Genomic DNA, 72089 nt, shown 5'->3' with positions numbered 1-72089 from the left:
ATTTGTTTAAGTTACCTTTGACGATAATAACCTACATAGTGTTTGCCACTGATTTTGTATTGTTGGTTGGTTATGTATGCATGCATATATTTTTTATATCTCTCCCCTAGAATATAAGTAAGTTCCTTTTGAGCAGACCTTGCCTGTCTTATACCAGCCATAGCATTGTGGTACACAAACAGGCAAGGTGCCTGCTGATTTGGGGCAATACATGAGACAATACTATTATTTTACATATAGATTATTGTATAGAACTTTTCTGGTTGCCTAGAATTGGTAACTATATCTCAAACTTGAGGCCAAAGGGAAATCAAGTTCCAAATGAATGAGGGCAGACACTGCTTTGAGGACTTTGAAAACCTCAACCATCATATCAGTTCTTCCCAATCTTCATGCATTTATATAAAACTTGCATAAATCGAAGACAGGAGGAGAGGAGTATGACCATAGTCAGAAGTTATTCACTTAGGAGGAATACTGTGGCTTTTTCTTTCTCTCTTCAATGGATGTTCCCTCCAGGCAAATGAGGGGATTCCCAAGGGATTAGAGACAAGGGATGCTTTCAATAAGGGGAGATTAGTATCCCTTTTAGGATATGCTATACATTATTACAATGGAATATTACAGTGACTGATATGACCCTTGCCTGTCTAAGCAGAGTACCCTTAAGACTTTGCATATGTCGGGGTGCCTGGGTGGCTCAGTGGGTTAAAGCCTCTGCCTTCAGCTCAGGTCATGATGCCAGGGTCCTGGGATCGAGCCCTGCATGGGGCTCTCTGCTCAGCAGGGAGCCTGCTTCCTCCTCTCTCCCTCTACCTGCCCCTCTGCCTTCTTGTAATCTCTGTCTGTCAAATAAATAAATAAATAAATCTTAAAAAAAAAAAAGACTTTGCATATGTCTATGACAGAAACATCAGTTGGTTTCTTACAACACAGGAGGTATTCATGGCAACCAGAGTTATTCAAGAATAGAGAGAAGCAACCCTTGATAAGAGATACTTACACTATAATATCTCTCCCTGCACCCCACCATTATAGGAGAGGAAGGGAATTAGGGGAAGGGAAGTGTCCAAGGAACAAACCACCCTTCTCTTCACCCACAAGTCCCTCATACATAAGCCTGCTTAGGGAGAGACTGAGAAGAAGTGAGCATCAGACTTGGATAAGATAACTGGGCATTTTAATTCATGAGAGGGCCAGAAAGCTCAGAGGTCTGTCAGAGATGTTATTAAGGGATAGATTTACCAGAGCTTGAGAAAAAAGATTGTAGGTGAAACATACCATGGTTGCATCCCATCAACTTCAATCTGGTCAATAAAACAGTCATAAATTTCCACTGACAGACCACAAAGTGTATACTCTATCTAGAGATAATCAAGGACTGAACACAGAATCCTTCTCATTCACATTTGCCATTGAGCGGTAACTCAGAGCCAGAATAGTTCCATTTTCTAGATGTAGACTGGCTGGTGAATTTGGTGAAAGGCTCTCAGTAGTTTGCATTTGCTTTCCTCAGTTCCATTTTTATGCCCCTTTAAAGTCTGTAGGACAACTCCCCATCAACCTGTGCTTTATTTTTATTAATCTATAAAATATTATTTATTTCAGAGTTACAGGTCTGTGAATCATCAGTCTTACACAATTCACAGCATTTGCCATAGCACATACCCTCCCCAATGTCCATAACCCAGCCATCCTGTCCCTCCCCTTCCACCCCCAGCAGAGCTCAGTTTGTTTCCTGAGATTAAGAGTCTCTTATGGTTATCTCCCTCTCCAGTCCCATCTTGTTTCATTTTTCTCTCCCTTCCCCTATGAACCCCCACCATGTCTCTCAAATTCCTCATATCAGAGAGATCATCTGATAATTGTCTTTCTCTGATTGACTTATTTTGCTCAGCATAATACCCTCTAGTTCCATCCACATCATTACAAATGGCAAGATTTCATTTCTTTTGATGGTTGCATCGTATACCACCATATATATATATATCAATCACATCTTCTTTATCCATCCATCTGTTGATGGACATCTAGGTTCTTTCCATAGTTTGGCTATTGTGGACATTGTTGCTATAAACATGCGGGTGCACGTGCCCCTTCGGATCACTGCATTTGTATCTTAAGGGTAAATACCCAATAGCGCGATGGCTGGGTCAGAGGGTGGCTCTATTTTCAACTTTTTGAGGAACCTCCATGCTGTTTTCCAGAGTGGCTGCACCAGCTTGCATTCCCACCAACAGCATAAGAGGGTTTCCCCTTTCTCCGCAGCCTCGCCAACACCTGTCGTTTCCTGACTGGTTAAGTTTAGCCGTTCTGACTGGCGTGAAGTGGTATCTCCCTGTGGTTTTGATTTACATTTCCCTGGTGCCGAGTGGTCCAACCTGTGCTTTAGACCAGGAACCACTTCTCACTTCGAACACCTGGGACAGTACCTGGCCGAACTGAGGAGGACCTCAGTAACTGTCTATTGAGTTAATCGAGAAGTGAATTTAGAGATTCGGTTTATCGTTATAGCTAGACCAGGTGAGTTTTAGCTGAAAAATCAAATCAACTAACTCAGGGTGGGAAAATAAGGGCTCAGATTTCAATGATGCTATTTGCTAGTTGTATGCATTTTGTCAAGTCTCACATCATTTTTGCTTTGGTCTTCTCACCCATAAAACAGCAACAACACTATCTGTGTCACAGGTTGTTGTATGGATCAAATAAGGTAGCACCTGTGAATGCATTGAGTACAGGACAGTTCTCCTGAAATGCACTTTTGAAGCTGCGGACTCAAGCACAATTTTCCTGGACTCTACCCTCCACGACTGTTTGACAGACGTCCCCTCCTCCCTCTCCCTTCCTCCTCCTCCATGTCCTCCTAGATTAGAAATGCAGACTGAATTCACCCTCTCAGACACATAAGAGACACATGTGAGTAGGCCGAAAGACCTTTAAGAAAAGACCAATATTTGCATATCTATTATAACTACTCACTGTTCGACTTGTTTCATTACAGTTTCTATTTGGATAATATGTAAGGTCAATACTGTCAGTGTTCTGGAAAATTCATTTTTTATTAAAACAAAATGCACTGTATTTATAGAGATAACACCTTAAATGCTGTAGGGGAAAGTGCACCAATTACACTCGTTCCCTTGATGGGGCAAGTTTATGTGCTCCATGTATATCATACATCATAAGGAGAGGAACCTTCGCCTGTGTTGATGTCCCTCAAGCGTTATTCTTTGGCTGAACTTGAATAGGTCTGATGCCTTGACCATCCTTTCTTACACACCTGGAAGCCCTGAGATAACCATAGTGAGAAAAGAAAAAAAAAAAAGAATGAGGAAAGCTTTCTTTTCTGCACCCCTACGTTAGTTTGTCCCCACTGCATTCTGGTCAGTCTCCTCGTGAGCCTCTTGCTTGTCTCTCCCATTAGACCGAATGCTGGATAAAAGGTACAATGTTGGCACAGACTAGAGGTTCAACAAATATTTACTTAATGAATGAAAATGAATGCCTGACACATACCAAGAGCTTGCTTATGCAGTTGAACTCTCTAAAAAGGACATGAAATGGCACAGTGAAGGAAAAATACAGAAAGACTTCAAGCCAGGAGATCTTGAATTCAGATCCTGTTTTTTTTTTTTAATCACTTATCAGATGATGTGGCAATTTATTTAGCAAAATAACATTCAATTTCCTTTTTATTAAATGAGGGAAATACTTGAGGTGATGATCCTTTTACGGTTCCTGGCACATAGTAGATAAAAGGCATTGCAAATCCAATTCCCTTCACTTCTTTCTTTCAACTAACAAGGAAGTACAATTGTTGGCATTTTTTTTTTTTTTTTTTACTGGCCATTCTATTCTGCCTTCTTAACAAATATAACTAAAATATGGGAAATCTTTTCATGTATGTGTTTTATGGTATTTCCTACAAAGGTTTTACCTTCTGTTTTTCTTTTTGTCCCCTTCTACTAATTTCAAACTCAATGAACAATTGGCTGGCCTTGTTATTTAGACATAGCGAAGTCTGAGGATCCTAGTCTGTGAAGGCATTAATGTCAAGGTAGTAGTGGAGTCTGTGAAGGCATAAATGTCAAGGTAGTAGTGGAGATCTCTAGTTTATTTTACTATATTGGATGTTTACCTGTTTCAAGGTTTCACATGCTAATTCACATGTCAAATCTACGTGTGGTTGGCTGGAATGAAATCAACTCAAAATTGCAACTGCATTTATCTCCTGGTGATCAGAAACTCAATAGGTGTTTTATTGTATTTGAATACTTAAAACAATGGGAATTTATTTGTCCCTTAAATATATATTTCAAAACATGGAATTTGTGAAATGGACATGATTAAAGAAAGAAGCCTTTGGAAAAAGATGGGGGTTTTCTAGCACAAGTCCAGCTCTGCAGCATTGTGTAACTCCAGGCAGTGGTGCTTATGCAGACTACAATGTGAATGGCGCCTTCTGAAATTGTGCAAAGTGTTGGGCTTGGCTAGGCTCGTTTTTTCCTGCTAGTCACCTGTTACTCTGCTGGTATGAAGAAGAAGAGGAAAGTATGGAGAATTAGAATTGGCATCTAGTCCTTGTTGCCCTTGATCAAACCCTTAAACTCTCAAGTCTAAGTTCATTCATCCCTGAGAGGTAGTTCCTTTCTCTACAAGTGTTAGAAACATACCTGAGGTCTGTTTAATTTAATCAGAGTCCAAGCACATCAACTAATGACTGATTTTATTTATTCCTTGGCTTTTTTCAATCTTCCATAAACATTTCTTGTTATTGCTAATAGGAAGGTTGGGTTACAGACTTAATTTCAAATACAGCACCTTGAAGAAGACATTAGCATCTGTACTCGAATTGCCATTTCCATCCATTGTGGTCACAGCACAGATGAATTTAGAGGAGACAGTGGAGGTTTCTGGGCAGAAGAAAAGTGAGAGTTTCTAGAAAGGACATCAGTGTGTATCGACAGGAGGCTGTGCCTCCCATGTGCTGTTACAATAACTCTGGGAGTCAGTCCAGACAGAAATGTCTAGGAAAAGTGGGTGCCCCTTTGGGATGACTGTTGGGAACTGGAGCTTGGAGGAAAAGCAGCTGTTGCTGGAGACTGCCCGAAGTGAAGGACTGAGATGAGAAATGCTCTGACTTCTCTTTTCCTTCCTCCCTCTCATCTCCCTCCGTTGTCTCCAGTTGGCTAGACCTTGCCTTCTGGCACGGACGCCTTAGATATGCAGTTAGCAGGGGTTAGCCTCCCCGGATCTGTGAGCAAACAGGAGTTAAATAATTTCCTGCATGTAAAGCACCTGGCATTGTGCATTTAGTATGGTTCTCCTCCCCGTATGTGATGCCATTACTGTGCTCTAGGAACCTGATTAAACCTCAGAGGGTTGTCCTTACCAGCTGACTCAGAAGTTTTTTGGTCTGGGTATGGTAACTTCCAACCCCCTACCAACGTCACGGTGACTGGGGCTGGCTTCATATGTGCACTCCTCTCGTAGCAATGATGATTGTCATCGTTATCAGCTCCTATGCTTTAAAAAGTGCCTTTCTATCACATATATAATTTTCAAAACAACCCAGCGAATCGTTTGATGAAATAGACAGTGAAATTGAGGCACAGAGAAGTTAGGCAAGTTGCCCAGAGTTGAACAGTTAATAGGTGACACACTCAAGTGGGAATTGCAATCTGACTCCAAAGTTGGTCCTTTTCACTGGAAGATTGTTGTCTGTTCTAACAGTTTGCTCACTGAATTCTTGTAATATAAGTTTTCACATGATATTTCATCTCTTCCTTCCAACTGGCAGTCCTATTATTTTGAGGTTAAGTGACTGCCAATTGTAATGCAACTCATCAGGAAGAGATTCTAGGAAGGGAATGATGCTTTTTTTGTAAACCAGTGAGCTTCCATTTGTTTCAGTTAATCAAGCTAGTGATCATGTGCCTGGAAATGATACCATGGTTGCTTGTGTGTGCTTGATGATTATGATGAATCATTGTATTTCAGAGGGCTTTTTGGAGCCACAAATTTCTGAAGAAGGTTATTTGTTCAGAGAAGTTCATTTTCACCTATTTCCTGTTATGTAAGATGCTATTTGCCAACAACAACAACAACAACAACAAAAGGACTCCAATGCTTTAAAACAAAAGAAAGTTGAGTCTACTGATGAATGACTTTCAAAGTCCTTCTTTCAGCTCTGATTCTACAACACCATGAATTAGCAAACACCAGTACACACTGTTGTTGGAACTACAATATGGGAGCCCTTTGCAGAGGGCAGAATCGTCTAATGAAAGCTTAATAAACAGCCATTGCAAGTTCAGTGGGTGATGGCACAGGAGCCTTCATTTCAGCTTCTAGCCAGGAAAATTTTGATCAGGCTGCAGGCCGTCTGCCCATTCATCTGCAGCAGGAAATGGATTTAGTGTCTGTATGGGCTGGACTCCCATATTTATCTTCCAGTTAGGCCTAATCAAAATGTTTTCCATTTCACCTGGTAAGTGCAAAGGGCTCAGAGGAGGGTCTGAGTGATGGTGGAGGGTCCCATTGCTTTCTCATCACTGGAGTGCAGTTGTTAAAAGTCCCATTTCTCCTCTGTGTCTCACTGGGAGCCAAGACAGGCAATCTCTCCTGTCCCCACCCCTGTCAGCTCCCTAGAAGCTGCTCTTGGTAGCAGCAAAAATCTATGGAATTGACCTGGTAGGAGGAGGGGGGAAGGGCAGATTGTGACCCCAAGGAAAGCTGAGGTCAGAGGTGAAGCTCAGAACTGATAGATGAAATGAACCTCTGAGCAGGAGCCTCCTTGGATAATGAGGGGCTGCAACCTCCTGGGATGGGGAAAGGACAGCGAGGGGAAGCCAGAGATACTCTAAAGCATGGGGAGAGCTTGGGAGGAGGATTGGAGTATCTCTTGTCCCTTGGGTGAAGAGGAGGTGGGGGAAGGGGCAGCCGATTAGAATGAAAATGTGACAGTCATGCAAAGCCTCCAGTTGGATTTATGCATCCTTTGCCAGGATGCCGGGAGGAGGGTGCTTGACAGCCCCCATTAGAGGAGGAGAAATGGAGGAAATTAAGCATTGTTCTGTTAGGGGAGCCCCTGAGACTAGGGGATAGAGGAGCCCCTGCTGAATTCATTACTGAGGGAGAACTGTTTTCATGAGAAAAACAAATAATGCAGAAATTCCCCCACTTTGTTGCAGCAAATTTTGACTTGGACTGCACTGAGCTGAAATATCCCTATGTGCCTCTCAGTATCCAAAAGCAGACGTAATTCTTTTCCCATGCAGGATATTATAGGTGGCATGGGGGTGCTGGGAAAAACAGGAGCTTGCAATTGAGTTTGGTTGAGCTGGGAAATGGGTTGTTTCGAGTAGTAGTGAAATAAAACAAGATAGGGTAGGCTATGTGGTCCTTGTTTCAGGGTGACCAAGAGCCATGAATGTCTTTTGAGCAGGGGGATGACAAGATCAGGCTTTTGAGGATGTTTCTGACAGACCAGTGGAAGTTGGGCTGAAGGGGCTCAAGGGAGCTTATTTTTCCCTGTCTGCTTCATTGATGAGCAAACGCAACTTTTGAATGTCAGACAGGGAGGCTGTGCGAAGCCACTCATGGTATTGAGAGACCTCGCTCAACTGGGGAAGGATGGTGAGAGCATAGGAGAGAATTATAATATTTTGAGTATTTATTAAGAGCCTACCTTGTGCTCAGCACTATATGTATATCACCTAATTGGACTTGCAACCATCCTGTAAGATAGGCATTAATATTCCGAGTTAGAGATGAGAAAGCAGGCTGACTGGTGTTAACTAACCTCTCAACACCACTTTAACCAACACAGTTTCATCTGCCAAGAGAATAACACATCTTTCTTTTGAGTCCACTCACCTCAGCCTGCCATTATTTTTCCTTTCTAGACATGGGGTTTCATATCCAGATTATCCAGGTTATATCCAGATTATGATATTTAGACCATTTAGTCCCACTTCCATATTTCATAGAAAAGAAGACTGAGGCAGGGAGTAGAGGCAGAGAAAACTCAGGTCTGTGTTCTCTTTTCGGCCAAATGGCTCCTTATTTGCAGTTGTCGATACAAGCCCTCCTCTCATCTGAAGTTCACACCACACTCCCCACAGATGGGAGATTGACTTATAGCAGTTACGTTTCTGGGACAGTTGGAAATTAAGTCAAGAATTGTCAAGAATCCCATTGCATTTCCCCCTCTTCCCACTGAAATACAAATATCACCTCTCATCCCTCTTATCTCTGATTCATAATGATTTTCCTACATCTTTATCACAAGAGGAACTTTCTTTAATTCACCTACTATGTGCTCAGAGCTCCGTTCTATGATATCAATTAGTTTAATCCTCACAATAGTCTTATGAACCGAGCAACACCATTTTGACAGCGGAGCATACTGGGGCTCACAGAGGTTAAATTACTTGCCTAAGGTCGCACCACAAGGAAGCAGCACAGGAGGATTCAAACTCAGGCTGGTCTCACTCCAAAGCCTTCTTCATGAAAAAGGGCCCTCCTCCTGTTTTGATGCCATTTTATTATTAAGCAAACATCCTTTGAGTGCCCCTTCTGTCAAGTGCAGTGATCAACACTGGAGACTTGTAACAAAGATGAGAGATTACTCCTGAAACCCTAAAAGGAAGGGCAAAGGTTAAACAGCGATGTTTCTATTCTTCTGTCCTTAATAATGGACAGAGTGCTTCTGTCTCCAGCACTTGACAGTTCACAAAGTGTCTTCTATTCATTATTTTAGTATATCCACACAATAACCCTAGGAAGCACGTAATTTCTGTCCCTCTCCCCTCATACAGAAAACAATATGGGCAATAGAGTAAAGAGGCTCATAGAGGTTGGGTGGAGTGTGTAAGGTCACACAGCTGGAAGGGCAGTCTGACTTCTTGTCCATCTCTCTTCATGCAGCACAACATGGATTCTTTCTCTCCTTTCTTCTCCCGAGTTTTTCTCAGCAAACCCTGGCTCTTCCTTTTATCTCTGGTGAAACTTTCTCTACAGTCTTCCTTGTAGCTATAAACGAACATCTTATTCTTCATGACTCAAAATCAGTATGTCTGTACTCACACTCTTCAGACCTGTGATTCCTATGTGTCCCATTTTTCTCCTTCAGGTTTTGTGTGACTTGAGTGATCCCTCAAAACCATTCTGCTTCATTTCCAGGTGTAAGTCTAAGGGGCTAGAGCAAGTACTATAATGCATAAAGTTCTCCCTCATTCTTTTATTTACCCATCTCTCTCCCCATCCATTCATGTTCTCAACTTCCATCCATCCATCCTTTGATACATACATACATACATCCCCTATTTATTATATGTATGTGCATTTATCCATCTACCCTCCTCCTTCCATTTCATCTTTCCTTCCTTCCTTCCTTCTAACTCTCTATATGCACTTACTCAACAAATATATAGAAACATGTATACCGAGCATTTACTATGTCTTGGGTACTATTCTAATTACTGGAAACAGAACAGATATCAAGACATGTAAGTTTTCTGTTCTTACAAATATTATGCTCGGGCAGACAGAATATAAGCAAAAAAATAAATAAGAATTTCAGGGAGTGGCGATTGTAATGAAGAAAATAAAATAGTGAGGTAGAGAGTGACTGTAGGATGATGCTTTAGTTTGGGTGCTCAAGGAGAACTTTTGGGCTAAGGGGCATTTGAACTACAACCTTCTCTTTCAAGATCTGGGGGAATGATCTTCTAGGTAGAGGGACTAGGCAGTTTTCCGCCCACTCACACAGTGAACTCACCCATTTAAGATCCACTTGGCTCTTTCAATATTCTTAACACAGGAAAACATGCAAGTATTCTTGCTTACCCAATCTCATTTTATAGAGAAATTGACGAAAAGACCAGGGTGTTCAGGGGCCTTTCTCATGATTACCAGGGATGGTGGTAGCAGAGATAACATGGTGTTTTAAGGGAGTGAACCCTACAAGAGGAATCAGGAAGCCTGGTTTCTAAGTTTAGCTCTACACTAACCTGAGGAAACATGCATAACTCATTTTTCCAGTGCAACTCTTGGTATTCTCTCTCTCCCTCTCTCTGTTTCCATCTCTCTCTTACACATAAATCGGTAGTCATAAATTTTTACAGTAACATAGGAGCTAATGTGAAAAATAAAGAAAACAATAATGCTAACATTTACTGAATAGTTATATTATGCCAGGAGTTATTCTAAGTGCTTTAAATACAACAGCTTTAATTCTCCCAACAACCCTATGAGGTAAGTATTATTATTATTACCTAAATATTAAGAAGGCAGGGGACTCAAAGTACAGGGTTGTTCAGTAACTTGCCTCAGTCCCACAGACAGTAAGTGGTGAAACTGAATTCAGACCTAGATCATCTGATTTGAGCATTCTGGCTCTTAAGCCTTATGTAATAACTCTTCTCTTAAAGGGTACCAGAACAGGTGACCTAGTTGAAGTTGAAGTCAGGAGCCTTGACTCTACACCCTCCATCTCATCTTCTCTTCTCTTCAGTGTACTTGTTCTAAGGAAGTGCTCACTTGCTTATCTGCATCGTCCCTTATCTGTGAGCTCTTAGAAGATACAGAATATTTTTCCCTTCTTCTGCTTAATGCCTGACTCCGTGTTACCAGTATCTGGATAGATAATCAATGATCAATAAATGTTTATGGGAACCAGCTAAAACATATTGGTGCATAAATACATAAATGTCTTTCCCCTTTTAATTTTTGAAACACTAAAAACATAAATGCAAAATGGAACTGCCTAAACCAAATCTTTAAGCATGAAAAAATCTATTTTTTGTTGTGTAAAAATTTCAAAAATTTTTATCAAAACAAAATAAAAGCAAAGAAAAACTTAAAGAGTTCTAGGAACATTTGGACAGGAGTGTCCAGTATCTCAGTGGTAGAGTAAACTCTGTCAGCGGATGCTAGATGATTCAGCACGATGGACAACCACCTGGGATTTCAGTTCCGCCAGAGCTGCCCCCCCCCCAAAAAAACCAACAACAACAAAAAAGCAGGATTCAGGGCTGGGACGTGCGAAGCAAATGGGAGACTACTGATGGACAAATCTAGAGAAGTATGCAAGGGCCAAGTCATGAACGGCAAAATGGGAATTTTGGACATAAGCCTCTAAGTCAAGGAGGCATGTATAGGCTTTATGCAAGGAATGACAAAACCAGATTTTAATCTTAGAAAGAACGCTGTGGGTGTAGTGTGGAGACCATATTCGAACAGCCAATATTAGAATACAAGAGATCATTAAAAAGGAGTTGCAACAGTTTGAGCAAAAATTTATGAGGGTATATATGGTGGGGAATGAGAGAAAGGGGGAAATTTGGAAGAGAATAAGGAGATGGAATCAGTGGGTTAATGGAAGGAGACTGAGTGAGGTCTAGGATGCCTCCAGGATATTTTTTGGGGCTCTGAGCTTTGTAATAAAGTATACAGGAGAAATAATAAAATTGAGAGCTAAAAATTGTTGAAGTCAGCTTTGATATATTGACTTCGAAATGTTAGTGTGACATTCATGTGAAAATGTCCAGTGAGCAGTTAAATATTTGGGTTTGGAGTTCAGAAGAGAGGATGATGTGAACATCGAATGAATGTCTCTTATGTTCTTTTATTATGTTAATCTGGCTCAGACCCTAGTTATTGATTCATCCATAGTCTCATTAAGATGTTGTTGACCACTGGAGCCCATAGGCATTGCCTAATAATGGCAAATCCATGCAGCCTGAGGTCACAAATCCAAGCCAACCTGTTCACTGAGACACTTTTAAATCTTTTAGGCCCTTCCAAAATCAGCCATCTCCACAGTTTCTCAGATTCCGGCTGAGTTATGTCTCTCCTGTTTATAGATAGATATCTCTTTAATTTTCTTGGCCTTATTTTGGCTAGAAGCTCAGGTGTTGCTGTCCTCAAGTAGTTCCTATATGCAGACATTCCAAAGAGATGCAACTCACATCTCTGACCATCCCAGAATCTCTCTGGCCATCCCAAAATAAAACATTCAGAGAATCTCAGAACTAGGAAGTGCTCTTGCAAATCAAATACAGCCTTTCCATTTTATGAATGGAAAGTGTAAGGCCAAAGCAGAGAAAATGACTTATTGAGGTTCCCTTCGCTCAATAAAATGTTTATTCTTTGAGTGCTTACCATGTGCCAAATACTATCCTAGATGCTGGAAATAGAATGATGAAGCTGAAAGACATAGACTCTGTCTGAGTGAGTTTATAGTCTGCAAGGAGGGAACTAGACACCAAAACCAGACCATTATCATACAGCCTAGAGGAAGTGTTAATGAAGTTAAAATTAGGTATCCCCCGCAATAAAACAAAACAAAATAAAAACATAAGAAGCAAACAAAACCAAACAAACTAACCAAAAAACTCTCTTGGTGGTGAGTAGCAGTGTGTAGCAGAGCAAGGATCCTGATATCAAGTTTGTCAAACCCTAATTCTAAGTCTTTTCCAACATATCATGTTGCTTCCTTTATTAGTAGGTAATAGAATTTTCTCAAATCATGGTTGAGGATTAGTTAAGGGCATGGGTTGGTCAGACTCCCTGTATTCAAATCTGAACTCCTCACTTACTTCCTCTGTGAATTTGGATAAGTTACCGAACCCGTCTGAGCTTTAGGTTCCACTGATCTGTAAAATACAGACAACTCCTACTTCATAGGGAATACTGTATTAAATAAAAGGGTAACAATTTTTATGTTTTAGATGAATCTCAAGGTTCTTTTTAGTTAAAAAAAATAGTCTTTAATTACTTCCTGCTAAAAGAGGCTATAGATAAGAGTAGAACATAAGGCTGGGAATTAAGATTACTAGTTTAAGTCCAAGGTTTGCTCCTAAGTAGCTGTCAGTTTGGGACAGTCATGTGACTTTTTTGGGGTATAGTTTTCCCATCCTCCAGTTATTTTTCAGGCTATGTAATCTCTAAGGTGTCTTCTTTTTAACTGAGAGACTACTGAAGGAAATGGGCCTTATTTTTAATTATGAGGAGAAACTCATAAAAATTAAGCTTAACTCTGTCACATGATATACTTTCCTCCTTTCCCTTAACTCTTAATTTCTATGCTTCAAGTTACCACACATTGTTTTTTATCCAATAAGTAACACTTACGTGGGTAATGCTCTGACATTAGCTGGGTCTGCATGAGACCCAGAACATCTGGACAGAAATTGAGAAGATACTGGTAGTCACCCAGCTGTTTTTATCAGTGCAACCCTCAAATGTACAACCTTTTAGATCCGCAATCTGGAACAAGATGGAAATTTCAACAAACATCTGTCGAGATTCATTCTTTTCCAGGACCCACTGTATGTTCAATTTTTTCTACCGGTGGAAGACAACTCTGAAAACTAGGTATTACATTTCACAGATGGAAACTAAACTTTGAAACAAAGCGACTTGATTGAGGCCACATTAATAAGAAAGAGCAGATAGGGATTCCAGGTCAACTTCTAATGTTAAATCTTAGTCCATTCTTGCCCTAGAATTTTATGTCTGTGTTTCCATCTGGAGTAGTCACAGGCACAGCATACCACCACTTGTCATGCAGTTTTGTGACTTGGGGATTTGAGAAGTCTCACACTCCCTTCCATTTAGGTTCTTGTATCTTTTCTAAATGATGATTAAGAGGCACAGCTCCACCTTAACCCAGCTGCTGTCCCGAATGAGGCTTGGGCTCTGAAATTGTGTTGTTGTTCTAATGACCTCACCATATGCATCCTTTCACAGGGGGTGGAATCAGGGAGAGGAGGAGCCAAAGGAGGCAGATTCCAATAGAGCAGAAAACCAGATACTCCTAAGCTTAAGGTTTTTTGGTTCAAGAGACCTGGCTCATTAGGGTGACATATCTTCCCCTCCTTACCCTCACTCCTGCCCTTCTTTATTGTCCTAGAAAAGTGAGGGTTGGATGTATGTCTCTAGCACCTGATAAAGAACAATAGGAAGACTTTTGGGTGGTGGGTGGAAATGACTGAAGCAGAGGGCAGGAACCTCTTTCTGTTAAGATTCTCTGGCAAATATATAAAAGAAACACCTTTTAGAAAAGCACCCAGAATGATTTGGTCAGAGATATCTTCCTTTTACTGATCAGTTCTCTCCTTATTTTTATAGTGTTTACTACAGAATTAATAAAAATCAATGTTAGTTTATTTTATGGAGCAGAAATATCCTTGAAAAAATTAGTTGAAATTAGAATTTCTTTTTTTTCTTTTTTTGTAAACATATGGTGTATTATTTGTTTCAAGGGTATAGGTCCGTGAATTATCAGTCTTACACAATTCACAGCACTCACCGTAGCACATACTCTCCCCAGTGTCTCTAAAAGCAAATCCTAATCTTTCTTCTTAACTCAAATTGTCAAACTGGAGAAGTATTCAGTGGAAAGAAATATTGGCTTAGAATATAAAATAATCATACTTCAGATTGCAGAATGTCTTACAAAATCCTGTATTTAAATTTTTAAATATTAATTTTATATGGAATATTATAGCATTACAAAATCATCAGTGAAAAAACAACTAAAACATTTCTGTTTGGAAAATTATCTGAAGTCTTACAGAACAGGATCATGCTAAGGATAACACTGCTGTTTTAGTTTGATGGATAACATTAACTGAGGTGGGAATAAAAGCAAAATTAAGCTGGCTCAGGTTGGGGAAAAAAATCACATGTTGCCCTATACAAGTAGATAGACATTTTACAAGGCTTAGTAAAAATGTCAGATTCTCTTTCTCCCGGGCCTTTGAATATTTTTTTCTTTTGTCTGGCGAATTTCTCTGTGTCTCAGAATTCTCTGGACTTCCCCATGCCCCTTACCCTACTGTATCTTTCCACATCATTTATCACCATCCAAAATAATACTTTTATTATATTTCTGTTTGCCTCTCCAGTGCCTGCCCCCTCAGCCACATGTAAGCTCCTGAGGACAGGGATTTTGCCTGTTGTCATCAGAGCTATATCCACAGCACCTAGAACAAGGACTGTTGTGTGGAGAAGCCGTGATAAATACTTGTGGAAGAGACTGAAGTCCCATGATGTAGGGCATCTCTTCCCTGCAACTTATCCTAAATAAGTTTCATCTTATACTTCTAGCATCATACCCCTTTTCATACCATACATTAAAAAAATGTGAAATTAATGTAATATAAAATTGATCATTTTAAACTGTCCAGTTCAGTGGTACATTCACAATGGTAGCACATTTAGCACATTCACACAGTGGTGCAACCACCACCTCCATCTACTTCCAAAACATGTTCGTTTAACCCAAAAGAAATTCTATAGCCTTTAAGCAATCTGAGGTGCCTGGGTGGTTCAGTGGGGTAAGCCTCCGCCTTCAGCTCACATCATGATTTCAGGGTCCTGGGATTGAGCCCTGCATTGGGTTCTCTGTCCGATGGGGAGCCTGATTCCCACACAACCCCCCACCCCCCCACCTGCCTCTCTGCCTTCTAGTGATCTCTGTCAAATAAATAAATAAATAAATAAAATCCTATTTAAAAAAAAAAAAAAAAGCAATCAGTCTCTGTGCTCCTTTAACCCTAAAACCTGGAAACCACTGATCTGCTTTCTGTGCTTCTAGACTTACCTACTCTGGGTATTTCAGATAAATGGAATGGTGCCATAGGTGACATTGTGTGCCTGGGTTCTTTCAGTGAGCATGTTTTCTTCAAGGTTCATCTGTGGTCTAGCACGCATCAGATCTTCATTCCTTTTTAAGGCTGAGTAATGTTCTGTTGTATGTATAGACCACATTTTGTTTGCCCACTTACCTGTCAACGAACATATGGGTTGTTCCACCTTTTGGCTGTTGCGAATAGCCCTATGCAAGTATTGGTTCCCATCAAATTTTGATGGCTTAATTTCCAGTCTGTCTCCCCTACAAAATCATGAGCTCTATGGTGGCAGAGACTGAGTCCATTTTGTTCACAAATATATTCCTAGACCAAGCCATAGTCCTGAAAATACTTGTTCAATAAATGATAAAATACAAAATTTCTTAGTTTCCTGAATTTTTAATTAAAAGCAGATGACTGAAATTTCTTAAAATCTTTTAAACTTTTTATTTCTTATTTATTTTTAAAGATTTTATTTTATTTTTATTTGACAGGGAGACAGCAAGAGAGGGAGCACAAGCAGGGGAGTGGAAGAGAGAGAAGCAGACTTCCAGCTGAGCGGGGAGCCCTGGGATCATGACCTGAGCCGAAGGCAGACACTTAACAGGAATAACACAGCCTGTAAAAATTCAGTAATGCTACAAATATAAAAACAACTGTGTCTTAACTCCACATCAAGATTAGCTGTGGGAGAGAGGAGAGAGAGGAGGGCAGATGAGGGGACTGTAGAACTTCAGCAGGGTCTAGAAGAGGAGGCAGCTGAGACAGGCAGAAAAGCATGGGGAAAGGTGGGGTGCAGAGAGGGCTAAGGCAGGGGAAGAAGGGGGAGGGGGCACTCAGAGATGAAACTGGAACAGTTCCAGGGTTGCTATCTGTGTCTCAAGCTGTTGAGAAAAGTCCTCTCTGCCCCCAGGAAATAGCTTTTTGTCTTTCATTTTCAAACATCAAAGTTTATTTCTGAAATGAAGGTTTGCTTTTGTGTGGAATTCTGATGGTGTTCCCCAGATGTTCAAGAGTGACTTTGGCTTTTTAGAAATCAACTTTTGAAATGGAGAGTTGTCTTCAAATTTTACTCATTTTTTTTTAAATTATGGTAACACATAAAAAATTATCCTCTTAATTTTTAAGTGTACATTACAGTATTGTTAGCTTTATGTACATGTTAAATGACAAGTCTCTGGAACTTTCTCATCTTGCATGACTGAACCTATAATCACTGAACTTGTCAGTGTCTGTCGAACACCTATTATGTGCCTGCAATGAAGGGAAGCTGTTGTCTCTGTGGGTAAGCTTTCTCTTTGCCCACTTATATCTGGCGATTCTGTGTCCATTTACGTATACACTAAAAATAATTACTTATATATCTTTATAATGCTTTGCAATGTGAGGTACTTTTCTTGAATTTCCTTGTAGATACCTTACACCTTATTAAGTACTTCCTATTTATCCCATTATTTGATCATCTCCCAAACTGGGATTATTTTCATTTTACAAGTGAGGATGCTAAGGTCAAGAGAAGATAAGTAGTTTTTTCAAGGTCACAGAGCCAGCAAGTGACAGAACTAAGATTTGAAATTGGTTTTTAAAGGCAAGTTCTTTCCCACTGCATCATGCTGCAGTGTTTCGTTCCAAATAACATTAAAGAGTGCTTTAACACTTCTTCTTGGGTTGCTGGGAAAAGAGAAAAATACCTATAAAAAAACTTCATTATTCTTGTCCAAAACATAAAATACACTTCATTATTCTGGTTCAAGATATCTTAAAGAAATTCACCATGTAAGTCGGTATAAGTTGCTTGTTTTTCTCTGAACAGCTGCTCTAATCCAAAATATTTTTCTTATTTAGTTTTTATTTATTGTTCTGAGCATTATTGATTTGCAAATTTTAGCCCTTGCATTCTGTTAGAGCCAAATTTGGGCTTGAATCCTGGATTTGCTACTAAATTAGTTTTATGGCCTTGGAGAAGTCATTTAATCTCTCTAAGTCTTAATGTCCCCCATCTATAAAATGGTGATTTAATAGTATCTGCTTCCCACTGTTGTAATGAGGAGTACATGAGATAATGCATCAAAATTGCTTAGCATATTTCCCTGGCCCGTAGGAAACACTTAACAAATACAAAATGTTATTGTTAATTATCCTAAATATAAAAAATTAATATTTTATCCAATTGAAATCATTTTTGGACTGAATTCTTGCATCTAGAAAGTATAGAAAGAGCCCAAAATTTGAAGTCAGGTAGAATTAAGTGCCAGTCCTCTTTCAACATCCTAGCAATGTGGATTTGGTTTCCTCACTCCCAAATACGAATAGTAATACCAATCTCACCGGATCCTTGTGAGGATGTTTATAAAGATCCTGAGACATAATAAGTGTTCAATAAATAGAAGCTACTGTTATTATTATAAATAATATCACTACAGAAAAAAAAAAACTTCCCACTCTCACAAATTGGGAGATCAAGGTACTCAGGGAGGGTGCCCAAGGTGAATGCCACTTGGGCATAGAATTCTTTCTTTTGGGATCAGAACTCAGAGAACCTTCAAACACGAGACCAGAACATGGTAGCAATGCTTAACAATGTGCATCTTAGAACCTAGACTCCAAAATGCTAAGGTCGTTTGTATGTCGTGGATGTTTGTGTCTGCATCTTATTCTTTCCCTTTTCCAAGGTTTTTACAACCAATGTTACAGTCATTTATTGAGGACCCGCTATATTCCAGGTACTGTGCTAGTCACTATGGGAAATACAGAGACAAATGGACAGAGCCTTAGATCTCTTTTCTATCATTCTGGGGAGGAGGAGTTATTCAATTCCATGACTTTAAATATATCTGTATGCTGGTGACTACTAATTTATTTCTTCAGTTCCACCCTTTCCTCTGACCTTCAGACTCATCTTCATTTTCCTCTTTTCCACACTCACTTAGGTCTGAGGCATCGCAAAGGTAGAGTGGTTAAAACAGAATGGTTGACCTTTTCTCTTCCCACCCTCCATAATCTGGCCTTCCCTCCACTATATCGCATTTCAGTAAATGGTACCATCATTCATACAATTACTTAGGCTGAAATTGGCCTTCTTCTTTCTTTCACATCCTATATTCAACACTTAAACAAATATCATTAGCTTGACCATCAAAATACAATCCCAATCCAACTTCCCACTGACCCCCTTCACTACAGGCCTCGCCCCAAACACCGATCTTTTGCTTGGTCAATTGCACTACGTTCCTAAGCAAGGCCCCACTTGCACCCTTGCCTCCAGGCCAATGCCAACAGCCACATACATCCTACACAGCACGACCCCAGGGCCACAATTCACAGAGACTTCAATGAGAGCACACCACTTGAGTTGGGCAGCACAATGACCCTACTCGCCTTCTTCCAGTCTACTTTCTATGGAGCAGGATTTTCTAAATTAAGTCAAAGCCTGTTGGTGCTCTGCTAACTCCCTTTGTAATCATGTAAAATCTGAAGTTCTTTAAGATGCCCCAGAATGTGGCTCTAGACCACCCCACCTTCACTTAATTAAGTGAAAGGCAAAGAGACTCATGTGGCTAGAGGACAGCAAGAGTGCTCTCTTGCTGTCCTCTAGCCACATGAGTCTCTTTGCCTTTCTCTGGCCATTGAAGGTACATTTCTCTCGGCCTTTGACCTCATGGGTCTCTCTACCTAGGATGCTCTTGCCTGAGGTATTTGTGTGGCATGTACCCTCATTTTAATCAAGGCTTTGCTCAAATTTTTCATTTCAAAGAGGACTTTCCTGATCATCCTATGACTTAATTTGATATTATCTTACCTACCCTGTTTTATTTTTCTTTATAGCCCTTGTTCTTACCTTATATATTTACTTATTATTTTGGTTGTTCTATGTCTCTCCCATGAGGGTTTACTCTTTATAAGGGTAGGGATTTTTTTTTTTTAACACCGTAGTCCCAGAAGGGCTACTGCATAATTAGTTTTCAATAAATATTTAGAACTGAATGGATAGAACATGAAATGTATTCATTGGTTCACATATTCCGTCCTTCCTTCTCTTCTGTCATTGAGCAATCTTTTAAGAATAAACTATATTGTGCTAGCATCCCATATATATTAGTTCTTTTTATCCTCACAATGATGAGATCTTCATTTTTTATACATTAATAGAGTTTTGCAGAGAGGAAGAGTCTGTGCCACATTAGGTGTCAGTCTGGTACACTTCATCGCCCATGAGATTTTCACTCGTGTAAATTATCACCTACCTATCCCAAGCTTGCTGGTAGTTATACAGAGCAGTTAATAAAATTTTTTTAAAAAGTGGGAAATGATTCAATTATGACACTATGTAGTTTTCTTGGGAAGTATATTAGTCAGGTTTTGCTGTAATAATAAACAATCCCAGTATCTCAGAAGCTCATAAAAACAAATATTTGTTTTTTTATCCATGTTTCATGGGGGCTATGGGTCAGATGAGCTCAACTCCACTTATATGTTTTCTTATCCTGCAACCCGAACCAAAGTTCATTATCTGGAAACTTCTGTTTTTGTGGTGGAGATGGGAGTGAAAGGGACCAAGCCAAATTGTGTAAAGCTCCTGATTGGATATCACAGGTGTCACATATTCCCGATACACCATTGGTCCAAGTATGCCACGTGGCCAAGCTCAAAGTCCATGAGGCACGGATGCATATTTCTCCCCCAGTTTCTGTAGGCACATCACATGGCAATAAGTGGGAATATATAATCCTATTACAGAGAAGCAAAGAAGTGTTCAGAAAAACAATCCCTCATGTATCACAGATAGAGAAGATATTTTTAAAAAATGGCCCACTGGTAAAAATAACAAAAGCTCCCTCTAGATATCCTTGCAGAGGAGGTGCCACCATGGTTTGGGGTATGTCTTCAGATTGGTAAATTTGGATTGACAATATTATTATTTCCACCAGCAATGAATGACTTCAGGAAGCCTTCACACATGTTTTCTTTTATGCATTCACTCAGCAAAGACTTTGAGGTCTTACTCTGTGGTAGACACTGGGGAAACTGAATGAATTTCACAAAAGATTATGGTGAAAACCAGCTGTTAAATTATTTGTTTACAATTGGGGCTTTGCAATTTTTAGCAGCCAAAACTTTGGTACACTCTCCAGAAAATCTTTTTCTCTTGAATCCTGGGAAGTCAAATTAGCCTTGGCAAGCAAAGTATTAGAATAAAGGAATTAAATTGTCATCTCAGAGTTTTCACTGAGGCATTGACACACAGTCTTGAAGATGCCCTGGCATATTCATATTCTTTCTCATCTTTTCTCCTAGACTTTGTTTATAACTCTTCAGTTAACATCCTTTATCAAGGCTTTAGTGGACAACTATAATTTTATTTATTTAGCAATATCCCTCTCACTTTTCCAGGAATAGACCATGAGGCACGGATGCATATTTCTCCCCCAGTTTCTGTAGGAAACTTTTTTTTCCCTTCTGAGACCTGTTTTTCCCCTTTCCCCTATTATTAGGGCGTCTGTGAAAACCATCGGCTCCCTATGCAGCTCTTCCTCTGACCACCTCTTATTGGTTCATTGGTAGTCATCTGGCCTAAGCTTGGCCAGTAGGAGCTCTTACTTTATGTTTTTAGAATTGGGAAGAGGAGAATGCATTCCCCTCTCCACTGGGTAGGGGTGGAGGGGAGAAGTGGGTGATATGAGACTAAGAAAGTCTAGGCCTTCACATTTCCTCTCTTGTGAAGGAAGATAGCCTAAAAGGGAAGAGGAGGCAAACACACTGAAAGAGTTAGAGGAAAGGCACTGCACATGGCATTCTGGGTAGTATTTAAGTCCCACGTTCAATTGTTCTTGATGTCCGGCCATATTTCTGTTCTGTACATTTGATTATCCATCCCTTTCTTGAATCATGTGAATAATTCATCCCCCCCTCCTTCTTTGTTGGGAAATGATAATTTAAGTTGTATTTCTGCTTCCTGCAAACAGGTCATTCTTTAGAGTATAATGGCATTTTAAAAACTGTCTTTGGAGAAAAGAGGACTGAAGGGGAACATAAATATTTCAGGGATGGACTGGGGAAGGGAGTGCTGACCGAGCAGCCAGAGAAAAACAAGGAGGAAGTGGGGTCATAGATGATTTAGAGAGAAGAGTTCTGAGAGAGAAGGCATAGTCTACAATAGTAAAACACACTTCTGAGAAAATTGGCAAGATGGGGACGAAGAAATATTGGATTTAGCCACAAGGAGGTCACTGATGACCTCTGTATAAAGATATACAGAGGAATGGTGGGTGCTGAAGTTAGCCAACATGGATTAGAGTGAATGGGAGCCAAAGACTGTGAGTATAAACAACATTAGGAGACCTGACAGTCAAGATATGGGAAGAAACAATGCCAGCATCAGTATAGGGCACTCTTCTGAGGAAGGGCTTTTACTTTTTTCTCTCTCTCTAAATATGAAGACAAACAATCAATAAACATTTACTGAGCACATATTATATTTCTGATACTGTGTTATGTGTTGAATAAAAATATAAATAAAACAGAGGCAAGATGAAACAAATTATGGTACATCCATAAAATGGAAAAGTAGCAGCCCTAAAAATGATGTTGTAAAAAGACTATTTAAATAATAAAATCTGTTGGAATATTAAGTTAAAAAAATCAGGTTAAAAACCCAGCTTGTACATATAGTCCAATCTTTTAATGTATACATCAAGATAGATACCTATGCATAGGAAAAATGTTGGAAAAAACACAGAAAAATGTAAATAGTGGTGTCGAGATTTATAACTTTCATTTTATTCTTTAGCCTATCTACATTTTCTAAATTTTCCACATTAAACTGATACTACTTGTAAGAAAAATAGACAAAGATAATGAATATGTAAAAATAGATGTCCTGTGGATGCTGAAGCTGGTCACCAGTAATAGGAGAACCAATAGACTAACCAACCAAATGAGCCCAATGCTACCTGTGAAATCTGAAGACAAGGGCTTATGTGAATGCAGAGGAATTATTTCTGCCTATAGCAGCGAGGGAGACCTCTCAGAAGAAGTGAATCAGTTAGGACAAGAAACATGAGCAAGAATTGGTCTCGCTTAATTCCTTAAGAAATGAAAAATAGAGCTTCCCTATGGCCCTGCAATTGCACTACTGGGTATTTACCCCAAAGATACAGATGTAGTGAAAAGAAGGGCCATCTGTACCCCAATGTTCATAGCAGCAATGACCAAGGTCACCAGACTGTGGTAAGAACCAAGATGCCCTTCAATGGACGAATGGATAAGGAAGATGTGGTCCATATACACTATGGAGAATTATGCCTCCATCAGAAAGGATGAATACCCAACTTTTGTATCAACATGGACAGGACTGGAAGAGATTATGCTGAGTGAAATAAGTCAAGCAGAGAGAGTCAATTATCATATGGTTTCACTTATTTGCGGAACATAACAAATAACATGGAGGACATGGGGAGATGGAGAGGAGAAGGGAGTTGGGGGAAATTGGAGGGGGAGATGAACCATGAGAGACTGTGGACTCTGAAAAACAATCTGAGGGTTTTGGAGGGATGAGGGGTTGGAGGTTGGGTGAGCCTGGTGGTGGGTATTATGGAGGGCATGTATTGCATGGAACACTGGGTGTGGTACATAACCAATGAATTCTGGTACACTGAAAAGAAATCTAAAAAATTAAAAAATTCAAAAAAAATTAAAAGAAACAATTGGTCTCACTTAGAGGAAGGCAAAGAAATGAGCATAAACTAAAAGGGAAGTCCATGAAATGCTCAAGGAATTTTGAGCACTCTGGGGGCAGAAGGGCAGGAGCAGAGGGAGGGTGGCTGCCAGGGCAAAAGGCCTCTAATGTCCATTAAAGATGAGGACATTATTACGTAGTGAGTCAGTAGAGAAAAAACATGCAGTTGAGCAGGTGTGTAGATGAGAACCATTGCCCAGATGCAGATGGAGAGGATACACTGGAAGGTGACGAGGTCAGCAAGGAGGCTATACGTTCAGGTTTGAAAGAGTGAGGACCGCACTAGGGTAATGGCAGTAGGGCTGGAGAAGCAGGGCTGTGTGTGAGAGTTACTTGTGAAGGGAAATTGATAGGGTTTAGTAACAGCACCAATAGCTGTTTCAGGGTGGGTTCTCTGGAAGCAGACCTTTGACATGGATTTTCAGGAGCAAGATTGTGTTAGGGACCCACACATGAATGGAAGGGACCAGAGACAGGGCTGGCTGGAGGGAGAAGTCTGACTACAGTGCAGACAAATCTTTGGCCATGATGGTGAACACTCAGGAGCCAGTATTGCCCATCAGAGGTGTATTAGGAGGGGCCCAAATGGCCAAGACTTTGTACCCCCACCTCATTCAGTCAGGGGTTTTGCAGCCCCGGGAAGGGTGTGAGCTTAGGGGAGGTGGTGGCCCTTTGCAGGCAGACTCCAAAGGAGCTGGAGCCCAAGAAGCAAGGCTCTCCTTGAAGGGGCGTCTGAGTGGCACATCTCTGTGTCTATGAGAGCTAACAGCTGTGCTCATTTCAGCTTCACCCCACTCTATAAAAAGGTCACTGCTGTCATCGCCATTTTGTAAATGGGGGAAGATGCAGAAAGAAGTCAAGAAAATTGCCCCAGATTATTCAGCTAGTACGTGATAGAGTTAGGTTAAAACCTCTAGAATTTGGCTTCAGGGCCCATGTCCTTAACCACTGGCCCACACTACATGTCACTGAATGTGGGTGGGATGGGGGGTGGGGGAGCAAGAAAATGTGACTATGATCAGCATCCTGATTGGGCTCTCCTAATAGTTCTTTCTTTTCTTTTTTTTTTTCCTTCCTGACCATTCTTCTGTAACATTACAGACTGATGACTGTGATGTTGTCTACCTTCTAATTTTCCCTCTGCCCTCCCTCCCTATCTCTTCCCTTCTTCCCTCCCTCCCTCTCTTTTTTTTTCTCATATGCTATTATTATCATAGGAAGGGAAGTAAAATTCAATAAAGTATACATGGATTTATTAAACAAAGTTCAGCATGGGGATTAATAAAATAAATACAGACTTAAGTGAAATTGTGCCCTAAGCACTTGTTTTTAAAGCCATGTTTCAAAAAGATTATCCACAGGAGTTATGAATAATTTTTATCAAATGACAAGAATAGACACTAGTTAGCAATGGCAAATTTTTGTGTTCGTAGGTTGTCACTTATTACTTTGATGTCAAGATTGTTGTTTCCCTTGCTTTAAAGTGATCTGATCACTTTAAAACATGGTTCACATGGGGAAAATTTTAAAGCACACAAACATAATGTGATATTTTCTAAAACAAAAACTTTGAGTGATTTTTATAAAATTCTTATTTAATGAGGAGCTGGCAGAGTGTCTGGGTTGGGGAAATAGTGCTGAGGGATTGGAAGTGACCTGTGGGAATGTGTGGACCCAAGAGATAAATAGTGATGAAAGGAGAAGGGACAAAACTATCCTTGATCAGAGGACCTTCCCTTTCCCTCACTTATTTGCTCTGTGTTGGGTGAAGTCTCCTCATGTTTCTGACCCTCGGTTTCCACACCTGAAAATGCCCATGTGGTGGGTTGTTGTCAGAATTAAAGGAGATGATGCCTAGGAGAGCCCGACTCCTCGTAGGTACTAAGAGGCATCACTGAATGTGAATCTGAAACACATTTCCTTCATCTTCAGGCACATAGGATTTGAAACACTTCCTCTCTTCCTCTCTTCCTTTTCCTTCTCTGGTCCTCCTGCAAGGTGGGGATTTCTGCATTCAGGGGCTCCCGGGAGCTCTGGGCTTTGAGCATAGGCCTAGAGGATAATTCCTCCCTTGCACTCAATCAACCTGGCATTCATCTGCAGCCGGGGAGAGCAGCCAGTCTGATTTCTTGACATAAACACACTGAATAAGCAAGACAGGCCCCACTGAGTTATTTAAAACCCTGATCTGAGAGAGAGCATCTTGAATCTGAAGTTCTTTCCTAAATATAAATGGCAAAGCTTATTCAACATCAAATCAAATCAATGATAATTTGAGGACTAATTAGCATTTGGGGCTTTTTTCGGCAGTGCGGTGATGTGGTGTATAATGCTATGTGATTGGGGAGAAGCACGTAATTATGAAGCTGAATACATTGTCTCCTGGCGACTGAGGAAGGAGCAGATTCCCTAGCTAAAAGAGGCCTGCCACGGGCCAGAGGGAGGGGTGGAGTAGGGGCGTGGCAGAGTCCTTACCTGAAACCTGCCGCCAATGGGGGTGGGGGGGTGTGTGTCTCCAAGGACAGGATATGAGCCTTCTTTTTGGTGGTCCCACCTCTTCCCTGACAGAACATTTTTACTTCCGCTTGGATCAACAAATCTTGATCTCTCACTGTAATTATAAGAGGTAAAAGAAGAAATGAGATTATTTCAGAAAGGAATTAAACAAAGGGGAACTAAAATTTGGTAGTGCTTGCTTGGAGCCTGGTGTCCAAATAACCAGAGGAAGAAATATTCATGGAGTACCTTCTATGTGGTTATTTTTAAACCCATTACATACAGCCAATTTAATCCTTAGAATGGCCCTATGAGGTCAGTATTATATTACTTTCCTTCGTTGTTTCCTTCCTTCATCTCTCTTTCTTTCTCTTTCTCTCTTTCCCTCTTCCCTCTTTTTTTACTTTTCTTTTCCTTCCTTCCTTTCTTTCTCTTCCTTCCTTCCTCCCTTCCTTCCTTCCTTTCTTCCTTTCTCTGTCTCTTTCTTTCTTTCTCTCTTTCTTTCTTCCTTTCTCCCTTCCTTCCTTTCTTTTCCTTCCTTCCTTCCTTCCTTCCTTCCTTCCTGTTTCTTTCTTTCTTTCTTTCTTTCTTTCTTTCTTTCTTTCTCTCTCTCTCTTCTTCTTTCTTCCTTTCTCCCTTCTTTCCTTTCTTTCTCTTCCTTCCTTTCTTCCTTTCTCTGTCTCTTTCTTTCTTTCTCTCTCTCTTTCTTCTTTCTTCCTTTCTCCCTTCCTTCCTTCCTTCCTTCCTTTCTTTCTCTCTTCGTTCTTTCTTTCTCCTTCCTTCCTTCCTTCCTTCCTTCCTTCCAAAACTAAGGCTCAGAGAGGCTAAGAACTTTCCTAAAGTCTTATAGATAGAAATTAGCAGATAAGAGTATATTGTATATTATAAATTAATATACTTAATATACTTCCGGATCCAAAGTTGGTGCTACTCTTCCCATACTGTACTGCTTTGCCTGAATTACATTGTTTAATTTATCTCAAGAAGCCTATGGAAGATGGTATGTTCTTAGACATGGTGTTGCCCTGGGCTTAGAGAGGTAAAGAAATTCACCAAGATCACCAGGTACTACGTGGAAAAAAACTGATGTCTAAGAGAAGGATAAAATGAAAACACAGAAAATAATTACAAAGAAATATTACCTGTGATAAAAAAAATCATAAAATCCAAAGAGCACATGGACCCTGTGTGAACTCTTCACGTGGGATGAACAGTCCTTGAATAGGAGACTTGGTCAAAGTACAGTGTCTGCAGTCTGCTCTCCTGTATCTGTGAATCTACTCCTGTAGGCCTGGGGTTTATCACCAGGTGCCCCAGGATGTAGGTGTTCAATCAGAGACTCTGGCCTGGAAGCTACAAGCAGGAAGAGGATGACATATACATGTCTCTCGTATGTTGAATCTGACCCACTGGTAGTGGCTGTCTGTAGTGTTGGGTTGAGAAAGATTCTGAGGCCCATTAGGGCTCAGGAGGAAAGAGGACAAATTGGTTAGTGATGTCTGTGGTGGTCCCCTCATAGTGGATGATGACATATGTGGCCAGTATTGGCTGTGCCTGTCTTACATTATGACTATTCCAGTTCCTCCTCTGGTTTCTCTTGGCACAGTGAATACATATAGGAATTATATTCTCCTGGAGACTTGAAGCTGAATTCTATAGGAGCGCCCAGCATGCACATGCAACACACCCGCTAGTTAATCACGTCCTGTTTCTTCAAGGGACTTTGAGATGCTTAATTTTGACATTTAGACATGATAAACCAAGAGGCAGTTGCTTTGGAACAGGAAAGCACAGTAAGAAAAATAAAACCCTTTGGATTGATTTTTTTTTCCCAGATTGAATATTAAGAAGCCAAAGAGTGGCTGTTTTTCCAAGCATGATGAGGGTAATTCAAATTATACTTATTCAACTAGAGATGGCCTGATGGGGGTCCAATTGCTGACTATAATGTTGGACATAAGAAGTAAGACAATTAATCTTCTCAAGAAGCTATGCCTTAATTGACAAGAGGAGACAGGAACTTTGTTGTTGTTGTTGTTGTTAAATACGATGAGAAAAAACTCAGTGCTGAGGACTGAAGATATTGGCACAAGCAATTAATATGAATAGATTACTGAATGCATTAGATTGTGGTCTGGATTACCATCTGATTCTGACTATAACTCAGTCGATTCTTTATTGAGCATCTATGTGTACCTAATGCTAGGTATTCCTACAAAGCAAATTGTGTATTATTTATAATGTGTATTCACTCTACATATGGAAGGTATTTGAGGGAGCCTACCATCAAATAAATATATATATATATATGTATATATATATACACACACACACACACACACATGTATATATGTATATATATATATATATAAAATAAGACCATTAAAATAGAATTAGACAATATCTGAAAAAGAAGACAAAGGCAAAATCACTAACCATATAGACTAATGTAGTTACTATGATTGAGAATTAAGATTAGATCTCAGCTTCCTGGCAGATACGGCAAAATGGAGATCATGGTGGATGCATGTTTGTACTACCAGATGTAATAAGAACACTTGGAAATGTAAACTGTTTGATATTACAAGCTTCCAAAAGAACTTGGATGCCAAGCTTTCTGAGGGCAGTGACTGAGTCTTAATTTATCTTAAAACCTTGGCCACCTGGTAGAGAGCATGGCACATACTAGATGTGTAATAACAGAGAGTTTGTTGAATCCATTCCATCAATACAATGGTTTGTGGGGATTTGGAAAATGGGAAGCGTTATTAAGATAGAGTGCTATTATTATCTCTCTTAGGGAAGCCTTTTTGTGGAAATTGGGGGAAATTTAACAGGGAATTAGCTCCACATGTAGTAGAGGATCTAAGAAGGTAAGAGGGGATGGCAAGGGAACTCAGAGATCAGCAACACCAGGAAGCCACTGCAGCTTTGAACTAGAGGAAGGAAGTGGTATTTCGAGAGGTAGGGTCACCTGTGGGGGTGAAGGGGAAGTGGAACCATACCAAGCCATACCAGCTGGAAGCTAAAGCTATGGGGTGGGAGGATACAACCAGTGCCAGAGATGCTGTCATGAGAAGAGAGGGAGGAGGAGGAATGACGGGCTTTCCCCCTTACCCTATAATCTCTTGCCTCCCATTGGCTGAACTTATTTGAAATCAGCTGATGTAGGAATCTGAAAAACACAACCTCAGGGCTCGGGACTGGAACAGGTGCAAATAGGAATCTGGGACATCTGTGTTCAACTTGGTCAGACCTTGAATCATGAGCATTGTAAAGATTCTGGAGAAGATAGTATCTTTTTTTCTTTCCCCCATAATCTTATTAATAGAAAATACTTTGGGCTTCCGATAATCTATAAGGTACTTTGAGAATGTGATTTGGTTGAAACAGATTTAGGTTTAAATTCCAGCACTGCCACATAAGCCATATCAAGAACTTGAGCAAGTTACCCCACTTCTCTGAGCCTCAATTTCTCCATCTCTAAAATGGTAAAGATAGCACCAACTTCACAGAGACTTTTGTGAAGATTAAATGAGGAAATTAATATAAAACACACAACACAGTGCCTGACACATAGGAGAAGCAGAACCCCTAGCTAGTCTGAGATTATCAGTAGTTGGCGACTACTTCACACTCATGACTGCTGCTTTCAGCAGAACCTTTCTCAGCTTTCAACTTATGTGGCACCACACCCATGAAGTCTTTCCAGGGTGTCCTTCCTGTGTCCCCAGTGTCCTCTGGATATACCTCTATCAGGCACATTTCATGCCATTTTAGCATTATCTCTTGGGGCACCTGGGTGGCTCAGATGGCTAAGTGGCCAACTCTTGGTTTTGGCTCAGGCCATGATCTCAGGGACCAGGGATGGAGCCCTGCATCAAGTTTCAGGCTCAGTGGGGAGTCTGCTTGAGGATTGTCTTTCCCTCCCTCTCCAATTGCCTCTCCCCGCACTCACACACACTCTCTCTAAAAGGAATAGATAAACATCCTTACAAATTTATTTCAAAAAAAGATCTGTTGACCCTCTATTTTCTTCACTAAAATGAGAGCTCCTTCCAGGCAGGAGAATATAGATTGTTCTCTCCATATCATACCTAGCATTGTTCTTGGCAAAGAGTATGAACTTAGCAAATGCTTTTTGAATGTATGAATAAATAATTGCTCTTATTCACTCACCAAAAGTAAGATGAACCATTTTCCCAGCCATGCCTTCTCTAGTTCCTTCTTCACTATGGGCATCTCTGCCTGGTTTCTGAGCTAATCCTGCACAGCACAGTGAGTCTATGACTACCTAGAGAATAGGAGACAGGAGAAGAATGAGGAAAATATAAGAGTTGGCTAGAACAAGTTGGGAGAAAGATAGTGGACATCTATTGAATGTCAGATGAGCACTTCTTTTCTAGAAAGAGCAACCATCAGAGCTTCCATGCTTGTATGAAGAGCCCCCAAACATTGTTCTCAGTTTATTGCCTTCATGGAAGATATGAGACCCGAATGGGGCCAATCAGTTCTGATCTCTTGGAAATTTAAAACAAAAACCTATACAGAGAAGTTGATAACCACTGACTGAAGATATAAGACATATACTCAGAAGGAGTTCCTAGCCATACTTTTTTTCCTTGTGATGTAAAGGGAAGTCATCCTGAGGCTAGAGAAAAGAATAAAGGAATTATGGGGGGGGAGGTTTGAATCCCCCTAAGAGTGTTCAAGTCCCCAGCTCAAGTTGCCCCTGTCACATTTCTGCCCATGAATTCTATGAGTTACACAAAAGTTTTATTATAAAGCCCCCTTTTTTGTTTAGGGTAGTTCAAATTTTATTTCTGTTATCTGCAACAAACACATCTTAATCCAAAAAAGTGTGAAAATGGACTATGAAACAGAAAAATAATTTGAGACTAAAATATCAGTAGCCATGAACACTGAAATATAACTTTCGGATTTTATTCTATAAGCAATGTGCAGCCTTTGCAAGTGTTTGAGGAAGGAAGTAAAATGAAATGGTCTGTACTAAATGGAAAGGCTCTGGCTGACACCTAAACAAAGTGTGTAACTCTCTCCCTGTCACCTTTGCAGCTCAAAAGCACTAATCACTTACTAATCTCAGGAATGTGCTCTTCCCAATTTCCCCACAAATACCTCTGACCCACATGAATGCCCAGCATATTTTTCCTGGACTCCAAACCTTTTCTTTCTTGCAAATTTGTTTTTCCAGTGATCTGCTCTCTGGCTGTGAGAGAATTGTCCTTCTAGAACTAATACTATCACTATGGAAAGATGCCAGATGTCCGTTAGCTGCAGAGAGGGTTATATTCAGCTCATCAGAAAGAAGACAAAGATTTCCAATGCATGCTTGAATTAGCTAAAAAAAATTCATTCTTTCTGCCTTTCTGGTCTTACATTCTGAGGTGAGTAAAGATCTAGATTCCCTGGAGAGGAATAAGAGCCTGAGGCCATTAATCAAATGGATGCTGGGAGGCAGTGACAGGTGGATTAGGGAATCAGCAACATGGTCTACCCCACTCTCATAGTAATTTGCTCTTTAGGCATAGACTACTTATTCCCCCTCTGCCCCTCAGTCTCCTCGTCTGTAAAATAGAGGGGTTAGTCTAAAGAAGTCTCATATTTGGTGATTCTATTTTTCTGAGTTTTTCTTGGATCCTCAGGGGGCCAGGAACGTGGCTTTGGGTCTGGGTCCCACTCACTGAGAATGGCCCACTTGTTGGACAGCTCCTTAGAACAGCCCTGTAGATTAACTTGAAGCAGTCCTAGGCCTTATCACAGTCACTGGAGGCTAAACATTTGTGGGTCATTTACCCAAGATACAGCCTCAACAAAGACATAAAAATAATGCCTCAGTGGTCCATCTGCAGCTTATAGGAGTATCCATTTCCTCCACAGGCTCAGATTCAATTTGCATTAGTAGAAATAAGGTATGGCTACCATGCAGTATGAAGTGAGGGGGAGTTTAATTAAAAAGGAACAAGCTAACATCTTCCCTACGTGTTCCAACATACACTCACCTTAGACCTCTCATGGCAGCTGTGGTCTGAGCCACATAGTCCAACATTAGATCACATTATCTCTTGAATTGTTCTCTCATTTTTTTTTTTTTTTAATGTGTGCTCAGTTCAGATCTCTAACTTTTTACTTCAGTGTATTTTCAGTTCAAGGACACATATTTGTAGGGAAGCTACTCTCTGCCATGCACTGAAGATAAAGAGACAAGCACAGTCCCTGCCTTTGAAGAACTCACTGTCTGGAGAAGGATATAGACAAACAAACAGACATTTATGCAGAAGACGTTAAGATAGAAGGATGTGTTTATTTTCTATTATTGTGTAACAAATCACCACAACTTTAACAGTTAAAAATAATACCCATTTTTTAGCTTATAGTTCTGTAGGTCAGTATCCAGATGGGTTCTGAAGGGTCCTCTGATCTGAGTCTCACAAGACCAAAGTCAGGTTGTCAGCTGCTCTGGGCTTTTATCTGTAGGCTCAGGAGAGGAATTTACTTCCAAACTCAATCAAATCAGTGGCAAAATCCTGTTTCTTGAAGTTGTAGGTCTAAGGTTCTTGTTTCCTTGCTGGCTGTCAGGCCAGGGGTCACTCACTGTTCTAGAGGTCAACTGCATTATTTCTCATATGGCTACTTTCTTCATGTTCAAACCAGCAATGTGGGGTAGAGTCTTTCACATGCCTTCATTTTCTTTGCCTTCCTCTTCTGTCTTTTCCTTGTACCACCAGCCTGAGAAAGTACTGTACTTTTAAAGACTCTTGTGATTAGATCTGGCTCACTTGGTTACTCTTACTTTTGAAAGGTCAGCTATGTCTTACAACAACACAGTCATGGGAGTGATATCTCAGTCATATTCACAGATTCCAGGGCTTAGGGTGTGGGATCTTTAGGGCCCTTCCTAGAAATTTTGCCTGCCATAAGTGTGTAGAGGATGTTAGAGGGCACAGAGCAAATAGGGATAAACACCCCAATTCCCATGAGATCATGGGAATGCCTCTTGGCAGAAGTTGCCTGGTTGGATTTTCTAAGGATGACTTAGAGTTAAACAGGGAGAGAAGGGATATGAAGGAGGTGCTTTGGAAAAGATGGATGGAAGAGCACCTCAGGAAGCTCAGTACTCTCTCTTTCCTCCCCAGCATCTAACCCAGTGCTGAGCACGTAAGAGTTTTCAACATTTTCTTGACAAATAACTGTTCATGTGTCTAGTCTTTGGAAGGTTGTTTCCTTCTTGCTTGCCTAATGACTGAGCACAAGGATCCTCGATAGGTTGACATCTGTCTCCAGTCCCCAGCCTTCCTCACTGTACTACTCTCTCTCTCCCATCTACCTCCCTCACTCTATTAATTTCCCGTTGTCTTGTCTGATTTCTCCTTGCATTTGAGCACCACAGGCAGAGACTCTAACCTTTTCACTTTGTGCTCCCAGTGCCTGGCACCATCGTGTTGCATGGTTTCCCTCAGAAAATGAATGTTAAGTCAATGAGCTCTTAGCTTAGACTCTGGCTTCTTCTTTGGATCAAACTCACCATTTTAGTTGAGTTTATTTTTAATAAACTTTCGCATAGCCCCTGTTATGTGCCAGTAAGTAAACAGCAGAGCCAAGATTCACACTTAGTCTGCTGCACTTGACAGAGGTAAGTGTGACACTTCACACCCTGCCAAGCTTCATACCTACTATGAATAACAGAAACAACAATAACAACAAACAAAACAACCACCACAACCATTTACTGAGTATTGTTGCACAGTTGCTGTATTGAATTTGTACGACAAATTCCTACAACACTAGAGAGTAAGAATCATTACCTTTATTTTAGAGATAAAGATTCTGCCTCTCAGAGATGTTAAGTCACATGTGTCCACAGGCCAACAGTGGACCTAGGACTTAGAGTCTGTTTGTCTCCAAACCTGGGCTCTTTGGGGACAATTTAGTGCCTTGACCAGTTGTTTTCATTGAACTGATCATTCCTTTTCTTTTGTAATGACTAACCACTTTAGCATCCATGGAATAATTGTCTTTAAAAAACATTCAGGAGAAAGTCAGAATCTTGTTATTATGGGTACAAAACATAAACCAGTTCACAATGACCTTGCCATGATCTAACAGAATAAAAGATCAGTTTCTCTGTGTAAGTCAGATCCTGCCCTGTGTCTTCTTGGTGCCCATCTCAGGGCTATAGTCCTGTCATGGTGACAATAAAAGGGATAGTACTTTTCCAGGACAATCCAGAGAGCTGGAGTGACTTCATCAGCTCACTCTTCATCTATGTGGATTTTCCTCAAATCATTTCTTTGTTACCCGAGAGAAGACCATGAAAACACAACTACATGAAATATGTATAAACTCCAAGGGTCCACTAATTAAGCAAGGCCCTGTTTTATCCATTCTGTACCCCAGCACCCAACACAGGGCCTGGCACATAGAAATTGCTCAGTGAATGTTTGTTGGATGAATGAAGAAGAGAACCAAAGAAATGAAAACATTGCCCTTGTGCTTAGCATTGGAGCTGAATCTAAAAGGATCATAGTGTGTTGGAATTTGGCATACATGGAGTAAGTTGGAACAGTGTCTCTCAGACTATCTGTGGGGAAGGCCTGCATGCATCTTTTATCTCTAATAAACTGATTTGATACATGGCCCTACTACTAGTATGTGCTTTGCACCACCAGCAACTTATCTCTCTAAATTCAACAGCACCCTAGTTGGAATCTTATGTGATGAGACAAAGCACTGATCTCATACTGGGAAATCACAGCAATGTTAAATTGCTAAAAAATTTCTAAAAGCTCATTCTCAATTTCTATACTTAGCTCATCAAAACCAGAAACAAACCGTTTATAGTCCAGCCCTGGTCCCTGATCACATTGAGAATAGCACTCTAGAACAGGGGCTTGCACTCACAGTTGGGTTAGAATCTTATTAACCAGATTTATATGATTTGGGAGAAGTTACTTAACTTCTCTCAACCTCCAATGTTTTCTTGCCTATAAAACGAGGAAAATAGTAATACCTCCCTTATGGGATTGTAATGAGGATCTAGTCCAATCATTCATTCAATAAATATTTATTGAGATTCTATTATGACATATACTCCCTTCAGCACTGAAGAAAAAGTAGTGAACAAAACGGACAAAAATCCCTATTTTTATGGAGCTTAGATTGTGGTGAGATAATCTGTATAGAGAGGGTAACCTGGTGTCTAGTTGTTACCAGTTATGTGTCATTTGACAGGTCCTAACTTTACCAAGAGTCAGTTTTAACTTTACGAAGAGTCAGTTTACTAAAAATAGAGCAAAAACAACAGATACCTCCTATTATTTTTCTGAAGATCCAGTGAGATCAGAGAGATGGTCACTTGCTGTGGTAATAAATACAACTCAAAGGTAAGTGTAAAATATTATGTTTCTGGATCTTGAGGCTCCGAGTTGTGGACTCTACCAGCAATTGGGAGATTCAAGGTAGTGGGGAGCCTTCACCTGAAACAAAGGGGGCCACAAAAGCTGAGAGCCTCAGGAACCACATGAGAAGCCAATATCTAGAGCTAACTGAACAAAAGTTAACCAACTAGCCAGTATGGCCAACTGAACAAAAGGAGGAGCACATCAAAAGGACTGAAGGAAGATGTCAAGGCCAAAGCATAGAACCAGAATTTTGGAATCAAGCAGATAACTAGGACAGAATAGACAGCTTATGGCTTTGAATGCTTTGAATGCTTTGAATGCTTACTGGGATATGTTAAAAGGGCACAAAGCCAAGTTTAAAGGGATGAGTTAGAACAGACACCACATCCAAGAGATATTACCAAAAACAGAACCAAAGGGCTCATAATCAGGTTCAGAGTGAGATTAAGATTAGGACTAGGAGATAAAACCAACCATCCAGAAACAATGAAAACTCAAGAATGGAACATGAAACAAAGAACAAATTATGCTGTAAGGCTAAAAATTATGCTGGGTAACTCCTGTTAGCCTTTTCAGATCTACTCTACCATTCTTCATCCTGTCATGTTCCCCAGGAAGAAGACTGACACTGATCTCTTACCATCTGGTTTCTCAGTGAGTTCTACCACTGGGGAAGACAGGACGCTGGAGGGAGACTGGGAGGGAGGAAAGGGAGGTCAAGGGATTTGTTCCCTAAGGTTTCTCTCTTTAGACTATTGCATGCCTCAAACACAGGTCTTTATCCCTGTTGTGCTCTCTGGGTTCTGTTAACCACTCCTTCCCTTTGTCCTTTTAGATCTAGAGACCTCAGGGAACCCCACTTCTTACTAGCCCCTGGGTGCCAGAGTATCCTGTGTAGCTTCCCTTTACCCTCCCCACAACTTTGTAAATAATCTTATTATCCTTATCAAGTATGCCATCTGTTTCCTTCTGGCATCCTGACTAGAAGAAGCTCCAGGACTTAAGTCTAAAGCTCCGCCTTATTGGGTTCTGTGTGATTAACTATGGGTGGTCAGTCTAATTTAGAGAAACAGTGTTGGGCAGATTCACAGTACAGAGTAGAGCAAGTTAGAGTCAGGATTTGAAAGTAGTCGTGCTAGGGTACTGGGTGTTAACTAGAATAGATCCCAGGGGTTGAAAAAACAGGCTACTATTTAACATTGTACTTACTGTATGCCAGGCACTAAGTACAGTGTATTTGTGAACTCCTTTAATCCTCATAGCAGTGCTGTTGAGTTGGTAGTACTATTGCCATCATTTTACCAAGTGAGGACAGAGAGGTCAAGAAACTGGCCCAAGATCACACAACTAGTAAGTGGTTGTAGCTGGGATCTAAACACAGAGAGTCCCACTCTGGAGTCCGTGGTCCTAACTGTGAGTCCTCCACTGCATATTCATTTTTCACTTCCAAGTACTGGATCTGCTGCTTCCTTGTTCTCATTCATAGTCTGAAAATTGCTAATAACACACTTTGCATTGACTTTAGTATTTTAGTAACTTTAGCACATTTTGAATCTCACATTTCTGATTTAGTCCTTACAAGTTCCAGGGTGTTCAGATTCCTCAAAAGGCTAAAATACCCAGCTCAAATTTCCACAGCCAGAGGATGGTGGAGGCTGGCCTTATACTCAATTCTTCTTAAGCTTTTCTATTCTATCTCATAAACCTTGAAGTTTTTCTGGCAGGGACAGCATCTTTTTCACTGCTATACTCAAGTGCCTATTTCATGGTAGTAACACGATAAACACTGAATAAATGAATGGTTTTGACATGTCCTTTAAAATTCAGAGTGTAGTAGAGGGTATCCAGGAAAGCCATATTATTTTCTTTATTTAGTCTATTATTGGAACCCATCCTTATGGTAGCATCTGAACTGCCTTTTGGCAAGGCCCTGCTCTCTGGGACCCTCCTCTTTTCTTAAATCTGCACACAGAGCAGGGATTATGCTTGCTTGGTCCCACCTTAATCTCTCTGCAAGTCCACTAGCTTTCTTAACTGACGAACACAGGGTCTGATTAGAGCATTTGCTTAATTCCTTTATTCCATATTAGTTATAGAAGTGGTTAGGTGCCAAAGCTTCTATTACAGTAGGTCATACCTGGGTTTGAATCCTTGTTTTGCCATTTGTGCACAGGTTACTTAACATCTCTGTGTCTCAATTTCTCGATCTATAAATAGGTTATAATAGTAGTATACACTTCACAAGATTGTTGTGTGAATGTAAGGACCTATTTTACTGTCCCTGCTCCCCTTCCCCCAGGGGACTTAAAAACAAGTCCCGGAAACCAGCTCCAGGTGTGGAGGCCAAGAAAAACAAGGCTGTACCCACCTAGAGTCTAGCCCTGACATAAGTACAGCCATCTTGGCAAAGCAAAAGCGGGCACCTTGCACTGTAGGAGTGGGTTAGCATAAGAATGGCCATCCTGAAAGCTGGGAAGCCATTTTACTGAGCATCTGTAACCAGCCCACACGGGCACGTAACTTGAGATAAGAGAAAGTAGCTAAAACCTAAAAAACAACTTAATCATATACCATCAGGGTGGTTAGGCGATGGTGCCACAGGGACCGGATGTTAAAGAAAACAAATAGTTAACTTGCAGAGATCACAATCCTGCAAGACAGGAGTCTCCCTTGGTTTGCAAATGTCCTGGTGATTTACAACAGAAAGGGCTATCTCTTCAATGGCCCAACTTCCAGAGACAAAGGGCTCAGTTCCTTAAGGCCTAAGGTCACCCTCCCCACCATAAAACTGAGGGAGGCTGAGGCAGAAGGAAATGTAAATAAAGTTGAATTTCTTCTAAACCTGAATCGCACTTAACCGCCAGGATGGCGCCAGGGTGACACCGGGGTGGCAAAAGGTTAAACAAAGTTAACCTGTCAAAGTGGGGCGCAAGATATGTATGTAGCTATGAAGAAGTGCCTTGAAAATGCTATATAAACCCTTGGCTTTGAGTGCTTGGGGTCCTTGTTGAAACTCGCTGCGCCGGGCGGATACTTGGACCCCAGCTAGCTGGAAATAAACCTCGCTGAGTGACTTGCATTATCGAGAGTGTTCTCTGTCTAATTGAGGGTTGGTCGACTCTGTAACCTAACATGGACTACATTAGATAATGTAGATAATCATTATCATTTCAGATCAGGAAGGAAATGATAATACAAAGTTGAAATGCAAGATACTTTGTGGGGGTAATGCCTGTGAAAGATAAAGGGGAAAGGGAGCAGGAGTCATCAGCAAAAGCCTGCAAACTATGATGCAGGTCTGATATCTGTGAAAGGAGTGGTAGAAGGAAGCAATGTTGGGTAGAAAGAACCCCAGACTATGGCTCAGCTCGGAGTAAGTCTTGGCCAGATTGATAGGGATCTCTGACACCAACATTGCCTGTAGGGGATGTTTGCACTGGGCAGAAGCCTCATATCCCACTGTGCTCAGTCTTTGGTTAGAGCTGCTAGGAAGTATTGTACCTTTATTATAGCTACTAAAGTATTATATGTTGGCTAATTGGACATAATAAAAAAATAAAGTATACAAAGCTCTCAGCACAGTGCCAGGCCCCAAGTAAATATTCAGTAACTTCATTCAAACTTCCAAATTCTTACCTTCTGAATTTAACTTCTTTTCAGCAAATAATTCAGGATATTGGAAAATCTACACACATAACTTTCTATAATGTTGTCTTCTGAGGACCATCTTAACTTCCATAAATTTCTTTGAAGGACAACCATTACACTCAGCTTTATTCTGAATACTCTTCTATATCAAATTATATGAAAAAAATTTTATATATACCCTCCATTTATATATAGAGAAATAAGTGTTCAGAGAGAGCATAGGTCTTTCCTAAGGTCAGAGAGTAAGCCCCTGGGAGAATCAAAAATTGGACACCAAACTCCTGGCCCCAGCCCCATGCTATATTCTTTTTGCATTGTGTGTGTGTGTGTGTGTGTGTGTGTGTGTGTGTGTGTGTGTGTAGTGTATATGTGTGTGTGTGTGGATAGACTGATAGTGATCAGCCAAATAGTCATTTGACTAATTACCTTGATCAAAATTGTCCTGGAGTGGAGGGGAATGCATTATTTTTGAAATCAAGGTATTGGAAATAATTAAGTAAAATCTAGACAGGAATAACCAAGATTCAGATTTCTCCTGTTTTCTTCCAATTCAACAACCTTCTTACTTCATTAGTCTCCAGTATGAGCTTCCCTTTCCCCACCTTTGCTGAAGTATATTAGCTCTCTAGGCAGTTCTAGGTCTATTCCTGTCCATCTGCATATGCACTTATGAAGATATTTGGAACATTTATTGAAGCAGACCTTAGTAATCCTAGGTCAATTACAGGGCCTTCATTATCTTTGGGAAAGAAGCTCACTGTATGGTAATGTTCACTTCACCCCATTCCAAGAAGAACGCAGGGACTTGCCTTGAATGAAAAAGTTAGCAAGGGAAAGCAAGAAAAATGGACTTGTAGCTGGAAGACCTGTGTTTGTATATATGCCATAGCTCTTAGTAGCTATAACTGGGACACATTCATGCTTTAGCTCCCTCATTAATAATAGCTAAAGAAGGCTTGGAAGTAAGGCTTATCCCAGTCACCTGTGGGAATGAGGGTCTCACTCTGGGCACAACTGTAATACATTTATGGCAATATTGGTTGGGAAGAGTTTCTCTATTAAAATATTTGCCCCCCAGGGCACCTGGGTGGCTCAGTGGGTTAAAGCCTCTGCTTTCGGCTCAGGTCATGATCCCAGGGTCCTGGGATCAAGCCCCACATCAGGCTCTCTGCTCAGCAGGGAGCTTGCTTCCCTTATTCTCTCTCTGCCTGCCTCTCTGCCTAACTGTGATCTCTGTCTGCCAAATAAATAAAATATTTTTTAAAAAATTGCCCCTATTGTAGGTGTGATATGCTAAATATTGAACATTTCAGACCCCCAAAGCGAACTCCTAAGGTCTATACAGGCCCTCCGGGAATCTCATTCTAGCTAGGAACAACATAAGATCCAGTGTGTATGGAACATTTATATCTGCTGATGGTTCACGTAACATTATCTCAACTTCTCATAACAACCCTGCAAGGAAATGATCATCTCCACTTTATGGCTAAGAAAATTAATGCTCAGGGCACCTGGATGGCTCAGTTGGTTGGACATCCAACTCTTGGTTTTGGCTCAGGTCAAGATCTCAGAGTCATGAGATCGAGACCCACATCAGGCTCTGTGTTCAGCAGGGAGTCTGCTTGAAATTCTCTCTTTCTCCCTCTGCTCCTCCCCCTCCCCACTCATTCACTCTCAAATAAGTAAATAAAATCTTAAGAAAAAAAAAAAAGAAAATTAATGCTCAAAGAGGCTATAAACTTAAGTATTTCCCTGTTATCACCCTTCTTCAGCTCAGTGCCAGTGTCTCCTATGTTACACTGTGTGACAATTATTCATTCACTTAACTGACCCCTGAGGACTCTTTGGGGCTGTGCACATTGCACAGAGTAAGTGCTCAATAAAGGCTGATTAAATCTTCCTTTCCATCTGGAGACTTGATCAGGCAAACTCTGGAATGTGAGGAATGGCTGGGACTCATTCTAGGAAGTAGGTCCTTGTCTAGCTATAGGTGGTAAAGGATGATACCTCTCATTGGGCAAGACCCATAGCCACATGGTCTAGAGATTTCTGCATAGAGGGAGGGCAAAGTGGCAGCAACAGTTGTCCAGGACTAATTAGCAGGTTACTGAGTTCAGCAAAGTGTTGTGTGAGGGCAGGTACTCACAGCAGTTTCAAATCTGGTTGCCCAAAAAAGATTATTAAAAAAAAAAAAATCCTCAGAAGCTGTAAAAGTGGCTGAATGCTGAGGACCTCTACCTGTATCTCTCCTGCATGAGACCTAGATGCATTCTAGAAACTGGGGACATACCTAAGCTTGGAGGGGAGGGGCGCGGGTAGGGCAGGGAGAGTCGGTGAGATGCCTCAACTTTGGAAGGATAGAGTAGGACATTAAGAAATCAGTCTCCCAGCAGCTTGAGGCTTCTGATAGACCCAGGCAGTGTTACAGTATCCTGTATCATAGCTTCCCCTCCACTCAGTATATTTGCATTTAAAAAAGGTTCATTGAAGAAAAACTAGTTCAATCCAAAGGAATTAATATCTAATTGGATGCCTTTCAGATACATGGTTAAAAGGATGAGGGAAATCACTTGTGCTTTTAGACCTCCCCAGAAAACCATACTGAAGCCATCGTTTTTAGCTGTGTAGGTTGGGCTCTACACAAATATATATGGCATCTTTGAATCTCACCCTGAAGGAACATGTTGCCTGAAAAATTCACTGGACTGTCACTCTATATGCATAGTGAATGTGATTTGCATAGCAGAATAAGCCACTTGAGTCTCTTTCTCCTTTCCTATTGGACTAAATCTCTTGAACTCTTCAAGGCCCAGCTTGAATGCCTCTGTGAAGCTTTCCCTGTTGGCCTCCTCCATCCCCATAGAATTAACCATCCTCTTCTTTTTTCTTTGTTCCTGTAGTTACTTGCTTGCCTAGGTCCCACCCTGATGTGGTTCCTGGCCAACTCTGCAACTTCATTCTTGGCATATTTCCTCTCATTTATGCTCTAGCCATGCTGTTATTTCCCTCCCCTCCACACACAGTAGAAAGATCTATCCCCAGAATGCTGCTTCGTGGTTCTCTGGCTGTGTGCATGCTGTTCTGCTTCCATCTGGAAGCTTTTCCCCACTCCTCTCTCTTTCTGGCTAATTTCCAGACATTTTCCAAGACTTTGCCCTGGACAGAGACAGGGACCACAACTGTGTGGTTCACCAGTGTAACTCAACCTGCTAGCATGCCACCTGAAATGCAGGAATACTGGTTCCATGCATGAATGAATGAATCTCCTCCAACATTTTCTCTGACATTTATCACCCCAGTCTGAGCTGGGTGTCTGTCCTCTGCTCCTTTTTCATCCATGCTTATCTTCTCAGTTACGACTCTATATTAGAAAGCATCTGTCTATGTCTAGCTTCTCCACCCCTTCCCACCATTAGACTCTAACTTTCTTAAGGTTTGTAGCTGGGTTTCATTCATCTTTAAGCTTTCATGGTCTAAAGTGCCTGGCATGCAGTAAGCTCTAAATAAATGCTAATAAATGATAAAATTGAGCTAGGTGATTGCTACTTTTAAGACATTAGGTCACAGTAAATAATTTTCTCCTTTTTTACTGACTGGAGCTCACAGTACTCCACCTGGTGCCTAATATAGACACAATACACAGGTTATAATTTGATTTGGAAAACAAACTACCTTGTAGAGTGAAGAGAGCACTAGTTGAAGAGTCAGTTCCTGGTTCCAACGTTGCTATATGTCAACTGGTGACCTTAGGAAAGTCAGTGGGCCTCTTCAAAACTCAGTATTCTAATCTGCTAAATGGGTATAAAGATTCTCTAGTCTCTTAGTTTAGTTCTGCCATAAGTAGGCTCCATTACAAGGACTTGGGTTATATAGTTTATTTGGGAGGTTTGTTTGGGAAGCACAAATAAGAGAGTAGAGAAAGTGAGACAGGGAAGAGAGATAAATCAGTATCATCTACATTAATGATGGGTTGCTACAGTAGACAAGGTGAGCCCATTCCCACTGGGGATGTTCTGAGAGCCCCTACAGAACGTGCTTCAAAACTGAATCTGGAGATGAGCTGGAAGCTGGGGTTATTGCTGCATTACCCTTGTTCTCAATCCGTTGAAGATTGTCCCTGGAGAATTAACTGGTGTTATTGCCTCCCCCTGGTGTATTATTGTTGAATTAGCCTAATCAAACCCAGCTTGTTTGCTCCTGAAGGGTCCTTGAGGAATCCACAGAGCACTGGAATATATATTATTTCTTCAGGAGAATCTGAGACCTCTAATAATGAGTGCTCACTCAGAGTTTTTTTTCTTTCTGTCAAAGAACTGCTCCTGCTTTCTTACCCCACCACCCACACAGGCAAGCTCCTTCCAGTGTGCGGGCACCCTGGGAGGGCTGATACTTTCCTCCACAGAAAGAGGACTCCAGTGGGAATGCTCCTATCATACACTGTCTCTACCAGAAAGATCTGGAAATCTGGAAAGATCCGCATTATGAAGCTTTTCCCTGCATGTTAGCTTGGTGGCCAAGACTTCTTAGATTCAGCCTTCTACTAACATTTCCATATAGTTTATTCAAGGAATTCTTTGCATCTTTGAGATGCTTCCCCTAGCAAAATCAGTATTAGTTTTGTAGTATAGAATTAAATATTCTGGGAACAGAGATGCTTAGAGAGTGGGCTGACCTACTTGATAGAACTTCTTAGGTAATTATGATGACTTGACCTTTTATGAAAGAGGAAGTCTTTTTTAAAAGATTTTATTTATTTGAGAGATAGTGAGCATGAGTCAGGGGAGAGCAGAAGGAGAGTGATAAGCAGACACCCCCTGACCCAGCACTGAGCCTGATGAGGGGCTCTATCTCAGGACCCTGGGATTATAACCTGAGCCAAAGACATATGCTTAACTGACAGAGTTACTCAGGCATCCTGAAAAAAAAAAAAAAAAGAAAAAAAAAAGAAGTCTTAAGTATTCATATGCTTTGATTCAATAACTTTATTTCTTGACATGTATTATAAGGAAATGCTCTAATATAAAATACCTTACACAGAGAGACGTTTGTCACTAAGTTATTCGTAAGTGAAATCTTATGAAGAGTTTGTAATAGTGTGTGAAAAAAGTTGTATATCACAATTTTCAGCGAAAAATACAGATTTCAGTATTACATGTGCATCTCAATCATACCAATGAAAATAAGCCAAATAAATGGTGCCTAGAAAAAAAAACAAAAGAATTTTATATCAAAATGTTAATGGTGGTTGACTTAGGGTGTCATGATTATGGGAGGTGTTTTCTTCTCTTTTCTATATTTTTTGCATTAATCAAACATTTCAGTTCAAAGAATATTTATGTTTCAACATTATTAAAATATTCATGTCCATAATTGAGTAAATACTATTTTTACAATTGAGTGAACATATACAAGTGAAAAAAGACTAGAAGGGAATACAGAAATGACTTTTGTTACTGTGGTTAATAGGCAGTGACTCCCTCTTCTGGCTTTACTCAGAGCCCTTTGGGGAGCAAGTAAAAAACATAGGACCCCACATTTCATCTTCAGAGATTCAGTTAGTCAGGTGGAATCCTGGCGTCTCTAATTTTGAACAGCTTCTGGTGATTCTAATACAATTCATCTATAGTACAGCATTGGATAGCTACTGTCATTTGGGAACTTGGATTTTTTTTTATGTATATGTAATTGTGCTGTTGCCAAATTATTTTTACAATAGAAAATGCAAAAGCACATATGATCCTCAGTATTCAGCAATATGAAAATGTCCTCCTTCCAACTTTGTAATCTAGTCTTGTCTTTTAGCATTAAGAATTTCTCTTCTTCATAACAATTATTGTAGCTGTTACATACTATTCAACCTGGAGCATATAGTTTAACTTTATCAAATAGTCCTCTGCTCTGGAAGAAGTATCACAGGAGGAATGCCTGAAGAAATTGGAAATTTTCACTTTAAGAGTAAAACTATCTAAAAATATAGTAAATCTTGGGGAGAAAATTTGTTTCCCAAGATCCCAGCAGGCAAAACCATGACCAGTGAATGGAAAGTCCCATTAGACAAATGATGGATTTCAAAACCATACTTGGCATACACTTGGCTAAGATGTTTTAAACAGGGCTTGAATATCACATATTTGAGATGATTTCTGACAGCTCTAGAGTCTTTCCAGCCCAGATATGTCCTGGAATCATGATCCACCCCCCTGCCCCACCACTTATCCATAATGCATTTCTACTCATTCTGGGCAAGCCTATTTGCAAGGCTAATATAATCAAAAGTTTACTAAACTGATTGTGGTTTATTCCAAACAGTGCCTAATTCAAAGCAACTGCTCATCCCCAGCTGAGTTGGGTCCTATTGTTCCTGGATAAAAATAAATAAATAAATAAATAAACAAACCCAATGTATGAAAACCCAAACATAAGCAAATAAATTAGGTGGATAATTACTTGCAGAACAAAAAGATTTCCCACAGGGCTCCTTTAAATTGTGAGCTCTCCTATGCATTACAGTGTAATTAAATTAGCTGAAATCTGGTTAACTTGTAACCCTCTTGTAGTCTCTCCCTCAGGCTTTGCCAAGTTCCCACTTCTCCTAGACTAAACTCCTTTATCTATACCTGAAAGCTCAGTCCTGCCCTGGATTTGAGCACTAACCTCCCTTCATGATGGAGTGGTATGGGAATCCATCTGTACTCCATATGTATGTGCCATGCCACCTTGCTCTGACTTGGACTTTACCTTTTGGGTTTCAATTCTGATGACTGGGCTCCTGTGTTGGCCTCTGCAGAGCCAGAATCCTGTCTTGCTAATCTGTTAGGACCAGGCCTAATTTTGTTCTTACCTGTTCTGTTCATCCCCATATACCTTAGTTACATCAGCCAGTGTCTGAGCAGGACCATCAAGGCAGGAATTCAATATAATGAGCTGGTTACAAAAGGAAGAACTGAAAAGTCAAATGGGGCCACATAAGTTACCCCAGAGATGAGCAGCAGCTGGAAGGAGCTACCATTCTTGTGCTGGCTGATGAAGGGATGAGTAGGTATGGTCCTAGAGACCAGAAGCAGGGACCGTGCAGTGGTAATTGGAATACAGGATAGAAGCTGTTTGGAGGGAGGGAGATGGGACCATAGAGGGAGATGTCAGGTGAGAGAATCCTGGAGGAGATCAGACCAGCTTTTGCTGCTCTTCAGTTCCCATCCTGTATTTAATGGTTAAATTAAAATGAAAACCAGTTAGTAAGGAATCCTTGTTGAGTATAATTTGCAGGAATCATCCCCCAGTGATAAGAGCAGCAGAACATGGGAAGGGAGGAAACAGATCTGGATACCAGCAGGCAACATACCTGGTACAAATAAGAAACTGGTATTGGCAAGATAATTCAAAACTGGATGAAACCAAAGCTTTCTAGGGCAAAGATTAAGACGATAACAAAAATAATAAAAAATAATAACAACTAATATTTACTAGTTACTTTCTATAGTCACTTTCTGTTCTAAGCATTTTATGTATGCCAATTTAATTAACATCACAACAGCCCTATGAAGTTCTTTGTATTTTCATAATTTCACATTACAGATGAGGAAGTGGAGACTAAGAGGAGCTAAGTTATTTTCTCTGCAGTGCACAGCTAGAAAATGGCTGAGTCCATACTTGAACATAGGCAGCTTGTTGCAACAGCCCATGTGCTTAGCCATGCTATTCTACCTAAGTCTGAAGTCCTATGCCCTTAACCAACAACTATTTGACTTTGCAAGATTCTTAGTAATTTCTTTAATCGTCAACTCCTTAACCTTAGAAAAACTAATAATATTACTTATTTTATTGAGTTATGGTAAGATTAAATGATGCACTGTGTATAGACTATGAACACAATGCCTGGCACATAGATGACATTAAAACTACAATGGAATTTCTATGCTTAAATGGTTCTCCCTCACCCTTGGAAAGGGAAAATTCATGAGCTGTGTTCTAGGTCAGACCCAGTTGAGGTTCCTCCTTCAACCTTCTAACTGTTACTTATTTCTCTCAAGGCCCTAGTTATTGGACCGGGGCCTCATTAGGGCTCATAACCACCACGCAGGATCTCTCTTTGACATTTTACAGCCATTCTTCCCCTTCACATAGACAACGTTCTTGAGAAAATGGATTTTCCTTGACTAATGAGAATGTGTTAGTCTCTTGTTATTGCTATGTCTTAGTGAAACATTTCTAATGAGAAGGATTAATTTTGTGACATTTTCAATGCCATCTGCACTCATCAAAGGCCTAAGTATGCATCAATCTCAAAACTGTCCCCTAGTCTCAGTGGAACCAAATTCCCTCACATCCCAGCCCCTCATTTCTCTCTCCTTAAGCTACAGTGTCCTAAACTATAAAACAGGGAGTCCAGACTATTCCATGCCTAGATTTCAAGGCAGTGGTGAGGATTAAATGAGATCATAGAAAGCATAAGAATCATGATAATGATGATAATGATGATGATGATGATGATAACAATAATAATAAAGCTAACATCTCTATAGTGCTTACTATGTGCCAGGCATATACACTGAATTCAATTAACACAATCCTACTGAGTAGTTGGTATTATCACCCTCGTTCTGTAGATGAGGAACCTGAAACACAATCAGATTAATTATTTTGGCCAAGGATACAGAGCTAATAAGAGGGAGAGTCAGAATTTGAACTTAAGGTAGTCTGGGTCCTGAGTCAAAAAGACATAGTAGGCCCTCTGGGCCTCAGTTATCTTGTGTGTTCTCCTTCCGTTTGAAACTTTTATGTCACAGACAAGTTAGGGCCCACTGATAGACAGAGGAGGGGAAGACAAATGTCCTTACAGTCTCATGTCCCAGATGTTTCATGGACTTTCCTCTCTTCTCAGAAGTTGGGGTAGTGTGGCTCAAACCTACCAGTCTTATATGAGTCTAGTGCTTTCTCTAGAATTTCTGTGAATTCCTGACTTCATTTTTTCATGGTCGCTCTGCCTCTGCTCTTCTGTTCATCTTGAAACTGGCACATGTCAACCAGAGCTCAAAACTCCACCCTTTTCAGGCTTCCTGAGGTGATTCAGTAGTTCCTAGCACACCCTATTTTTAGTTTTCCTGAATATCTATCTATCTTTTATCTATCATCTATCTATCTATCTATCTATCTATCTATCTATCTATTTAACTTTTTAGATCTTTCTTTATATTCTAGCTAGCAGAGAGTGTAATATTCATTTCAGATGTACAATTTAGTGATTCAGCACTTCCATACAACACACAACAAATGCATTCTTTAATCCCCTTCACCCATTTAACCCTCCTCCCCCTATCCTCTTCCCCTCTGTTGACCATCAATTTGTTCTCTATAGTTAAGAGTCTTTTTCTTTGTTTCTTTCTCTTTCTCCTTTTGCCCCCATGATCATTTGTTCTGTTTCTTAAATTATACCTATGAGTGAAATTATATGGCATTTGTCTAAAATCAACAAAACAAGGAACAACAGGTGTTGGGAATGCAAATTGGTGCAATCACTGTGGAAAATAATGTGGAGGTTCTTCAAGAAATTAAAAATAGAACAATCTTACTATCCAGCAATTGCACTACTAGGTATTTACCCATAAAATGCAAAAATATCAATTCAAAGGGATACATACACCCTGATGTTTATAGCAGCATTAACAACAGTAGCTAAATTAGAGAAAGAGACCAAATGCCCATTGACTGATGAATGGATAAAAAAGGTATAGTATGTATATGTGTATGTATGTACACACATGATGGAATATTACTCAGCCATAAAAAGAATGAGATCTTTCCATCTGCAATGACATGTATAATGCTAGAGAGTAAAATGTACCCCAGTGCTTATAGCAACATTATTATCTACAAATCATATTATGGGAACAGCCCAAATGTCCATCAACTGAAAAATACATAAAGATGTGCATATATACACACATATAATGAATAATATGTGGATAAATATATTAAGACACACACACACGCCCACACACACACACATGCCCACATATAATGGGATATTACTCAGCCATAAAAAATAATGAAATCTTGCCATTTGCAATGATGTGGATGGAGCTAGAGAATATTATGCTAAGCAAAAAATAAGTCAGAGTTTTCTCAAATATTTCTGAGTCATGATGTGGAGTCACCTCAGAGTGGGCAAAACACTCTATTCATGGTCACCTGGTGTCCATACTGCACCTTCGCACAAATTAGAAAAAGCCCTCCCCACCATCCCTGCGACCAATTAGAGAAATTACCTTCTCTGGGCATACAAATGAGGAGGAACTGTCCCTTCTAAGCTAACATAGGGCCACACCAAGACCCTAGCTTGGCAAGCAGAGTACAAGTAGGTGGGATTTTAGTCCCCACTCCTACGCTGATGCAGGGCACCATGTTCAGAACTATATGCATTTGTCTTACTTTTGCCATCTTGACTCTAACCTGACTTCCTTGCTTTTCCTCCCTATCAGTTCATTAAAGCAGAAATACCTTCCAAAATCTCTGTTCCAACAACTAAGATTTTTACCATGCTCAAGACCAGAACCTGCTCTTCCTTCTAAGCAGGGCTCACCTCTACCCATTATTTTTACATTACCATAAGTCATCAGAGCCATCACTTCTTTTCTTAAATCTAGCCTTGTCTGATCAGTAAATTCAATTTCTAAACGTGGGTCTTTCTTCCAACAACCTCTTAGGGCTGAGCCATAAATGATGCAGAATGCAGGAGAGAGGCAGGGATGCTTTTATCTCATCCTTGAGCCTATAGTCCCATGTTCCACCACCCTGCAGAGAGGTGCTTGCTTTTGCCTCCCAGAAGCACTTGACTGGACAGATCCTGGTTATATAGCAGAGGAAGGCAATCCCAGCAAGCCCAGTATGTAACAGTCTGTCTTTGGTAGGCAAGAAGACAAATGCACAGTCCCTAGAAATTCTGAGCAGTGGTGCTTAATCCCCATGCAGTAATTATGCTCATCCATCTCTTGTTCTGTACTCTCAGAAGTCTCAGCAGGATGTGTCACATGCCATGTGCAGCATCTTTAAGGTACATGGGTTTGGGTACCACTGTGTTACTATTGCAGAGTAAAGGCAGTTAAACCAGTGACCTCCCAAGGTTTTGACCCTGCATCCCTATCAGTAAGGTGTTTTTGAGCAAGCAGCCCATATATACATGTTTATTTATGCATTCATTGCATATATGTATCTTTGTTCTAATGCTTACAGATCATAAACATATGAAAATAAAAACAAGAGAGGATGTATTAAAATAAATACGTGTAGAAGTTCTGGAATTCTCTTCCTACATCCCAGTTGATCATCTTAAACACCTTCTGGGAAGTACACAGCCTACTTAGATGCTGCCCAGGTAAGTCATATCACTTCCTTGCTTGGGACTGTGGGAAGTACATAGCCTTTGGAATCAGTCCAATCTAAGTTCTGATCCTAGCTTCCCCAATCTATGCCTAGGGAGTTTTGGATAAGTGGTATAATGTCTTGGGCTTTAGTTTACTTGTCCGTAAAATGAGGTATGATACTCTGAGGCAGACCCTGTCCTGGATGCTGTGAATTTAGAGGTAGGGTGCAGGAGTTCAATCCAGGCAGAAGGATTTGTAACAACTGACTTCAGATAACTTGGGATGTTAATTGAAGATACTGATTCCTAAGCCTCACTTTAGACACAAAATCAAAATCTTTTGAAATGGAACCAGAGAATATGCATTTTATACATTTTCTAGTGAATCATATGTACACAAAAGTGAGAGAGGTAAACAGTGGTAAACAGATGTAGTGATACTGTATCATGCAAAATAATGAGAAATGCTACAGAAAGGGATAAATCTGAAGGGTCTGGGAGTGCAGAGGTGGGGTGCCTGCTTTAGGATGGGCAGCTTCATGGAGAAAGTGGTACAAGGCATGATTCTTGCCTATTCCAGGTCTGTCTCACTCTCAGGGTTCAAACTTTGGCTTAGACCATGTCCCAACTTAAAGTATTTGTTTGGTTCAGCCCTAGTCCTCTGAATCTTCCCTCTTGTACAGCCTCCCTTACCACCCCAGTATGTGTGCAGTGACAAATCTCACCCAGGTTTGCAGAATGCCTGTTGCATCAGCTGCTACAGGCTTCAGTAATGACAGAGGTGCCAAAGAGGCAGAGCTTCCTTCTGTAGGCCACACACAATTTTGCTCTACTGAAAGCCTTGGGCTACAATAAAGAGTTTAGTGTTGGTAATTTATTTATACCCTTACATTATTCCAAAACAGGGTTTGAAGTACCTTCAATAGATACAAATAATACAAGTCAAAATAGGAGATAAATGAGCAAAGATGGGCAAAGAAACGATACTGGCAGGAAAGTAAGAGGAAGACAACAGTAGAATCTGAAAACAAGCTCTTTAACATATGTTTCTGCCCAGCTTTACAAGTAGCCATACATTTGGTTTTGAGCTTCTTAGTAGCCAGCACCAACAGGGAAGCAACTATTAGTTTTATAATATTCATAGCATCTACTTGAGTAAGTTGAACTGGTTGCCAAGGAGAAGCATAGCTTTTCTTAGGACTGTCATGAAGACGTAAAGCATCCAATATATAAGAGAGTGAATGATAGCCTCAGTAGCCTTGTAGTAATTAATTATTATTTGATATAATTATTTAAGATTATTTCAATGTACGATATTGATTTTATCAAACTCTTTCACTTGAAGGTGCTTTGAAGGTTCATTTGTTCTACCCAATAGCACAGAGAATTCTGCCTTGAGAGATAGCAGCTTCCCTTCCAGTCTCCCACTATTGCAGCATTCCTTCTTCTCTGCTCTGTCCTGTCTCCTGGGGAGCCTTGTCCAACTACACTTGTGACTTTCCAAATAGTCTGGAATTGGCTGAACCCTAAAACGTTGTTCAATCTTTAACATTCTCAAACATCTTCCTTATGAAGTCATTCCACCCTTCAAGACCCAGTTCAGATCTGAGAAAGGCTTTCCAGGAAGGCTTCTCTGCTCCAACCATCAGGTTTACTTTCCTCCTCATCATGCATCTATATTACTCTGCTGGGATTTCTATTTTAACATTTATTATAATCCACCTTGAGCCAGGGTGTAGATGAGCATATCCATTAGATGTGTCTCCTTCTTTCCCATGACTCTCTCTCTCTCTCTAAACCCAAGAGGAAGTGGAACAAAGGTCAGTTGGAACTAGAGCCTGGAAGTAATGTAAGAGCAGTCCACTGAGCACTAGCTCTGTACCAGGCATTGCACTGTGGAATTGTGGGGTTGGCAGGGTGAGGTGGGGTGTGTGAGTTGCTGAGATGAGAAAGTCCTGTTTATTGTCCTCAGGTCCCTATGACAACCTGCTAGATGGTGGGCTGCTCCTGGGCAGGAGGTATTTGTACTCACCGTACTCAGCCTAATGTTTGTGGGGTTTTTTTAAATTAACATATAATGTATTATTTGCTTCCAGGGTACAGGTCTGTGAATCATCAGTCTTACACAATTCACAGCACTCACCATAGCATAAGCCCTCCCCAATATCCATAACCCAGCTACTCTATCCCTCCCCTCCCACTCCCTAGCAACCCTCATTTTGTTTCCTGAGATTAAGAGTCTTTTATGGTTTGTCTCCTTCCCGGGTCCCATTGTTTCATTTCCTCCCTCCCTTCCCCCCACAACCCCCCCACCTCTCAAATTCCTCATATCAGAGAGATAATATGATAATTGTCTCTCTGACTGACTGACTTCACGTAAAATAATACCCTCTAGTTCCATCCACGTCTTTGCAAATGGCAAGATTTTGTGTTTTTTTTTGATGGCTGCATAGTACTCCATTGTGTGTGTGTGTGTGTGTGTGTGTGTGTGTGTGTGTGTATAAAACATCTTCTTTACCTGTCATCTGTTGATGGACATCTAGGTTCTTTCCATAGTTTGGGTATTGTGGACATTGCTGCTATAAACATTGGGGTGCACGTGCACCTTCAGATCACTACATTTGTATATCTAGGGTAAATACCCAGTAGTGTGATTGCTGGGTTGTAGGATAGCTCTATTTTCAACTTTTTCAGGAACCTCCATACTGTTTTCCAGAGTGGTTGCACCAGCTTACATTCCCACCAACAGTGTAGGAGGATTCCCCTTTCTCTGCATCCTTGCCAACATCTGTTGTTTCCTTATTTGTCAATTTTAGCTATTCTGACTGTTATGAGGTGGTATCTCCCTGTGGTTTTGATTTGTGTTTCCCTGATGTCGAATAATGTTGAGCACTTTTTCACATGTCTGTTGGCCATTTGGATGTCATCTTTGGAGAAATATCTATTCATGTCTTCTGCCTATTTCTTGATTGGATTACTTATTCTTTGGTTGTTGAGTTTGGTTAAGTTCATTATAGATTTTGGATACTAGCCCTTAATCTGATATGTCATTTGCAAATATCTTCCCCATTCTGTCAGTTGTCTTTTGGTTTTGTTAACTGTTTCCTTTGCTGTGCAAAAGTTTTTTATCTTGATGAAGTCCCAATAGTTCATTTTTGCCCTTGCTTCCCTTGCCTTTGGTGGTGTTTCTAGAAAGAAGTTGCTGTGGCTGAGGTAAAAGAGGTTGCTGCCTGTGTTCTTTTCAAGGATTTTGATGGATTCCTGTCTCACATTTAGGTCTTTCATCCATTTTGAGTTTGTTTTTATGTGTGGTGTAAGAAAATTGTCCAGTTTCATTTTTCTGCATGTGGATGTCTAATTTTCCCAACACCATTTGTTAAAACACTGTCTTTTTGGAGTGGAGTCTTTTGGGTTTTCCATAAAGTCTCATATCATCTGCAAAGAGTGAGAGTTTGACTTCTTCTTTGCCAATTTGGATGCCTTTTATTTATTTTTGTTGTCTGATTGTTGAGGCTAGGACTTCTAGTACTATGTCGAATAGCAGCGGTGAGAGTGGACAGCCCTGCTCTGTTCCTGACCTTAGGAAGAGCTCAGTTTTTCCCCATTGAGAATGATATTTTCTGTGGGTTTTTCATAGGTGACTTTGATGATATTGGGGTATGTACTCTCCATCCCTACACTGTGAAGAGTTTTGATCAAGAAAGGTTTGTCATATGCTTTTTCAACATCTATTGAGAGTATCATATGGTTCTTGTTCTTTCTTTTATATTAATGTATTGTATCACGTTGACTGATTTGCAGATGTTTAACCAAACTTGAAGCCCAGGAATAAACCCCATTTGGTCGTGGTGAATAATCTTTTTAATGTACTGTTGGATCCTACGGCCTAGTATTTTGGTGAGAATTTTTGCATCCATGTTCATTAAGGATATTGATCTGTAATTCTCCTTTTTAATGGAGTCTTTCTCTGGTTGAGAGATCAAGGTGATGCTGGCCTCATAAAATGAGTTTGGAAGTTTTCCTTCCATTTCTATTTTTTGGAACAGTTTCAGGAGAATACATATTAATTCTTCTTTAAATGTTCGGTTAGAATTTCCCTGGGAAGCCATCTGGTCCTGGGTTCTTGTTCCTTGGGAGATTTTTGATGATTGCCTCAATCTCCTTACTGGTTATAGGTCTGTTCAGGTTTTCTATTTCTTCCTGGTTCAGTTGTGGTAGTTTATATGTCTCTAGGAATGCATCCATTTCTTCCAGATTGTCAAATTTCCTGGTGTATAGTTGCTCATAATATGTCCTTACAATTGTTTGTATTTCTTTGGTGTTGGCTCTCCTCTTTCATTCATGATTTTATTAATTTGGGTCCTTTCTCTTTTCTTTTTGATGAGTCTGGCCAAGGTTTATCAATCTTATTAATTCTTTCAAAGAACCAGGTCCTAGTTTCATTGATCTGTTCTACTATTCTTTTTGTTTCTATTTCATTGATTTCTGCTCTGATCTTTATGATTTCTCTTCTCCTGCTGGGTTTAGGCTTTCTTTGCTGTTCTTTCTCCAGCTCCTTTAGGTGTAGGGTTAGGTTGTGTACTCAAGATCTTTCTTGCTTCTTGAGAAAGACTGTACTGCTATATAATTTTCTCTCAGCACCACCTTTACTGTGTCCCAAAGATTTTGAACAGTTGTGTTTTCATTTTCATTTGTTTCCATGAATTTTTAAATTTCTTCTTTAATTTCCTGGTTGACCCTTTCATTCTTTAGTAGGATGCTCTTTAGCCTCCATGTATTTGAGTTCTTTCTAACTTTCCTCTTGTGATTGAGTTCTAGTTTCAAAGTACTGTGGTCCAAAAATATGCAGGGAATGATCCCAATCTTTTAGGAACCGGTTGAGATCTGATTTGTGACCCAGAATGTGATCTACTCTGGAGAATGTTCCATGTGCACTAGAGAAGAATGTGTATTCTGTTGCTTTGGGATGGAATATTCTGAATATATTTGTGATGTCCACCTGGTCCAGTGTGTCATTTAAAGCCTTTATTTCCTTGTTGATCTTTTGCTTAGATGATCTGTCAATTAGAGTAAGGGGAGTGTTAAAGTCCCTACTATTATTATATTATTGTTGGTGTGTTTCTTTCATTCAGTTATTAATTGTTTTATATTATTGGCAGCTCCCATGTTAGGGGCATAGATATTTAAAATGGGTAGATCTTCTTTTTGAACAGACCCTTTAAGTATGATATAGTGTCTTTCCTCATCTCTTATAGTCTTTGGCTTAAAATCTAATTTATCTGTTATAAGGATTGCTACCCCAGCTTTCTTTTGATGTCCATTAGCATGGTAAATTGTTTTCCACCCCCTCACTTTAAATCTGGAGGTGTCTTTCTGTCTAAAATGAGTTTCTTGTAGACAGCATATCGATGGGTCTTGTTTTTTTATCCATTCTAATACCCTGTGTCTTTGGATTGGGGCATTTAGCCCATTTACATTCAGGGTAACTATTAAAAGATATGAATTTAGTGCCATTGTGTTGCCTGTAAGGTGACTGTTACTGTATATTGTCTCTGTTCCTTTCTGGTCTGTTACTTTTAGGCTCTCTCTTTGCTTAGAGGACCCCTTTCAACATTTCCTGTAGGGCTATTTGGTGTTCGCAAATTCTTTCAGTTTTTGTTTGTCCTGGAAGCTTTTTATTTCTCCTGCTATTTTCAATGATAGTTTAGCTGGATATAGTATTATTGGCTGCATATTTTTCTCATTTAGTGCTCTGAATAGATCATGCCGGTCCTTTTCGGCCTGCCAGGTCTCTGTGGATAAGTCTGCTGCCAATCTAATATTTCTACCATTGTAAGTTACAGACCTCTTGTCCTGAGCTGTTTTCAGGATATTTTTCTTTGTCACTGAGAATTGTAAGTTTTACTATTAGATGACAGGGTATTTACCTATATTTATTGATTTTGAGGGGAGTTCTCTGTGCTTCCTGGATTTTGTTGCTTTTTCCCTTTGCCAAATTAGGGAAATTCTCTGCTATAATTTGCTCCAGTATACCTTCTGCCCCTCTCTTTCTTGTTCTTCTGGGATCCCAATTGTTCTAATATTGTTTTGCCTTATGGTATCACTTACCTCTGGAATTCTCCCCTCATGGCCCAGTAGTTGTTTATCTCTCTTTTGCTCAGCTTCTTTATCCCCCATCATTTGGTCTTCTGTATCACTAATTCTCTCTTCTGCCTCATTTAACCTAGCAGTAAGAGCCTCCATTTTTTATTCCACCTCACTAATATCTTCTTTGATTTCAACTTGGTTAGATTTTAGTTCTTTTATTTCTGCAGAAAGGAATTCTGTGGTATCTTCCCTGCTTTTTTGGATCCCAGCTAGCACCTTGATATTCGTCATTCTGGACCCTAGTTCTGACATCCTACTGATGTCTGTATTGATTAGTTCCCTAGCCATCGGTACTGCCTCTTGTTCTTGGTTTTGTTTTGTTTTGTTTTTGGTGAGTTTTTCCACCTTTCATTTTATCCAGATAAGAATAGTTGAATGAGAGAATAAAATACTAAAAGAGTAGCAAGGATCCCAGAAAAATATACACTAACCAAATTGAAAGAGACCCGAATCCAGGGGAGAAGAAAGGAAGGGGGAAAATATATATGTATATATATGTGTGTGTATACATATATACACATATGTGTATACATATACACACACACATATATGCGTGTGTACACATATATACACATATGTATATATAGAGAGACATCTACACACACACACATATATATACACACACACATATATGTATATATATATATATATAATGACTGCTGAATAGAACAGAGCCACACACTTGATTTTGGGTATATTTTGGTCTATTAGAAGAAACTCCTTCCCAAAATTTTAAAGAAAGAAAAATATATATATATATGCAAAAATAAGGGTAAACGTGATGAAGGGATGGAATATGACTGTTAAGATGAAAATTTAAAAGTATTCTAAAAAAGGAACTGATAAGAAATTGGTTGAAAAAAGAAAAAAGAAGAAGAAAGAATGTGATCAGGCTGGACACTAGAATAAAGCCATGTGCTAGATTTAGGGTATATTTTGATCTGTTAGAAGAAATTGTATTCCATAATTTTAAAAAAGAAAAACCTATATGAATACAAAAAATAAGGTTAAATACAACGAAGGGCTAGAATATGACTGTAACAATGAAAATTTGAAAAGTTTTTTTTTAATTTTTGAAATTAATTTAATTTTATTTTTTCAGTGTTCCAAGATTCATTGTTTATGCAGCACACCCAGTACTCTATGCAATACATACCCTCCTTAATACCCACCACAGGGCTCACCCAATACCCTCACCCCCTTCCCCTCCAAAACCCTCAGTTTGTCAGAGTCCACAGTCTCTCGTGGTTCATCTCCCCCTCCGATTTTCCCAAATCACTTTTCCTCTCCTTCTCCCAATGTCCTCTGTGTTATTCCTCTGTCCTCCACAAGTAAGTGAAACCATGTGATAATTGACTCTCTGCTTGACTTATTTCACTCAACATTTTGTTAAAAGGTATTGATAAGATAAAATAGTTTAAAAAAGTTAAATTAGGAAAGAGGAAAAAATAGAATAAAAAATAAAAGAAAAGAATAAGAAAAAAATAAGAAAAAAATTTAAAAAATAGAATAAGAAAAAAAATAAAATAAAAATTTGACTTTGAAAGACTAAGAATCATGGGGAAAAAAGCTATGAATTCTATGTGTTGCATTCCTCCAGTTCTGTAGTTCCACAGTTCTCATTGATCGGTGAACTTGGTCTTGGCTGGATGTTCTTGCTGATCTTCTGGGGGAGGGGCCTGTTGCTGTGATTCTCAAATGTCTTTGCCCAAGGCGGAATTTTACTGCCCTTGCCAGGGGCCAGGCTAAGTAATCTGTTTGGGTTCACTCTATTGAGGTTTTGTTCCCTGAACACTTTCTGTAGTGCTTTGGAGGATGAGAATGAAGATGGTACCCTTCCAATCTCTGGCCATAGGAACTGAGAGCTCAGGGCCTCACTCCTCAGTGCACCCTCAGAGAAAAGCAGTCAATCCTTCCCATCTCTCTGGTCTCTGGCTGCACTCTGAGCTCTCCCAGCCTGTGGCCAAGCATTTTTATCTCTGGCACAGGGCCCCATTTGGAGTCTCCAAACCCAGCAGATTCCTATAGGACACCCTGCACTGCTCTTCCTGAAGGATGAAGGTTAGTTTCCCTGGATCTGCCATCCACGGGGGTACCTGCTTGAAGAGAAGTGGCCCGACTGAGACACCTAGGAATCAGACTTAGCAGAAATCACACCATTTTTGTAAAAAGCATCCATCTCATAACAGTCATGTTATTACACCCAAGTTATAGCACTCTTAGAAGAAAAAAATTTGCAAAATATTCCAGATATAACAATCCCAGGAAATATACCCTATCCTAGATATCTGCTTAACCCAGCTTTTTTGCTTCTGTACTGCACTTGGCAATTCTTAGAAATTGGCAACAGCATGTGGTTTATGCCTTTATAAGCCTACCCCTGAGCTCATTTGGAGCTGTGAGATTTTGGAGTCCATGAGCCTTCTTGCAGCCACTGGCTTTTTAATAAAGAGTCTTTAATTTGGCCTGCTGAATAGAGTGTTCATCTGTATAACTTGCTGCTCAGAATATAACATTTGGAGGCCCCAGCAAGATACCTGAGTGGTCTCTGGCACTCGGATTGGATGCCTACAGGGCAGATGGCCTTCCTGTCTGCACTGCCAGGACTGGGGGATAAATCCAGGGGAGGCACCCCCTGAGATGTTTCAGGGTCCCAGAGTCCTCTCTCCGAGATTCTGACAGCGAGTCAACCCTCCAAACACCCACTGAGTCACCTGGAAATTCCTGAGGTGAAGCCACCTTTCTATTTTTCTGAGGACTGGTCTACCTGGTGGTGCAAGTGAGACAACTGGACACAGTCTTAAGTGTCTTCCATGGACTCATCCCTAAGACATTAGGTAGGAATCTCTGGCCAAGGAGCCCACAGAAGTCTTTCCTGGCTTACTTCTCCAAATCTTCTTTTCTCTGATGTTTTCTGTCAGCCAATAAAATCTATACTGGGTACTTGTCAGCTGAGTAAAAGCGACTAAGGTGGCTGCCAGTCTTAAGATTCAGGTGACAGGCTTTTGGACTAGGACTTGGTCAATGCCCCTCTCCTCTTCGGAAGGGAATGTTGACCCAGTCTGGACCCAGTTTCTTCCTTTAGATCTACTCTTTAATTTTCACATGATGGTGGGCAGATGGCTCTTGTGAACCAAATTTCCAGTCTTACTTTTGGAGGCCTGGTTCATGGGAATTATTTATTTGTTGTGCCACTTTGGTGCTTTTCTCCATCTCATTTTAAAACACCTGTCTTGGTTTCATCCCATTTCCCTTCTGTAGACAATCTTTCCTCCTGGATTATTGATCTCTCTTTCCAAGGGAATTTTCAGGACTATAGTCCAGCAGAGATTTCACTATTTACCTTCCTCCTTATCATCCTTATTTCAGGTCTATCCATTGGCTGATCTGGTTAGGAAAATTCTCACTTATTCCTTTGGTTTTACTTTTGGTCTTTTACAAGTGTTATCAGGACCCAGTCAGGCCCACCCATCAGGGTGGAAGGGGAAGTTGATCACTTCCCAGAGACCTCTAAGAGGTCTCATGTGTAGGGACTTCCAGGGGGGGAGGTCCCTCAGGTCAGGAACCCCTGAAAGGGGGATCAGAAAGGAATTTCTGGAAGGAATTCCACAGGTCAGGGCCTCCCAGCGGGGAGGAACTGTAATAACTTCTGGAATGAATGCATGAGTGAATGTGGAGTTGGACCTGGCTTGTCAGGCAGACTGATTCTATGGCTCTGTAGGAGGGCACCCTCAGCATCCCCAGAGGCCTACGGAGTCCAAGTGGGCCCTAACTATTTCTGTGGTGACCTCATAAGGTCTAAGGCAAGCCCCTTTGGGGTGCCAGTCCAAGGTTTATATGGATTTGCTACACCCAAGATGCACCCAGGTCTCCTCAGGTGGACAGGTGGGCATCTGACTGGCCTCTCCTTTGGAGGGGCACCCACCCTGTTGTTTTTCTTTACATCAATGACACAGGGAGGGAATGCAGGTTGACCAAGAGAGCCCCTGCTCACCATGGGTGGAAACTCTTTAAAACCTATGGTCTTAGCAAGAAGAGCACCCCCTGGACCTAACACCACCCACTCCAGATTTCCCACATGTCTCAGGTGAAAACTGATCATGGGGAAGATCCAGGTGGAACATAATTCAGTATTTAAACTAAGTTTGTTGGTCTAATTAAGATAGACATATATTGGGGGCTGGCGCTGGGACTAGGAACGCGCGGCCGTGCTCAGTGCTTCGGAGGAAATGAAGGAACCAGGGGATCAGGATACTGATGGGAGGAGATTAGATAAATCAAAGAGTGATGGGAAACGGTCTCGGAGCTCCTTGAAGTCTGCATCAAGATTTGCTGTGAGAGAGGATGCCACAGATGAAACATTTGTTGAAGGGGGAGAATCATATTTAGAGGATGATGATTATGATACGGAACGTTTGGAAGGAAGTTCAGGTTCATTTCACTATGACTATGTGGATAACATTGGAGACTCTCAGTATGTGGAAGCCCTTGCTCCAGCCTCCGAAGAGGTGGAGGAAGAAGTTAAGCAGAAAATCTCAGAGAACTTCTTCTACGACTATGCGGAACTTATTTCGATGCCTTTTGTGACTCCGGATTCGAACATACCACTGGATCTTCTCACACTTGTGTATCCACTCCAGTTATATGTGTATAGTTTTTGGATTTCAGCTTCTTAGGTCAGGGGTCGGCAAACTAGCCCATGGACCAAATCTGGCCTCTGGTCTGTTTTCGTGAATAAAGTTTTATTGGAACAACAACAACAAAAAAAGATAGACATATATTTAAAGCTATCAGCAGTAAACGTAAAACTTTTCGTCTATCAAGGTTTACTAAAAGTCAAATAACCTCCTGTTATCTCTGTTGCAATATGTTAGCAAAAAGATGACTACACTGATGGTTAATTGTCTCAAAGCTTTCTTGGGTAATTGTTAAGATAGCTTTCTAAGTCTTTGGTAAGCTAAAACTTTAAAGCTTTGCTTGGATGAAATTGAATTCATTAGACATCTAGGTCTTTTCCAAATAGGATAAAGTGCTAAGTCATTAATTACTGGACATAGGTTTGTGGTTTTGACTTCTTACTACAAAGAAACTAAGGATATTTAAATCTGTTGATAAACATGTTTTATGCTCAACTGATTCACAAATTTGCCATCTAAAGACTTCTGATATAACAGTTCATGTTGGTTATTCCTTAGTCTTCACTGGAGATTAAGGTTTCTAAAGAATAAAAATTCTACTAACTGTAACTAAGACTAGTGGAAATAAGGAAAACAACTCTGTATGTTAAAAGTAGGAGATATGTAAAAAAGATAAGGGATGGGAATGCATTTTAAAAGATAAAAGAAGGTAATTTTGTTCTAAATGATATGGTTTTTTGAAAAGAGATGACCTAGGACAAATCTGAATGCAAAGGAAAGTTGTAGAAGATTTGTGAAGGGAAAACCTTGGAAACGAATTTTAGGTGTGGTCAGGATGGACTAAAATTAAAATGAAAGAATTTTAAAGACACTGATATAAGATTGTAAGTCAGCTTTCTCTCCATTCAAAAAAGACAACGTATTCCCCAATTGTTGGTCTGCTCTTGAAAAAAATTGCAAACAGTTGTTTTCTCTCCACCTGCCAAGAAACAGTTTCTATATCTTGCCTTTATCAGGTCTTTACCATCCTTAATCCTATTTAGGCAAGTGCTTTAAAACTTTCTAAGGTTTTAACAAACTTCCTCAAGATTTAAATCACAAACAAAGTCATGCTGACTAATTAGGCTTGCTTATTTGGTATGTAACATTTTGGTTCTGGCTATTGAAGTGTTATGTATCACAAGATAACTGAGTTTTCTTGTCAATCATTCCATAATGAACTCTCCTATCAGATCATTAACCATGTCTATTCTGAGTTTTTTTCATTTATAATTGTTCTAGTTTTCTAGAGATGAGGTCATCTGTCAGGTTGCTTTAGTTGGGGATGTAATATCAAGTAGCGAAAAAAGTAGTAGCGGCTATCAGGGAAACAGACTTGGGAAGAGGAACCAAAAAAGGAAAGGGACCCATGACAGACACCAAAAGTCCTGAACTTTAAAAAAAACAAAACAAAACAAAAAAAAACAAAACACAAAGGACTGACGGGGCCGAGGCTCCTTTTTACTGAGCCCCTGGGAGACCAAGGTAACTATGCAGATAGGGGGCAAGCCTGTTAATTTTCTGGTTGACACTGGGGCAGTACACTCTGTTCTGACCGAGCCACTGGGACCTTTGGCTGCACAAAGGACTTCTATTCAAGGAGCTACAGGACAAACTAACCTCGGGGCAAGAACTCTTATTAACAACACTCCACTCGGTTGACACCTTGCTCCGAAGCATGCCTGAGCACTGGATGTCAAACACACGGGTTACTCAGTTTCAGGTCCTTTTACTAGACCAACCCTACATCAAATTTCAAAAGACTCCAGCTATAAATCCTTCAAATTTACTTCCAGTTGATGACCCTGAAGAACCCACCCATGACTGTCTGGAGATAATCAACATGGCGCAATCTGCATGACCAGACCTGAAGGACACATGTTGCCTATTTCTGATGAGGTATTGTTCACTGACAGCAGCAGTTATGTCCAGAATGGGATCAGGCACATGGATGTGGCGGTGGTAACATTAGACAAAATTATTTGGGCACAATCCCTAAATCAGGGAACTTTGGCCCAAAAGGCTGAGCTCGTTGCCCTAATCCAGGCCCTTTGATATGCTAAAGGAAAAACCATTACCATTTATACTGACAGCGGATATGCATTTGCTACAGCACATGTCCATGGAGCAAGATACTAAGAAAGAGGGTTATTTACTAACCTCCGCTGGAAAAGACATTAAAAATTAAAAAAAAAAAAATCATAGCCTTGCTAGAGGCCATATGGCTACAAAAGGTGGTTGCTATAGTTCATTGCAAAGGCCATCAAAAAGGAGATACAATTGAGGCCAAAGGAAACAGGTGGACCAACCATACAATTAGGGAGGTCACACAAAAACTAGTGGGGCTTCTACAGATCCTACTGATTATTCCTGAACCTGAATTACCCACCTCACCCTCCTATACAGAAACAAAAAACAACCTGGCTGTACAGAAGGAAGCCACCCAAGAGAAAAATGGCTGGTGGACCCTACCCAATGGAAGGCTACTGGTCCCTGAGGCACTAGTCAAACCTTGATTAAACAGCTGCACCTGTCAACCCACTTAGGTCAAACAAAACTTAATGAACTTTTAGAGATAGGTACTACATCCCTAACTGGAGCAACTTAATAGATGACCTTATCTCTAGGTGTGCCATTTGTGCACAAGTAAATGCAAAACAAGGAAAAAGAGCCCCTCTAGGAATTAGGTTAAGAGGGCTTTCCCCAGGGGAACATTGGGAAATGCTCCCTGTTTAAAGATACCATTACTGTAACTGGGGAAGAAAAAACATCCCTAAGTGAGGGAAGAGCAGGCGTAAAAGACTGGGAATGTGGGACAAAAAGAGCAGGACAGGGATTACAAAAATTAAGTATCTACATTTGCCAGTGTTCAGGACAAGTTAGTTGGCAATGTTTAAACTCAGGGGAATTTTTCTGTCCCCGTTGGAGATGTGAAACTCTATCAACTATTAACAATTACCACAGGGATGGGGACGTCCACCTAAACTTTAGAAGGGACCCAACCCCTCTACTTGTGTAATAGGAAAATGTAACCCAGTGACCTTCACGACCAGAAAAGGGTATTCAACTTCCAACTCATGGGAAACGGGTAAGACTTGGGAAATAAAACTTTATGTATCTGAGAAGGCCCTGGGAACCCTATTTACCATTCAAAAGAAAACCCCACCCCTACCAGAAAGATCACTGGGTCCTCTTGCTGATCTAGCTTTACCAATACCAGTAGACAAAGGTCCCTCCAAACCTCCCACTGCCCCTACAAGCATTATGCCCGGATCAAGAGATCAGCTACTACCCCCTCGGCCAAATCCCCAACCAGAGCTGCCTCTTCTAAACATAATCAGTGCTGTCCATCAGCTTATAAATACTTCCCAGCCAAAACTGGGAGCTGATTGCTGGCTATGCTTTAACTCCAAACCCCATATTATATAGGAGTAGGTCTTTCTGGAGCCATCCCATCTACTAACAACTCCATAATTGTAGTTGGGAAGTATCCCAAGTTAACACTAGGAGACATACAAGGGACAGGGAAATGCCTAATATCAACTAACTACAATCTTCAACAATCACCCCATGCATCAGTATGCAACTGGACTATCCAAATTAGTAACGACTCTAAAACTTTTTTTCAAGATCCGAATCAAACTTGGCTAGCCTGCACTAAATGGTCTCACAAAATGCACTGCTGGGGCCCAATTCACAAATCAGTCAAGACCCCTACTTTGTATCGTAGTCTGCAATTTACCTCAAATATTTATATACAGTGGGGACGGTGGAAGAACCTTAATCCATTCCCTGTCGTCCTCCAACCACTGGAAACGAGCTCCCATTCTAGTGTCCATCTTGGTCAACCTGGGAATTGCAGGATCTGCCACAGCTGGGGCTTCAGACTTAATAAAAGGAGAAATCAATATGGGGGATTCTCAACCCAAATAGATGCTGAGCTAGGGCACCTCAAAAACTCCATCTCCTGCCTCGAGAGCCAGGTGAATTCATGAGCAGAAATGGTCCTACAAAATAGGCGGGAGCTAGATCTCCTTTTCCTCCAGTGAGGTGGACTTTGTATAGCACTAGGAGAAAATTATTGTTTTTATGCTAACAACTCCGGGTTAATAAGAGAAAGTCTATCTCTAGTCAGAAAAAATATGGAAACTAGGAAAAATAAAAAAGAGCAACAAAATAGTTCATTTAAAAACTTGTTCAACTGGTCTCCATGAGTAACCACCCTTGTTTCGGCCACATTAAGGCCTCTCATTCTCTTACTCATGGCCATTACAATAGGACCCTGTATCATAAATTGGACTATAAGTCTGGTTAAAAAAAAAAAAAAACCACAAAAACAAATTATCCCAGTCAAACTCTTAAGGATAAAACAAACATATAACCCATTACAAAATGAAGAAGAATAAATGATGTGATTCATTGTCTTAAAACCAGTGAGAAATGAGTCACCTAGGAGACAGACTTAGCATAAGTCATGCCATTTTTGTAAAAAGCAGCCATTTCATAACACAGTCATATTATTACACCCATGTTATTGCAATCTTAGCAGAAAAAAAAAAGCAAAATATTCCAGATATGAAAATCCCGGGAAATGCACCCTACCCTAGATACCTACTTAACCCAGATTTTTTGCTTCTATACTGCACTTGGCAATTCTTAGAAACTGGCAACAGGATGTGGTTTATGCCTTTATAAGCCTACCCTTGAGCTCATTTGGGGCTGTGAGATTTTGGAATGCATGAGCCCTCTCACAGCCACCAGCTTTTTAATAAAGACTCCTCAATTTGGCCTACTGAATATGGTGTCCATCTGTATAACTTGCTGCTCAGAATATAACATGACTGTGCCTCAGATCATGGTTTAAGGTAACCCTGAGTTGAGACCCCACTGCTTGGCTCCATCTCTGCAGCTGGCTTCCCCGTTCCAATAGCTGGCAGCTCTGCCACACTCGGGCAACCCTGGTCTTTTTGTGACCCCACCGGTCCTAAAACCACACTTTCCCCATGAGGACTACCCCCCCTCCATTTACCCTCTGGAGACATGTCCCTCGGTGGAGCAAACTTCTACAAGTTCTGATTTTGTGCTTTGCTGCTCTACCGCTTGTCAGGAGCTGGCCCCTCCCCCTCCCAGGTCTCTTTTCCTGTTTATCATCTCTGATTCACTTCTCCGCATGTCCTACCTTCCAGAAAGTGGTTGCTTTTCTGTTCCTAGAATTGCTGCTCTTCTTTTCGATCTCCTGTTGCATTTGTAGGTGTTCAGAATGGTTTGATAACTATCTGGCTGAACTCCTGGGACTCCACGATATTTAGGTGTTCTACTCCTCCCCCATCTAGTTCCTCCCCCATGATCCAGCCTGATGTTTATTTAAACTTGAAACAACCTACCCCAATGACAAAATGACAGATTATTTAAAACACACACCCTAGTTGTTATTTTTTCTGCTAAGTATCATAGCAACTCTGAGATAGTCATTATTAACTCTATTTTACAAATAAAGCAGCTTAAATGCTCACCTTTTTTCATCCTAGTAAGCTTCAATTTCATCAAGTAAAAAACTGGTTAGATAGTAATACTTACCTTGCAATGTTGTTAAGAAAAATGAAATGCCATATGTAAAATGTCTTATCACAGTACTTGACCCAGAGAATATGCTTTGAAACTGTGGGTTTCATCCCCCAGGATATAACATTTTATTGAATTCTTATTCCCTTTCATGTACTGTCCGAAGTACTTCAAATATTTAATTAACTAATTCCCATTCCTGGACAACCATATGAAGTGATACTAATTATTAGTACATAAAACAGAGTTTAGTAACTTGCCCAAAGTAAATGGGTAAATGGAAGTAAATTGGGATTTAGACCCAGATAGTCTGCCTCCACCCTGAGTTTTTAAACATTCAGCAGTTCTGCCTTTTATTAAAGCTGCAACCCAACATAGCAAGTGTTACCATAAAGATGAGTTCACACAGTGCCATGGAGACATAGAGATATAAGCTAGAAGGAAAGACTTCCCGTGAAAGCATGGCCTGAGCATGGTTGTGAGGTTTAAGTGGATGCTAATGAAGCAAGCACTAGAGAAAGTGAAAGGAATAGTGTAAGGAAAAGCACAGAGGCAGGAGACAACCCAGTATATATGAGTGTCTAGCAGGACATGCCACCGGAGCTCTTAGTTGTTAATGTTTGCAATGTCCACAGTTCCCTCATTACTCACACTTTCCGCTATATTCCTGGTGTCTGGCCTGCTTGGAAACACCCAGGGCTGTGCTTTGCCCCTGAGCTGTCCTTGATCCAATTCTCACCACCCCTACAGCTGCCTACCTCCACAGGACATTCTGTGCCCTTTGGTGTATCTGTGATTAGCCTCTTCTGGCTGATCATATTACTAGGTCCTTGGGGGAGGACCGCATCAACCATTGCTCTCTAGCTGAGTGCCCACTAAAGGACTCTCTTTTACTGACACACTGTTGACACACTGCTAGGACTTCTATGGTCTCACTTCTTTTGATGTTCACATTCCTGTCTGTAGCACCTCTGCCCCTTGCATCCCATGGTGTTTGTTCTCTTAGACATTCAACATTACCATAGGCCAGGCATGACCTTAGTGCTGGGCCTACAGCAATAAAGAGAACAAAATCTCTCCTCTACTCTCCTCTTAGGGGAGAAGAAAGGCAGTAAATGAAAAACAATGAATATTTAAGTCATAGAGAAAACACGGCTTGAGGAACTAGAGAATGAGGAGAGTGGAAGTGATCAAGAAAGACCACCTGGGAGATTTTGATCAATGACTCCAAAAACTATGTGGTCTCTCTAGTTCTAGAGTTGACAGATGGTTACAAACATGCTCTCCCATCTATCCACTACTGTTCCCTCCCCTACCTCCCTTCCTCTGCAACAAATAGACGTGGAAATAAATTTTTCTGTCCCCGTCTCTTTGACTGAAGCCAATTATTGAATTTCTCTCTGCCTAAGAATTCTCACCTGTATGAGAAGTTGTGGCAAAGGTACCCTATGCAAGTATTATACACTAGTTGTACACTAATTTAAAAGAATGTCTGTTACCTGCTGTGTACCTATGGGAACCCTATGGGCATGAGAGGACAGCCATTATCCTCAAGTACTCATAGTCTAGGGGAGAAGGCATGGAACAATGGAAAATCACAATGCCAAATCTTAGTTGTGCAGAAGAGGCTCTAAAGCCAACAATAGGTGGTTAGGGAGAGCTTTCCAAAGAACATGATCTCTGGGCATCCAGTGCTATAAAGTGCTTCACTAATGAGTAGGAGATCCAATGTGGGTCTTCATTTAGCCTTACATCTTTCTCATCATCATTCATTACACATGTGCACACATGTGCACACATGTGTGCGTGCACACACACGGTGTTCTGGGTAAAGCATGCCATTTTACTCTGTAAAATAATGCACATCCAACATGTCAGCCTTTGCTTTTGTTGTGTCCTCTACCTACAATGTGTTCTCCTTATGTATGGCTACCAAATCCTGTCTGTCATAGCTAACCTGCTTTCTGGAAGACTTCCCTGCTTTGTCCTAGTTGTAATTAACCTCTCTCTTCTAAGCTCTCATTGCAGTTTATATTATGGTTATGGTAATTTCCTTCCTGGAATTGGATTTATGTTTTCTGTGACATCTTAACTAGATGATAAACTCCTCCAAGATAAGCCTGTGTTTCCTTCACTTCTGTGTGCTTGAGACCAAGTACAGCAACTGACACACAGTCGGTGCTTAATAAATATTTCTTTGCTCAAATTGAATTGAGCTGGGTGGATCTACAGTGGCAAGGATTGAATCAAAATTTCTCTTCAGCCAGTTACTGCTTAAAATTCTATGAATGGATATTTTAAGAATTAATTTTTATAGGATTTATATAGATTGGTTATTTTTCCAGACATTCAAATTGCCTCAGGCAGCTGGAAAGTTTATCCATAGTCAAAGATGGTTAAGACTTATCTGATGAAATTCCATCTCATCTCTCTAGTATGATATCATTTATCTATTGGTAGATCTTGGGTAAATTAGGAGGCTGTCAGCTGCTTGGAGTCTACTGGGTTTAGACCTAGAGGCTAGCATCTGGTGAGATAGAAAACATTAAAGGACTCAGCCATTGAGAAAGAGAAAGAAGGAAGGCTGAATGATTCAGGAAATAATCCATCAGCTATGAAGGGCCCAAGGACCTATGGGCAAGGGCTCCAATGTCCCTGAGATGTACTATCAGGGCTCAAATAACGATGAGCTCAAGGAGGGCTCTCTGAGTGGCCAGCTAAAGGGCCAGTCCTGCCCTAAGGTGTTCTCCTGAACAAATGTTATCAAAATATCCATTGATTACTTCATTGTGGGGCTTTCCTGAAATGTTTTATTTTGGGCCTTTCTAACATTGACCCCTTGGGAGAAAATAAGGCAGATTAATAAGAAGAGTGAAACATGGCTTCTACCTATTGGCCTATGTGGCAGCTCCAAACTCCTCTTCTTGGTATCAGACTCAAATACTGGGTTCTGCAACATGCTGGATACTGGAGAGCTAGGACTAGCAGCTAGCAGCTGGGTCATCAAAAAATTATCTTGCCAGTAGTAGCGTCTCCTGCGGTTTTCCAGGGGAGAGTCGGTGGGGGAAGGAATGATGTGAATCAGCCCCCCGCCATTGCTGTGCAGGCTTTATTTATACTCTGCTGGTTTATTTTCTCCTCTTATGACTGCTACCATCTCTCCTGGGGCTTTCTGAGGCTGTCTCAGTAAGTTATACTTTTGATTTTGATTTTCCTTGGCTTGGCTACAGATTTGCAGAAACAAACAAACAAACAAACAAACAAAAATAGAAACAAAATGTACAAATTCACTGGAATAGAAGGAGTTGCTGAAAATCTGGAGCAAGAAAACTGATGTTAAAGATGAGTGTTTTAGACTCAGCATTCAAGGCTCTTCTGGTCAGCAGCCGATATCCTGACAGTATCCATGTAGTTCAGTCAGACTTAAGCCATGATTTCTGCTGAACTGCCAAACTAAGTGACTTTTTTTTTTCAATGCCTACCAAGGAGTTTTATAACACACCCTCAATACAATACTTTCATTACTCACTCACTCATTCAATGAGCATTTCCTGGGAGGCAGCAATGGACTGGAGCCTTGGCTTTAAGTCTATGCTTTCCTGTCACTTCATTATTCAATTTGATGGAGGGCACTCTACCTCTCTGGGCATCATTTTCACTATTCTCAAGTGTAGATTTTGGAATGTGATCTCAGTGAAGGCAGAAAACGTGACTTCTTATTCCTTTTTGCATCCCTAGTACCAAGCATGAGGCCTGACACCTATCAGGTACTCAGAGCATTTGTTGAATAAACAGATTAGAGAGTGCATTGGGTTGCACCAAACCACGTGACCTTCAATATTCCAACATGGGCCACGAATCTTTTCAGGTCCACACTTGAGAGTTTTCTCCACCTCCTGACCTGTGCATGTACCCCATTAGCTTCTTAGAATTTATGGAAAGAGCTCATATCATAGGCAATACTCCAGCTCCCTAATCCTGAGAAGTGCCTTTTCTCTGAATTTCCATAACATCAGAACTAACCTCTATCTAAACACCCATTATATTATCTTGTGCTCTTACCTTTTTACTTGTCCTTGCCCCTCACTAGTTATGAACATGTTGAGGGCAGTTTGTTTTTTATTTCTGTATCCTCAGTTCTCAGCACAGTGCTTCTGTGTTGAATGGAATTGATGAGTTATTATTTTTCTTTCTTAATCTTCATTGTATGGCTTCATAGGCTTTAATAATATTTTGAAGTTTTGACTAGACTCTCACTATTGTATGTATCTCTATATCTCTTTCTGGTTTTCTCTGTGCATCTCTTCACCTTTTCCTCTCATCATCTTATAGTACAGTGATTAAAACCATGGGTTCTGGATTTAGATTTCTTGGCATTTCATCAGTGGCCTGCATTTCCTAGCTATGTGATCCTGGGAAGTTAATAACATCTCTGTGTTCCAGGTTCCTCATATGAAAATTGGGATAATAAAACTACTTATCACATATAGCTGTTGTGAAGACTAAAAGAACACACACAAAGACATTTGTCACATAGTAAACACTCAATAAATAATTAATGTTATCACATATTAGACAACACTATATGTGCTGTGAACAAGAATGAAAACTATGCTGTTCTCATGGAACTTAAAGTACAATGAATCAATCTCTCAGCTTCTGATTTCTGTATGAGAGATAGCTCTTGACATTTTAGTGGACACTTACACCTTAGTATAAATTAGATAGTCGATCCTTTCTGGGGAGGAAGTTTTGGTTGTGATAGGGAGAAACATGAGGCCATAGAAAGAAAGGGAAGAAAAAGAAAGGGAAAAGAAAGCTGTGTGATTCAGAAAATAAACCATCAGTTACATAATTTTGCTGTGCCTCCCCCTGTCTTCAGGCCATGGTCAGCAGGTTTAATTTATTGGTTTTTGTGAGCAGCTGCAAGGCACGTCCCATCAATTTTTTGCTCACGATGGCTGTGGAGTGACTCAGACTATTAGCCTTGTATGATTACAGCATCTGTATTATGATGTCGAGGACATGTTGCTGCCGCAATTTATTCTCTTTATTTAGTTCACTTTGTCTCACTCAGCATATCACTCAGCGGCTGTTCGAGAAAACACTGGTGATGGACAATTTCTCTTCCTCTCTCCTCTCCTGATATTCCTTCTCCTTGCCCTTCTGTCTTTGTTGATGTCTTGTTTAAAGGAAGATTTGTGGATCTCCTGATTTCCTCTATACTGGCTGACCCTTGTGTCTGCAGCTCTCAGCAATGCGGCACCTCTCCATGGTGCTGAAAACAAGCACGTGGTTCTAGCTCTGCAGTGGCTGCTAAGGAGTCTGACATAGGATACTAACAAACAGCAGCAGGCAGTGGCCTGAGAAAGTATCCTGTCCAATTCCTTTTATTTCAAG

The sequence above is a fragment of the Lontra canadensis genome, unplaced genomic scaffold, assembly GCF_010015895.1.
Source record: "Lontra canadensis isolate GAN:19392208 unplaced genomic scaffold, GSC_riverotter_1.0 scaffold109, whole genome shotgun sequence".
NCBI classification, from domain to species: domain Eukaryota; kingdom Metazoa; phylum Chordata; class Mammalia; order Carnivora; family Mustelidae; genus Lontra; species Lontra canadensis.
This window is presented reverse-complemented; position numbering follows the sequence as displayed.